This window comes from Amborella trichopoda, chromosome 10 (assembly GCF_054954075.1).
Source record: "Amborella trichopoda isolate Santa Cruz 75 chromosome 10, AtrichopodaSantaCruz75HAP2 v2.0, whole genome shotgun sequence".
Taxonomy (NCBI): domain Eukaryota; kingdom Viridiplantae; phylum Streptophyta; class Magnoliopsida; order Amborellales; family Amborellaceae; genus Amborella; species Amborella trichopoda.
Genome location: NC_142345.1, coordinates 7,292,174 through 7,342,838, shown reverse-complemented (window position 1 = coordinate 7,342,838; position 50,665 = coordinate 7,292,174). Strand labels below are relative to the sequence as shown.

The 50,665-nt window shown below is 34.5% G+C and overlaps 4 protein-coding genes across 6 annotated transcripts in view; 3 read left to right on the top strand and 1 right to left on the bottom strand.

The window, feature by feature from the left end:
- The window catches only part of LOC18446259 (premnaspirodiene oxygenase), a 7,514-nt gene extending 5,333 nt beyond the window's left edge, over positions 1-2,181 (top strand). Inside the window, exon 2 of the mRNA XM_006856380.3 lies at positions 1,361-2,181. Within this exon, the coding sequence (XP_006856442.1) occupies positions 1,361-1,987 (627 nt within the window). The 3' untranslated portion in view covers positions 1,988-2,181. The remainder of the gene's footprint in view (positions 1-1,360) is intronic.
- A 10,959-nt stretch (positions 2,182-13,140) lies between these two features.
- LOC18446262 (desmethyl-deoxy-podophyllotoxin synthase) lies at positions 13,141-23,995 on the top strand. The gene is given in 4 exon segments (XM_088849669.1): positions 13,141-13,584; positions 13,587-14,057; positions 17,168-17,225; positions 22,867-23,995. Coding segments are annotated over 4 exon segments (1,437 nt in total). The 5' UTR covers positions 13,141-13,247; the 3' UTR covers positions 23,438-23,995.
- A 3-nt stretch (positions 23,996-23,998) lies between these two features.
- On the top strand, positions 23,999-24,430 carry LOC18446263 (cytochrome P450 71A1). Its single transcript, XM_006856384.1, has one exon. It carries the CDS (start codon positions 23,999-24,001, stop codon positions 24,428-24,430), a length of 432 nt encoding a protein of 143 aa, XP_006856446.1.
- Positions 24,431-35,031: 10,601 nt separating this feature from the next.
- Positions 35,032-44,711, bottom strand: LOC18446264 (uncharacterized). 3 transcript variants are annotated; one of them, XM_088848586.1, is made up of 11 exons: positions 44,456-44,711; positions 40,046-40,175; positions 39,355-39,416; positions 38,643-38,781; positions 38,248-38,460; positions 38,020-38,158; positions 37,255-37,405; positions 36,859-36,968; positions 36,642-36,739; positions 36,439-36,508; positions 35,032-35,292 (listed from the first exon to the last, which is right to left on the bottom strand). In XM_088848586.1, the coding sequence occupies exons 5-11, from the start codon at positions 38,337-38,339 to the stop codon at positions 35,218-35,220; spliced, it is 735 nt and encodes a 244-aa protein (XP_088704712.1). In that variant the 5' UTR covers positions 38,340-38,460; positions 38,643-38,781; positions 39,355-39,416; positions 40,046-40,175; positions 44,456-44,711; the 3' UTR covers positions 35,032-35,217. The 3 variants fall into 3 exon arrangements, with proteins under 3 accessions (XP_088704712.1, XP_006856447.1, XP_020530399.1); XM_006856385.4 differs by lacking the exon at positions 39,355-39,416; XM_020674740.2 differs by lacking the exons at positions 35,032-35,292; positions 39,355-39,416 and adding an exon at positions 35,335-35,463.
- Positions 44,712-50,665: the final 5,954 nt, after the last annotated feature.

The window sequence follows — 50,665 nt, the reverse complement described above, 5'->3', positions numbered from 1 at the left end:
CTTTCTAAAATTTACAATAGGTTCTCTCTTAAAATTTAAGAATACTTTCTCTCTCTAGAATTTTAAGAATACGTTCTTTCTTTAAAACTTAAGATTTGATATAGTTTCTCTCTCTAAAAATTTTGAGATAGTTTATCTCTAAAAATTTTTAGCTACCTCTCTAAAATTTGATATAGTTTATCTCTCTAAAATTAAAATTTAAGATTGCTTCTCTCTTTAAATTTTTTGAAATATTTTATTTCTAAAAATTTGATATAGTTTCTATAAACTTTAAAATTTGAGATAGTTTATCTCTATAAAATTTTGAGATATTTTATTTCTCTAAAAAAAAAAATAGTACTTTCTCTCTCTAAAATTTTAACATGCTTTCTCTCTCTAAAAGTTAAAATCTGAGATAGTTTCTCTTTCTAAAATTTTTTAGATAGTTCCTTTTTAAAAAAACATTAAGTATTTCTCTCTCTAAAATTTTCATAGCTACCTAATATTCTTTATGTTTCGGGTTGAAGGAGTCAATGAGTGAAATCCATGGCCTTAGAAATTAAAAAAGCAGGTTTGGGTGTGGAAATAAATTCATCAAAAGTTAGGTCTTATTTTCATGATTTTGATTTTCTTGATTTTAAGTATCTTAGTCATTAAGCTATCCAAATGGTGGATTTTGCCAATATCCAAGATATTAGAAATCCATACCTTAAAATCCATGTACCAAAGGTATTTTACATCCTAAACCGATTTCTACGATGGCGTTTTGGAAGGGGCGCGTATTAACATTAAATGTTTTTCTAGAATAAAACGGCACATTCATATCCAACTTCTTGTTTTGCCCTCTTGTCACTACATTAGTAATTATTTTGAAGTTTAAACTAATTTTCATCGATTTGGATCCATTATCTGCCAGTTGATAGAAAAAAAGGGATGAGATCTTTATTTTGCTCTAATGAGGAACAAAATGGAGCAGATTTTTAATTCCCAAAATTACTGGGCCAAAAATCTTTTGAGTTTTAAGTTGAACATTTAGAATTTGGTTCCAAAATCTCTCCCTAATAAAGTAAGTTCCATTTGAGATCGAAATATGATCAGAGAGTAGAGAAGAGAATCATATATCGTTCGAAAATGACTGTCACCCAACTTAAGTTTCAAAGAAATGTAAACCAGTGTTCGGAAAATTGTACTCATGATATGCCTCGTGAGTAGCCCAGGCCTAACACCCCCTTGAGTAATAGAAAATTCAGAGACTTGGGTGGTGACTTTGGGGTTTTCTGGCCAATAATCACTTGGTTTTCGATCCGACTCTGGTGATTCTTGAGTCAGACTGACAACGTTTTTAACATTGATGCTAACTACAATAAATTTATTTACACAGGACATGTTTGTTGCTGGCATTGAGACCTCATCTGCAACCTTGACATGGGCAATGGCTGAGCTCATGAAGAACCCAAAAGTGATGGAGAAAGCGCAGAGGGAAATAAGGCATGCCCTTAAAGGAAAAGCCAAGGTAGAAGAAAGTGACCTGGAGCAACTAGAGTATTTGAAGTTAGTACTCAAGGAAACGCTCAGGTTACATCCTCCAGTTCCATTGTTGGTCCCAAGAGAATCCATGGAGAAATGCACATTAGAAGGGTACCAAATACCTGCTAAGACAAGAGTCTTTGTGAATGCTTGGGCCATAGGAAGGTGTAGCAACGTCTACGAAAATGCAGAGAAATTTGAGCCAGAGAGGTTCTCTGACAGTTTGGTGGATTATAAAGGGCACCGTTTCGATTACATCCCCTTCGGGGGAGGCCGAAGGGGGTGCCCCGGAGCACTCTTTGGTATGGCTACTGCACAAATTGCATTGGCCCAACTACTTTTTTATTTCGACTGGAAACTTCCCCATGGACTGACACCAGAGGAGTTGGATATGACCGAGAACATTGGAATAACATTGCCCATGAAGAATGACCTAATTCTCATCCCTATTTCTCACTGCACGAGCAGTAAATGTGCATGATTTGTCTTGAAAGATTGTATTTACCAGCTACATGGTGGTCTATGGTTGGTTTGTGTGATGTTTAATTTGTCACAACAGAAAGGAGTGAAGTTTGTATAGTGGTTAGGGTTGTTAATGGGTCCGGTTGACCTTTAGCATTGTGGGCATTTGGCACAATAATGTAACACTTGGTTTATGTCATGTCTAATTTGTCACATCAGAAAGGAGTGATCCCCCTTACAATTGAAGTAAATCTATTTATAAGAAAAAGACCGAAAGAAATAGTCAGGATCGCTGATCCACCGATTCGACACAGTTTTTAGGGCGGTCAATCTAGGTCACCAATTCATTTTTTTAAATTTGGTGTTTGACATAGCAATGCTACATCTCAAGTTTGATTCCTACTATAGAACAATTGAAAAATGTCAGATTTCAAGTCAGGTGCTTGTAAGTGTGTAAAAAAAAAAATTTCCAACTTTGTGATTTATATCCTAAACCATCCAATTTGACATCTAATATACAATAGGAATTGTGACCTCCTTATACCAAAGATAAACAGACTCGTACTATATAATTCCTTTTATATTTTTACCTGAAAATAATATATATTGTATATTCTATTTTTATTTTATTTTTATGTCCATTTATCCATTATCATTATGTAATCGTAGCCTTCCATTCATTTTGAATTGATTGCAAGTGTTACGACTTGGGAATAGATGAGGGATGAAGTTTCTATAAAGGCCTAGGCCTTTATGAAAACAAAATATATCCACACCTCAAATCCTCATCAGGAAAGCACTTTCGGCAACAAAAATCTCCATGATGGCTCTAAAATCAATTTCCAAAACTGACAACAAAATTTAAAACTAAATTTTTTTTACAAATCTTGCGGGTCTATGAACACTTATATTTAGTGCTAAATGGATGATCTAGATAGTTGATTACTTATAAACTATTCTTAGAGCTTGAAATCCTATTTTCTTTTACAACTATTATGTTCAAGCCGAGATGATCATTGTAAAGGCTTTCAGATGCTTGAATTATAATTTTCGATGAGTTACGAGCTTAGGCTTTAGTTATTTTGATAGAGCCATAACCCCATCAAACCATTTCCTATAGAAGAGTCATATCTAACTTAGAGAGTCCAAATATAAATAAGTTTGATATAAGGAGAGTAGAGATTGGGGCCATAATCCTTTCATTGTAGAGTCTTAATAAGGCTTTCCTTGGTCAGTTTTACGAAAAGTTGTTTATTTATTTTTTATTTTTCCTTGGTCAGTTTTAGGAAAATTAGGAAAAGCTTTTCTTTTTTTTTCCAATGTTAGTATTTTATTTAGAAACTAAGAAATGCTGCACTTCTTCAATAATTATTTTTAATTACGAAATTTGATTCTTTACAAATTTCACTCATTTCAAATAAGGGATAAGAGAGATACATATGTTGGATATGTGTGAAGTCCATGTTTTTAGGATAAAAGATTCACATAAATCCTAGTTTCCTATCATTAGAGAACTTGATATTTTTGTTAAGGATTTTTTTCCTATTATTTGGAAGTCCTATTTTTATGGGATTTGATTCCATGTACCAATAGCAAGGGTCATGTGACTTCTATAGGGAGACTTTTTCTAAACCTAGAAAGTAGGAATGAGATAGAGACAGACCTCACATGGGCTATTTATGGGTTTTCTTCTTTATAAAGTTAAGTCTTGTAGAGAGAGAAGACAGATGGAAAACTGAGAGATGCAAACGACAGATAGAAGGGTTAGGTTTTTTTAGCCATTTTCTACTAGATTGAGAAAGATATTGTTTTAGGGTTTGAGAGAGAAAGCTTGTAATATCTTTTATTTTTCATATTTGTATGGTGTTTTTTTTATTAGCGGAAGAAAAGTTTGTTATCATATAAACGAAGGCAAACGGTCGAACCATATAAATCGTTGTTCCTCTTTTTTTTTATGTATACTTATATTCTTTGACGTTGTTCCTCTTTTTTTTTATGTATACTTATATTCTTTGATTGATTTAGTGCCTACACGTTCTCATTGGATTTCTGTTGCAATATAGCTTCTTCATCTCTATTTATTTGTCGCTCTCCTCAAAGCACTACTATCTTTCTCCCGTTTTGAGGGTAGCCTCACCACCTCCATTTAACTATAGGTATTTCTTTTTTAATCTTTCGTTTCTTGGGTCTACGTTTTTCAAATTGTGGAGCACCCTGCTTGTGGTCTGCATCCCGTCTTGCAAAATGGCCTGTACTCCTTATGTAATTCGACATAATCTATCTGCCACAAAAACTATCAAAGGATAAGCATTAAAAGACTTCTTGGCTGATAAGCATTAAAAGACTTCTTGGCTGCTGACATCTACGGAGGGTAAACTAGTCTTTAATTCATAAGGATTACTCTAATTTACCAAAGATTTTTTCTTGTTTTTTCTTTTATTTTTCTTCACTTGTTTGTATCCTGGCCTGACCCTCCCCGACCCTAGCAAGGCTTGGGCCAGCCCTATTAGGACAAGAGTCGGGCCACTGAAAGGCTTCCAACGACACCAAAGTACACCTGTCCCAAAAATACGGCTAGGTGCTAGGTGCCCTCCAGGGTACCTTGCGCTCCAACGCCCATTCACACACTCAACATATATATATATATATATATATATATATATATATATATATATATATATATATATATATATATATATATATATAAACACTACGTAAGGCCTATAGGTGAAAATTACTATAGGTGAAAATTAACAATGATTTCACCTACTCGCATCACTGTTCAAAGTTCATTGTGCGATCACGATTGTTCAGTAGTGTTTTATTTTTCTTTTCTTTTTTCACAAATTGGAATGATCTGAAATTTGGACCATGTATTCATAAAGAATAGAGGAATCTTCGAAAATATTTGACATGAAAAAATTGACCACAATATCTCCAAAACGTTTCGAGGTTATTTTAGTTAATTTATTTTTCACTGATAATTTTTTTTATATTTTTATTAGATGCACCTCAGTAAGACGGACATACTCTCCAAATTTTAGGTCATTCTGATATGTAAAAAAAAACATAAAAAATAAAACACTGCCCGACAATCACCACCGGGTGATAAAATTTGGACAGTGATGAGGGTAGGCGAAATCAGTATTCATTTTGGCCTATAGGCGTTGGAAAGATTTTTCCATATATATATATATATATATATATATATAAGGGGTTGTGATAAGTGTATTTATTTAAACAATGATTATTTTTTATTAAAAAATTATTTAAATAGGTAACTTTACCATTAAGCAATGAAAAATTTTAAATTTTAACAAAAATACAATGGCAATTTGCAACTTAGTGTGCTGGAACTTTATTTGTAAAGTGCCATTTTTTTTTAGTTCAACTTTAACCCTTATGAAGATGACAAAAGCACATTTTGTCTTGTAGTAATATATATAAAATTGCCCCACAAAAGTATCATTTTTAAAAAATAGACTACAAAATTAATAAATCCACCCTTCACAACTCTCTCTATCTTGAACCTTGTAATTTGAAGGGTTGTCAAGTTTATATATATATATATATATATATATATATATATATATATATATATATATATATATATATATATATATATATATATATGTGTGTGTGTGTGTGTGTGTGTGTGTGTGTGTGTATGTGTGTGTGTGTGTGTTATTTAATGGGATTAGGTTAAGGAAGCTGAAGGATAAAGTTCTAGCACTTCTAACATCTTCATTTTAATCATGATGAATGATCTAAATATTATAAGACAATGATCTCTCACCCCACATATCTCATATGAGTAACGGTCTGGCGAGACTTGAACAAACAGGGACATGTGACATAGTACACTGCGGTATGGGGCAAGGGCCCATCACCTCGTGCGTCGGCTCCTTATTTTTCCCCAAACCTTGGTTTTTATCCTCTACAATTTGTACCAAATCCTTAGGGTTTAAGATCCTTGCTTGGTACAAAGTTTGTAGTAGATTACAGCTCTTTGACGATGGCTAGAAGAAGTTCAACCAAATATGAAATTCCAAAATTTGACGGTTTGAATTTCTCAACCTAGAAATTAAAGATGCATGTGGTGGTAGTGAAAGATGGTTGATGGCAGATTAAATAAACCTGAAAAGATGGATAATGAGAAATTTGATGAGAAGAATGAATTGGCTAAGACAGATATTTTCTTGGCACTTGATGAGTATGTTTTGCTCAATGGCTCCTTAGAAGCTATAATGAGATTTGTGAGACTGGCAAAATACTTTTGAAAGTAAGTATCTTCCTAATTAAAATTTTCTTCATCAGAAACTTTACAATCTTAATATAAGTGATGTTGTATCTTTGTATGAGCACTTAGATGTGTTTTAATGCCTTGATTAACAAGTTGATGTTGCTAGATGTAAAAATTGATGAAAAGGATAAAGCAACCATATTACTTTGTTCTATGCCAGAATCATGGTATAAATTAATCATGAATCTTAATAGTGTTAAATCTCTTGAATTTGATTTTAATGTTTCAACATTTCTGACATAGGATTCTAGGCGAAAGTTTGATCAGGAATCTTCAAGGAATATATTTACAGCACGGGGAAGATCAATAGAGAGAACCACAAGTAGAGGTAAGTCAAGATCCAAATCAATAGGACGTAAGCAAGTAAAGTGTTGAAGCTGTGGAAAATTAGGTCATGTGAAGAAAGATTGTAAGGGACAAAAAGGGAATTAGGAAGGCCCTAAATCTGGCTCTAACGAGAAGCCTAGTTCAAGTGGATCTCTAGGAAGTCTAATAGAAGAAATTGAGTTTTTTGAAGATGGAGAAGTTTTCCCTGTGGGTAGGGAGGAAGTTTTGCAATATTGGCTACTTGACTCAGATGCATCATTTCATATGACTCCACATATGGATTGGTTCTATAGGTACCAACCATATGAGGGAGGTATTATTTACATGACAAATAATGACTCATGTAAAATAGTGGGAGTTGAAGATGTGATAGTCAAGATGTTCAATTGAGGCATATACACAATCTCAGGTATCATACATGTTCCAGGTCTCCAAAGGAATCTCTTATCTTTAGGAAAACTTGATGAACAAGGTTTCAAATTTACAAGTGAAAATAGATGTCTAAAAATTTCAAAGGGAGCACTAGTGATTATAAAAAGAGAGTTAGCAAACAATTTGTACATATGTGTTGGTGAAACAGTTTTGGGAGAGGCCGATATAGCAGAGGTGGACTCCGTCATGACATGGCATGCACGTTTGGATCACTTGAGTGAGCACATACTCAAGGTACTTCTTGACAAAAACCTTCTCTCTAGTTTAAAATCTTTTAATTTAGATTTTTGTGAGTCATGCTTATTTGAAAAGCATAACAAATTGCATTTTACTTTATCTATCGTAAAAGTAATGATTTTTTGGAATTAATTCATTCAGATACATAGGAATCACCTATTGTTTCTATTGGGGTACTACATATTTTGTAACTTTTATTAATGATTTTTAAATAAAAGTGTGGATTTCTATGTTAGAAAAGAAATCAGATACCTTCTATTGTTTCCAAAATTTAAGGCTTTAGTCGAAAATAAGAAAGGTAAGAGTATCACATGTCTAAGAATTGATGATGGGGGATAATTTTGTTCTGGCGAATCTAATAATTTTTGTAGTGAGCATGGTATACGCTGTTGACAGTTCCTGAAACACCTCAGCAAAATGGTATTGTTGAGATAATGAATCGTACCATTATGGAACATGCGTAGTGTATGTTGAATGTTACCGGGTTAGAGCAGTGTTTCTAGGTAGAAGCAATTCATACATCTTGTTCCATAATCAATAGGTCTCCCAGTGTTACTATTAACTACAAGACACCAAAAGCAGTTTGTACAAGTAAACCTGTTGATCATTCTTTCCTGCGTGTTTTTAGGTATATTGCATATTTTTTAATTTCAAATAAGCAAAGAACTAAGTTGGAGGTAAAATCCAAGAAGTGTGTTTTTCTTGGTTATGTTGATGGTATAAAAGGGTATATAGATTGTGCGACCCTAGTGACCACAAAATTAAAGTTTAGATGTTATTTACAATGAAAGTTCCACGTAAGAAAAAAAAAGATTAATTAGATGAAAAACTATTAAGGTGGAATGCACCGATGAGAACTAGTGAGATAGTGGTCAAGATTAAGAACCTAAAATTGTCTAAAAGCATTAAGAATATTTAGGTGGTGTGAATTAAAAAGGTCTATCTGACCTAAAAAGGCTCTTGTGGGGCTTAACGACTATGTCTTGTCTTATGCGAGCCTAACAACTGAGGGTAAGCCAGTTTCTTATCATGATGTGAGGTCAATGAAGTCGGTCAATGGAGAACATCCATGAAAGAAGAGATGGAGGCCATATGAAAAAATAAAATATGGGACCCCTTTGAATTACTAGAGGTGCGAAAGACAATTGGTTGCATATGGGTCTCAAGATGAAGAAAGGTCTTGATGATGTTGAAAGGTACAAAGCTCGATTAATTATAAAAGATTATACTAAAAAATTAGGTATTTATTTTAATGAGATTTTTTTCTCCTGTTGTGCGCATGTCCACTATTAGAGTTATTTTGGCTATGGATGTTGTTCTTGATTTAGAATTGGAAGAATTAGATAAGAAAACTATATTTTTGTATAGCGACTTAAAAGAAGAAATTTATATGAGGGTTTTATTGAGGAAGGTAAAGAGAATTTCTTGAGGGTTTTATTGAGGAAGGTAAAGAGAATTTGGTTTGAAGGCTCAAGAAATCATTGTATGGGTTGAAACAGGGGTCGAGATGTTGCGAGTCCACACTTCAATCTAATGGAATGTGTACCTTAAAATTTTGTTGGAAGGTGTAGTTATGTTTCAGGAACATTATTATTTTTTAATCAGTTACTATGAATTTCATTCACCCATGAACGATTATAAGGAGATTCAAGAAGAAAAGGATGTAGCCATCAATGAATGTTGGTGCATGCCACCCTTTGCTAAAAGCATAAGCTTCTATATTAGTCTCCCTAAAACAATGAGATAACTCAAAAGAACCACTATTTAAAATGAAAAAGATTTCATCAAATATGTTGCATAACCTCCAAGGTGGCTTCATTTCTCTTTTTTCCCAAGCAATAACATTGCTTGAATAACCTTCAATCATCCTTTGGCCCTTGAGGTTCTTTAAACCCTCTAAAAGAGCTCTTGCTTCAGTTTCATTCACTGTTGTATGTCCACATGATCTCGAGTAGGTGAATTTGTAATTACCCATATGATCTATAATGGTACCACCATCACCTGCTGGATCTGGGTTTCCAATCGAGCTTCCATCAAATTTGAGTTTTAAATAATTCTTTTGAGGAGGCATCCAAATAGCATTTCAAGTTTGTTTGTCATTAGTAAGCTTAGTAACTTCACATGGTTCTCAAAAATATGTGATTTTGGAATAAACTTACAATCCTTGTTTGTTGAAAACCATTCAGCTACTGTTGCTAAGGTGTTGGACTTCAAAACTTCAATCTCACTTTGTGTCCCTTCAAATTTCTTCTATTTCTCTCTTTCCAAATATTCCAAATAGTGCTTACCCATAAAGCTCTCCATAGCATGGTGCCAACTTTAGACAGACTTGGGTTCATCCATTGAGAGAGGATCAATTCTAGGCTTTGTTGGATCAGGATATTTAGATTCAACAACTTTCTACACCAATCCCAAATGCTTAGAGTGAAAGGACAATGTAAAATAATATGGTCTACACTTTCGTTATCCCTCAAACATAGCCTACAAACATTAAGCATTATGAAACCTCTCTTAAGAAGGTTATCCACGGTAAGCAGCTTTTTTTGAAGAGCTACCCACAAAAATAACTTAACCTTCAGCAGCACTTGCAAATTCCAAATTCTTGCTAAACTACAATCAATCTCTATGTGATTCTTCTCATGCAACAATCAATAGATAGACTTAACTGAAAAATCCCCTGAAGTTGTGAGTTCCCATACCAATCAATCATCTTTATTTGGAACATAAAAAAAATTATGCAACAGAATCATAAGCAATTGGAACTCATGAAAAAAAACAAATGATATCTTCTTGTACCTGCAAACAATATTTCAATAAGAGTTAATAAAATCAACTCCTCTGAGATCATTCACTGAGGCCAATGGATTGTCGACTTTGGAGAAGACCTCAGAGAATAGAGCAAGGTCTCCCAGCCACTTATCAAACCAGAACAAAGTGTGATATCCATTTCCAACCACTTTGCGACAATGACTAAGGTATAATAATCGCCTCGCATCAATTCCTTTCCAAATACTTAGAAAACTAACCTTAGATCTTGGACTTTTAATAAGACCAGTCACATCTACTCCATAGTTTTTTTTTCAAACCTCTCCCCATAAGCTACCCTGCTGATTTTGAAAGCGCCACCACCACTTAGTCAATAGGCTAGAGTTCATCAATTTGAGCTTTTTAACTCCTAGACCCCCATCTATCTTAGAAGTACATACATTTCTCAATTCTCAAGTTTCAGCTTTTTTTCTATCCCTACATTGCCCCATAAAAAAGATCTCATAATATTTTTCAAAGTCTTCACCACTTGCTTTGGCATTCTAAAAATGGACATAAAATAGATGGGTAAGTTGAACAAAGTAGAGTTAAAAAGAGTAGATCTTCCACCAAACGACAGCACTTTAGATTTCCATAGATCCAGTTTCTTATTAAATCTTTCAATAATAGGATCCCAAATAGTTGTCGATTGGTTTCTTTTAAATAAAGGAATATCCAAATATTTGCAAATAAACTTACCAACCCCACATCCAAGAATTTTGGTCAAAGATGCCACCACGTTCTCTAAAACTCCATTCCCAATCAAATTTGTATTTTCTAAATTCACTTTGAGACCTGTTGTTATTTTAATACACTTTAAGAACACCCACAAATTCCTTACTTCTTGTTCCTCTGGGCAATAAAAGGTAATAGTATCATCTGCATGTTGTAAGTGAGAGATTGTTTGTCTGCCAACATTAAATCCATAAATAAGCCCTCTACTCATCGTAGAGTTCAGCATAGTACTAAAACTTTCCACCACAATAGTATATAAGTATGGCGGCAAAGGATCTCTTTGTTGAATGCATCTTGATGCTTTAAAATGACCAAAAGATTTTCAATTGAAAATGATGGAGAAATGAGTTGACTTCAAACATCTCTGGATCCACACTCTCCAATGTGATCTAAAACCCATCTTCCCTAATATTTCATGTAGAACATGCCAATCCACTTTATCATATGCCTTTTATATATCTATTTTATATAGAATGCTTGGTTTTTGCTCTTTCAACCCTGTGCGTATGCATTCTTGTGCCTTTAAGATATTGTCTATATGATGGCTTGAAAATCTATGTTCAACCCAAATTATGAAATTTAAAAACTAAAAATAGTGCAGATTGAGCTGATCCATAAACATTTTAAAATCTTAAAAATAGACAGTCCAGATAACTTGTTACACGATAAACTATTTTTAGGACATAAAATTCTTTTTTTTCTTTATACAATATATTTGGAGGTTGAGATGATCAATTGGAAGGTATTCCAACTTTGGAACACTCTTTTGAGAAAATAAATAAATAAATAAATCTTGCCTAAAAGACTATATGCTCTTGCAGGAGCTTATTGTGTGATCACTCCCTCGTTAAAACCTATCAAGGAGTATTTCTTTGGACTCCAATTTTTTGAATGAAAACTCCTCAACTTGGTAACCAATTTTGGAAAAAAGAAGAAGACAAAAACCAAAAAGAACTTCACTTTATATGTGCCTAAAAACAATAATCGACTTTGAGATTGAATGGAAACCATCCAATTTTGGGCAGCTAAGTTATAAGGGTCCTATTTTTTATTTGAAAATGTGTATCTTGCCTTTATAATGTGGATCCCAAAATTTCATTTAGAAAAAAAAAAAAAAAAACCTCAATGAGAATTTCACCCGAAAGAGCCACTGTACAATGTGCTCCTATTGGAGCATGCTAAATGTCGATTAAACTGGAGTTACAAAAATATGATTAAAAGATTCAGGAGAAATGGGTTCCCATGCACAATTATAAATTATATTAGTGAAGCAGACGCCCAATAACCTCACTTTAAAATCCACGCTTATTGGAGATTATTTATTTCTTAATGTTAACATGCAACTTTCATTTTCTTATCATAAAAGTAAACTTGTTATGCTTAAATTTTTTTTAAAAAAAAAGAGATTAATGTACAAGTGTACTAAGCTTATAAATTAGGAAATGAATATAATAAGACTGTATATTTTTTGGTATAAAGAGATTACGATCATTATTTACCATTAGATGTGAAATTAGGTAGTGGGGAATGTGTCATTGATTGGGCAAAAAAATCAAAATAAAATTTCTCAAATATTGTGATTTCACATCCAATGGTTACGAATGATTGTGATCTCTTTCTATCAAAAGTAAATAGCTTCATAGCATTAAATCCCAAAAAAAATATCTATAAAGACATTATTTCCAAGTAATGAGTAAGCAATATTGGAGCTTTTTGTCCTTCAAAACTATCTTCAGAAATATTTGTAAGGACGTTAAAAAAGTCAGAATCTTTACAATTCCTAAGATTTCTTGTTGTCTTTACTGAATCATCCATCCAAGGAAAGGAGACATGAGGCAAGTTATGCCTCACAAACAAGCATCTATAATCAGAATCTAGAGTATACTAAGAAAAAAAAAAAAACATAATCAAGTGCTTATGTGAAAATTGGCTAGCATCTAGAGATTAAAGGGCTTGTTAAAAAAGTCAGAATCTTTACAATTCCTAAGTTCAAGCAATATTAAAGCTTTCTTGTTGTCTTTACTAACCAAGGACAATGGAACAAGAGGCAAGTTATGCCTCACAAACAAGCATCTATAATAAGAATATTGAGTATATTTATTTCAAAATAAAAAAGCATAATCAAGTGCTTATGTGAAAACTGGCTGGCATGTATTTTTCCATGTTTTTACTCCTAACCTAGTCTCAACATGAAGCTTATTTATTCAGAACTAAAAACAATAAATTGATTTCTAGGTCAACACTAAAAGATGGATCTCAACTTTCCCATGCCATGGTGCCTATAAGACACACAAACCTAGTTTCATTCCAAACCAGAAGAAAAGGGCCCATAACCTAATTATTTGAAGGATCAATGGAGGAGCCTCAGTCAAACCCAACTTCATCCCAAACATAACTTTATGCTCTCATCTCTTTAATTTTTCTTCTAGCATTGAAGATCATGACAACGAGAGATAGAAAAAGAAAAAACCTGCCTCCAGGACCTCCAAAGCTACCCATACTAGGCAACATCCACCAGTTAGGGAGGCTCCCACACAGCACCTTAGCAACCCTTGCAGAAGAATATGGACACCTGATGCACCCAAAGCTAGGGCAGATAGAGACCATAGTAGTTAGCTCACCTGAGCTAGCCCAACAAGTCTTGAAGGCACATGACATTGTCTTTGCTAGTACGCCAGTCATCTCAGTAGGAAAGCGCCTTGCCTATAACGGCAAAGACATCATAATGCCACGTACGGCGCGTACTGGCGAGCAGTTCGCAAGATTTGCATTTTGGACTTGTTAAGTGCTAAACGCGTGCAATCGTTTCGCTTTGTTAGAGAGGAGGAGACCACTCATCTAATGGAATCCATTGCTGAGGCTTCCTTTACTCATATCAATCTCACAGAGAGAATTTTCTCAGTTGCTAGCAGCATAGTGGAGAGAGCGGACTTGCGCAAGAAATATGTTGGTGATGAGTTCAGGGACATCATTAGGGAGACAATTCAGCTGAGTAGTGGTTTTGATATAGAGGACTTGTACCCTTCTATGGGCTTTCTTGGCTTTCTATCAAGCACTAGGTCAAGGATGGAGAAGGTCCACAGGCAACTTGATTGCTTCCTTGATAAGGTGATAGAGGAGTATGTAAGGAGTGGGAGGAAGCATGAGGGAGAGCAAGGGGACTTGGTCTATGTCCTCCTCCGGCTTCAAGAGGAATGTGATGCTGAAGTGGAACTAACAAAAGACAATATTAAGGCAATCCTCATGGTAAGTGTTTTTGTTCTCCTTTAATATGAAAGGTGCTTTGCAGTGATGATTATGGGGTCGGTGTTTGGACCCGGCCGGTTAGGTACGGATCCACTTGTTTGTGTGTAGCGTGTGTACTGACCGGGACCCCTACCAAGTTGGTGGGATCTAGGTCCGATTAATATGGAACCATTCTAGTTAGTTTGGTTTAGGTGGGGGTTGAGTCGACCCATGCAATGTCTTCGGCTGAAGAGGCCGAAGCTTTCAGATTTTAGGCATAAACCAAAGATATGCGAAGCCCGGTGCTACCGTTTCGGTCAGATTCGAACCGCTTCAAGCTGTTTTAGTCAAATTCGGACCGCTTTGGGTTTGCGTCGGGTATGCTTTGGCCAACAAAGAAATAGCTATATAAATGTTTTTTTATTTTAATTTTTTTAAAAAAAATTATTAATTTTTAGTTATTTCCATTATTTTTATAAATTTTATATATAAATATTTAATTTATTTATACTAAATTATAACAAAAAAATTTGAAGTCTTCTCCCGAATCGGCCGAAGCACCGAATTGCTTCATTTTTCTCACCAAACCGAAGAAGATAACATTGGACCCATGTGTGGCCTTGCTCTGAACAGTGGATAGAGTGGTAAAACCTTGATTCGGTATCGAGAAATGTTGAGGGTTCCAATTCCATCATGTTACCAATTAAAAGAGAGACAAAAAAACATAGAAAACTTAAGTTCTAAACTAAGGGATATACATTTAAGTAAGGAGAAAGTTTATCTAAGGTCCCACTGATTTACCCCCAAAAAAAAAAAAAAAAAAACTTTATATAAGGTTGAGGCTCTAAACAGTTAAATTAAGGTGAACCTCCAAAATTCATTAGAATAAGTTATTTTGACTTCGAAAAACCCTCAAATCCGATTATCTTGACTTTAAGATACATAAGCATAAGAAAAAGAGACTTGAAATATTGGTAATAGTGCATCATTGTGAATTTTCAATATTTTCCAATGCTATCAAATTCGCTTCTCTTCAGCTGAAGAAGCCGAAGCCTTCGAATTTTAGGAATAAACAAAGGAGAAGTGAAGCCCGGTGTTGCTGCTTCAATCAGATTCGAACTGCTTCGGGTTGCTTCGGTCAAATTCAGGCCGCTTCGGGTTTACTTTAGGTATGCTTGGGGTCTGCTTAGGCTAGCAAAGAAATAGAAATATAAAAGTATTTTTTTATTTATTTTTTTTATTTTTTTTATTATTTATATATTTATATACAAATATCTAATTTATTTATATTAAATTAAATAATATTTATAAAGTCCTATGTCTTCCCCCAAATCTGTCGAAGCATCGAATTACTTCATTTTGCAATTAAATATGAAAATAAATTTTCAAGCCATCATAAAGATTTTCGATACTCAAACGCAATCTTTCTATACTATTTGAAGGTGACCCGTACTTTGATTGTTTTATACAACCACAGCCTTTATGTAAATATGCCAAAAAGTTTATTAATTATGCTCTTTTTTTAATTAAAGAAAACATTTGAAAATATGTTACAATCCTAGTAGGAAATGTTTAATTTTAGGATCTGGTTTCTTTGAGTCAACTGACTCATACAGTACATACGCAGTTCCCCGACTTAAACATATCTTAAAAATGCATTTTTAATCCATATTTTTAGGGATTCATGACGTCGGTGAAGATTATCATGAATATGAAAAATAAAATAGAACTTCCAATATTTGAAATGTGATTTGTTTAAGGAAATTTTCTACACCGTCTAAACTCATTGTAGCCCTATTGGTTTTTTAGAACGTCCATCTTAGAGATGGACGTTGCTGAGTCAGAGGGAACTTGCGCCCATTGATTCACGAATAACTTTTCCTTAATTTTATGCCTCCAAGGAAGACGTTCTGTTAAGTTTTTTAAAGTGATACTTCTGTATTGTGGAGCATGAAAAACAGAATGGACATGGATTTGGTGCGTGTTAGCTAGCGGTCTCTTACATAAATCTATTTTAGAGATTAATTTTGGATCTAAAATTTAATAGCCCAATACTTATTAGATTTTAAATCATAAAATAGATGATTATTCTTTATCGTTTTTGGACCTTCATTCTACATTCTTTTTAAATTTAAGGTTTATTTATTTATTGTTTTCAAATTCATCATCAGGATGCATATGCATATGGAGGCACGAAAACATTTTCCAAACAATGTTTTTGGTGCTTTAGGCTGTAGCTCACATGCACCATTCTAGTGCAGTCTCCTTCCAAATTCATATTAGAGATGTATTTTAGAACTAAAATTAACAATATGGTGATTTACAGCTTTGTCTCTGTCTCAATAATCTAATTTTTAATGAAGATCATCATCATCATTATTTTAGCCTTTTTCTAATTAGTTGGAGTCGGCTACATGAATCCTGGTTCTCCATTCTGTTCTATTAAAGATCATACCCTCAGTGAGGCTATAAATTCCCATATCTTTTTGGATTACTTCCAACTACGTCCTTTTGGGCTTACCCCTTGTCCTTTTCAATCATTCTATTTTAACTAATTTGCACATCCTAATAGGTATCGTACTTGGTCTGCATCATACATAACCAGTACCTAAGCCTACTCTCTCTCATTTTATTGCTTATTGGTGTCATGCTCAAATTCTATCGAACAGATTCATTGCGAACTCATCCCTTCTTGTCTTGTCACTCATCTATCTCAACATCATTATCTCTGCTACACTCATTCTATAGGTGTATTGTTTTTTGTCCGCCCAACATTCTGCCTTATAGAGCAAAGTTGGTATCACTGATGTCTTATGGAATTTGCTCTTCAGCCTCATTGGTATGCAGCGGTCAAATAAAATTTCAATTGCACATCTCCACTTTGCCCACCCAGCTCTAATTCTGTGTGCAACATGTTCTTCGAGCTCTCTATTTTTCTGAATTATCAACTCAATATATTAAAAGTACGATTTTGTTTGTACTTATTGATCGTCAATCTTAACTACTTCGTCGTCTCTGCTCCTAGTATTACTAAATTTTCACTCCATGTACTTTGTCTTAGTCTGACTAATTTTAAAACCTTTGAATCCTAGAGCATCCCCCCAAAGTTCTAACTTTGTGTTGATATCGTTTCAGGTTTCATCAATCAGAAATATGTTATCTGCGAACAACATACACTACGGTACCTCAACCTGTATGTGACTAGTTAAGTCGTTCATGACTAAGACAAAGAAGTACGGGCTCAATATTGACCCTTGATGTAGACTTATTGTCATTGAAAACTCACTCGTCTCTCCACTAATTGTTCGTGCACTAATTACTGCTCCATCGTATATATCTCTCACTATAGTGCCTAGAGACACCTTTCTTTTCCAACACCCGCGAAATCAATTCTTGAGGTTCTCTATCTTAAGTTTTCTCTATATCAATAACGACCATATGGAGGTCTTTTTTCTTTGCCCTAAACTTCTCAATCAGTTGCCTAAGTAGAAAAATATTAGACTTAGTTTTAGTGGAAAAAAAATTAAAGCAAAGTTATACTCAAAACTGTGTAGGAAAATACTACTGTGGCGTCAAAAACCCCTTGATATCTTGAAAATCTATTTTTGCTACTAATTATAAAATTTGAGGCTCGAAAAATAGTTAAGAACACGTGGTTATATGAATACTTGAAAATAGGCCATTCAGATGATGTTTGTCATACACATACTTTTTAGAGTTGAAATCTTTTTTTTTTTTTTTGTTTTATCAAAAAGAAGTCTGAGGATCTATTTGAGGGTTACCAACCTGAAAACTATTAATTTCTATGAGATTTGAGGTGCTGTTTTACTTTTTCTCCCAAGGTCTTGGTCAAGTAGGCCTTGTGATAAAATTTTCCATTAAAAATTGTTTAAAGAAACGTCTCTCTTTTTGTTCGGTACTCCTCTTCTTCCCAATTGAATTGAAATGTTAGCCCCAAATAATTAAGGATTAATTCTTGATTCGATCAGCCTGGATCGATGATTATTGATACACCTACAATTCCAGATTATGAACACAACACAAAAAAAAAAAAGGAAAAATGAAAAAATCAAGGGAAAATTACAAAAAAATCCTAAGATTACACTTTTTATACAACTTACTTCTAAACGCACTTTTTCTCTCACTTTTTTCCCCAAAATACATTTGTTATACAAATACCCCCCAACCAAATAAAAAATAAAAGAATACATAAACTGCTCTCCCTTATTTTTACTTTACCCGCGCCTCTCTCTCCTCTATCCCACTAGAATAGGGGCTCCGGCACTGTATAAGTGTGGTCTGATAGTAGGGCTCGGGCACTATCTAAAGTGCAATCCAGCAGCAGGGCTCAAACACTGTGTAAAGTGCGGTCCGACAATAGGGCCCCTGCACTGTGTAAAGTGTGGTCAGGTAGTAGGGCTCCGGCACTGTATAAAGTGTGGCCTGGCAATTGCAAAGGGCAAACCGACAGTATTTAGTTTCGGTCAGGTAGGTGTCTTAGGGAGGTCCGACACTTGTGCGCTTCGACAATGTGATGGTACGCTCCAGCAATGTGCTACTGGGGTCCAAAAGTCATCGTCAAATCTAGCCAGAATGATTTTTGTATACAAGAAAGGTACTTCTGTCTAAAAAACTGAATTTTTTTCCTTGGGGGGTATTTGCATAAAAAGTTTGTTTTGGGAAAAAAAGTGAGAGAAAAAGTTATGTTGAGGGTAAATTGCATCGAAAGCGTGGTCATGGTTTTTTGTAATTTTCCCAAAGATCAAAACATTGAGAAAGGGGCGACCCAAACATCCCTAGAGCCTGGTTGGCCCCATGGCTCTAGTTCGAACCACCATCCTCTAAGCAGCTTAAAACACTAGAACTACTCTCATCAATGGCTTGGCATAGTTAGACCATGATGATGCTAATGTAGTCACATTAGGTAGGACCAACATTGAAACTGCGATTCTCATGGCCAACTATGTCTATTGTTCTCTAAATTATTTTATGGGATTGTCTAAAAGACCATTTATCTTTTGTACATGGAGGTCACCATCTTTCTTATCTCTTGAATTTCAAAATTTGTAGTTGTAAGTGTGTTATTGAATATACACAATTCCTATTATATATATATATATATATACACAATTCCTATTATATATATATATATATATATATATATATATATATATATATATATATATATATATATATAAGGTTTTGTTAAGACCCTTATCTTATAGTATATTAACTTTTTGTTTCGGGGTATTTTAAGAAATTAGTCAAGGGAAAACTAGAAATTCCTAATATAAACAAAAGCATTTATTAGCAATAGTGGACAATGACACACCGATATGGTGTGACATCACTCACAAGATTTTTAACGACTAATAAAATGCCACTATTTTCTTATAAAAATATCCATTCTACTTTTCTAAATGACAAAAAATGCTCATACTTGTTGTATTACAATTCAATGGCATTTTAGTGTAAAAAAATGTTGAGCACTTTAAGTGCCTACACCACCAAGTAGTGTAGCCTAATAAAACCCATATATATATAGGAAAATGATCCTGTGAGCTAATGGGCTCACAAGAAAAAATGAACCCAACAGCTCAGATTGAATTTGGGCCAATCTGACCATCATGGATGTCCAGTAATATATATATATGTATATATATATATATATATATATATATATATATATATATATATATATATATATATATATATATATATATATATATAATTATGTGAGCCAGTAGGCTCACAAGAAAAAATAAGCCCAACGGCTCAGATTAAATCTGAGCCTATCTGACGATCATGGATGTCCGGTAGTGTTTAAATTTTATTTTTTTTTACAAATCTAAATCGCTTGAAATTTTAAGCGTGTGTTCTTCTCATCAAACCACATCTAATAAAAATAAAAAATAAAAAATCCATAAAACAATATTGACCAAAATACCCTTGACACATTATGAGGCATTTTGATAAATTTTTTTATGTAAAATAAATTTTTGATATTTTTTGAAGATTCACCTATTTTTTATGAATACACCCATAAAATTCAAGTGATTAGGAATTGTGAAAAAAAATTTAAACTTCAAATACTACCGGACATCGGTGATCATCAGATCGGCCCAAATTCAATCTGGGCCGTCAGGCTTATTTTTACTTGTGAGCCCACTAGCTCACAGGATCATTCTCTCTATATATATATATATATATATATATATATATATATATATATATATATATATATATATATATATATAAGACACTACAAAACGCCTATAAGTGAAAAATGAATAGTGATTTCGCCTACACTCATCACCATCCAAAGCTCATCGCACGATCACGATTGTCCGCTAGTATTTTATTTTTCATTTATTTTTCTACAACTCATAATGATCTGAATTTAGAGCGAGTGTTCATTAAAAATAGATCAATCTACCGAAAAATATAAAAAAAATATTTTACATGAAATAAATTAACCAAAATACCCCCGAAACATTTCAAGAGTATTTTGATTATTTTTTTGTGAATTATTTTTTTATATATTTTTATTAAGTGCGTCTCACTAAGATATACACACGATCCAAATTTCAGATCATTCTAATTTGTAAAAAAGAAAAAGTGAAAAATGAAACACTCCAAGACAATCGTGACCATGCGATGAACTTTAAAAAGTGATGAAGATAGGTAAAATTATTGTTCATTTTTGCCTACTGGCGTTGAGAAGAGTTTTCCTACATATAACAGTGATTTCGCCTACCCTCATCACCATTCAAAATTCATCGTGCGATCATGATTGTCCGGTAGTGTTTCATTTTTAAATTTTTTTTTCAAGATCCAAATTACTTGAAATTTGGAGCGTATGTGGATCTTATTGAGGCACGCCGAATAAAAATATGAAACAAATAATTCATGAAATATAACGTGACCAAAATACCCCCAAAAAAATTTTGGGGTATTTTGGTTAATTTATATTATACGAATTATTTTTTTCATATTTTTATTAAGTGCGTCTCACAAAGACGTACACACACTCCAAATTTTTGATTATTCTGATGCGTAAAAATAAAATAAAAATTAAAACACTGCCAGACAATTGACTGTACGCCCATACGCGAATAGCCCAAATTGAAGCTAGGTCATTCTGTGGCCGATCTGACGTTCACAGATGTCCGATAGTATTTGAATTTTAATGTTTTTTTTTTAAAATTCAAATCACTTGAAATTTTAGGTGTGTGTTCTTCTCATCAAAACGTACCTAATAAAAATATAAAAAAAAATAATTCATAAAAATAAATTGACCAAAATATCCCCCAAAACCTTTCGAGGGTATTTTGGGTCATTTTATTCATGTAAAAAAAATTGATATTTTTGATAGATTCGCCTATTTTTTAATAACATACGTCTAAAATTTCAACTAATTTAGATTTGTGGAAAAATAAATAAAATTCAAACATTGTCGGACATCCATGATCGTCAGATTGGCTCAGATTCATTCTAGGCTGTGAACGTTTACTGTAGCAATACGCATATGGGTGCACAGCATCTTTTCCCATATATATATATATATATATATATATATATATATATATATATATATATATATATATATATGAAACACTACGCAATGCCTATAGGAAAAAATGAACAGTGATTTCACCTACCCCCATCATCATCCAAAGTTCATCGTGCGGTCACAATTTTTCAGTAGTATTTTATTTTTCTTTTTTTTTTCTACAAATTGGAATGACTTGAAATTTGGAACATGTATTCATAAAAAACAAAAAAATCTTCGAAAAATAGAAAAAAAATATTTTATATAAAAACTTTTGACCAAAATACCAGGGGGTAATTTGGTAAAAAAAAATTCACATATAATTTTTTTATATTTTTATTGGATGTGCCTCAGTAAGATATACATACCCTCCAAATTTCAGGTCATTCTGATTAGTAAAAAAAATAAAAAATAAAACTACCTGACAATTGTGACCGTGCGATAAAATTTGGACGGTGATGAAAGTAGATGAAATCACTATTTATTTCGCCTATAGGCGTTGAGAAGACTTTATATATATATATGATATTCTAATCTTCACGACCCTTCAAATTACAAAAGTTCAAGATAGAGAGAGTTGTGAAAGGGTGGATTTATTAATTTTATTGTCTATTTTTTTAAAAGAAGTTACTTTTGAGAGGCAAATTTGTAAATATTACTAAAAGACAAAAAATATTTTTGTCATCTCTATAAGAGGTGAAATTGAAATTTTAACTAAACGACAATGGCACTCTACAAATAAAGTTCCAAGACACTAAATTCCAAAATGCCATTATACTGTTGTGAAAATTTCAAATTTGTCCTTGTTTAATAGTAAAGTTACCTATTTAAATATTTTTTTAATAAAAAAGTAATAATTCTTTTGATAAATACACCCGTCACAACCCTTCTAACTTGAACTTTTATTTATTTATTTATTTATATATATACATATATATATATATATAAATATGGCCAGCCACGACGGAGTTTTTTTTATTGGCAAAATCATAGATCAAGCTGAACGGTAAGAATTTGGTTCCAAAATCTCTCCCTAATAAAGTAAGTTCCATTTGAGATCGAATTATGATCCAAGAATCAAGAAGAGAATCATATATCCTTCGAAAATGATAGTGACCCAACTTATGTTTCCAAGAAATGTGAACCAATTTTCGGAAAGTTTTACTCGTGCTCTGCTTCACGACTAACCCAAGCCCAGCTTCCCCTTAAGAGAAAATTCGGAGGCTTGGGTGACTTTGGGGTTTTCTGGCCGATAATCACTTGGTTTTCGATCCGACTCTAGTGATTCTCAAGCCAGACTGATAAGTTTCTTAGCATTAATGCTAACTCTGATAAATTTATTTACACAGGACATATTTGTTGGTGGCATTGAGACCACATTTACTACCTTGACATGGGCAATGGCCGAGCTCATGAAGAACCCAAAAGTTATGGAGAAAGCGCAAAGCGAAATGAGGCATCCCCTTAAAGGAAAAGCCAAGGTAGAAGAAAGTGACCTGGACCTCAAGGAAACCCTCCGGTTACATCCTCCAGCTCCATTGTTGGTCCCAAGAGAATCCATGGAGAAATGCCCATTAGAAGGGTATGAAATACCTGTTAAGACGAGAGTCTTGATGAATGCTTGGGCCATAGGAAGGCGTCATGACGTCTACAAAAATGCAGAGAAGTTTGAGCCTGAGAGGTTCTCCGACAGTTTGCTGGACTATAAAGGGCAACGTTTCGATTACATCCCCTTCAGGGGAGGCCGGAGGGGGTGCCCTGGAGCACTGTTTGCAATGGCTACTGCACAACTTGCATTGGCCCAACTACTCTATTGTTTCGACTGGAAACTCGCCCATGGAATGAAGCCATAGGAGACCGAGGCCAGTGGAGGAATAAAAGTGCCCATAAAAAATGACCTAATTCTTATCCCTATTTCTCGCTTCACAAGTAGTAGATGTGCATGATTTGTCTTCAAAGACTCTATTCACAAGCTCTTTAGCGTGGTGTAGGGCTGTCAATGGGTGTTATCGACCTCTAGCCTAGTGGGATTTGGCACAATAATGTAACACCTGGTTTCTGCGATGTGTAATTTGCCACAACATAAACGTGTGAAGTTTGTATGGTGAGGAGGACTCTAAGTTTGTCCCTCCTACAAATGAAGTAAATCTATCCAATAAGAAAAAGATTTAAGGAAATAGTACAGAGATCGTCTCTTGACACAGTTGTTGCTCATGGAACTGTCTCTTAGATTGGAAGCTCAAATCACTTTTGCAAAGAAAAAGTTGTTCATATGTCTAAGTACATAAAGCAGGAGCCTTGACGATCTTTCTATTTGCTTTGGTTTGGTCCTGGTATTAAAGATCGTGAAAACTAGAGATAGACACACAAAAAACCTGCCTCCAGGACCTCCAAAGCTACCCTTACTAGGCACCATGCACCAGTTAGGGAGGCTCCCACACAGCACCTTAGCAACCCTTGCAGAAGAATATGGACCCCTGATGTACCTAAAGATAGGGCAGATAGAGAACATAATAGTTAGTTCACCTGAGCTAGCCCAACAAGTCTTGAAGGCACATGACCTGGTCTTTGCTAGTAGGCCAGCCCTCTCAGCAGCTAATCGCCTTGCCTGTAAATGCAAAGACATAGCAATGGCCCTGTACAGCGCGTACTGGCGTTCAATTCGCAAGATTTGCATCATGGAGTTGCTTAGTGCAAAACGAGTGCAATCGTTTCGCTTTGTTAGAGAGGAGGAGACCACTCATCTAGAGGAGTCCATTGCTGAGGCTTCCTATACTCATATCAATCTCACAGAGAGAATTTTCTTACTTGTTCGTAGCATGGTGGAGAGAGTGGCCTTGGGCTAGAAGTATGTTGGCGATGAGTTCAGGGACATTATTAGGGTGACACTTGAGATAAGTGATGTCTTTGATATAGAGGACTTTTACCCTTCTATGGGGTTTCTTAGCCTTCTATCAAGCACTAGGCCAAGTATGAAGAAGGTCCTTAGGCAACTTTATTGTTTCCTTGATAAGGTGATAGAGGAGCATGTAAAAAGTGGCAGGATGCATGAGGGAGAATATGGTACTTAGTGTATGTCCTCCTCCGGCTTCAAGAGGAAGGTGATGCTGAAGTAGAACTAACAAAAGATAATATTAAGCCAATCATCTTGGTAAGTGTTTTTGTTGTCTTTGATATAGAGACTTTTACCCTTCTCTCTCTCTCTCTCTCTCTCTCTCTCTCTCTCTCTCTCTTTGTGTAGGGGGGGATCTAGGTCTGATCGATCTAGAACCAATTGAGTCTAGGTTGGTCGAGATAAGGGTTGACTCTACCCATTTATAGGCTGGCCCTAATCTCGGTCGTTAGAATGGTAAAATATCAATGTCATGTCAAAAAACTGCCACAATATGATGCCAAAGAAAAACAATTGAAATGAGGGTCATTAAACTTTGGGATATGCATTTACATAAGAGAAATGATCCTATATAATCCTCCTCTACCCATGTGTGTAGGACCCCAAAGAATTACCATTAAAATTTGGCATGGATCAATAGAAAAATCAATTCCCACTCCCATGTGATAAATTTTCTAGAGATTCGTACACACTTTAACGATGATCCGTTAGGATCCTACACACATGGGTGGGGGAGGGTCCTATAGGATTATTACTCTTTATATAAGAAAAATGATCCTATAGGAGCCTCTCCCACCCTTATGTGTAGGACGCCAAAGGATCACCATTAAATTTGCACGAATCTATAGAAAAGTCAAGTCCCAACACTTCATCTTTCTCTTTTTTCTTATATTAAACAAAACAGTAGTATATTGTATAGACGGTTGACATTCCACACATACCAGTCCCACTACCAACTTCATGAGCCGTAGCCATTTATTGTGAGCTTCTACTGTAAAGGTCTGGAAATTGTAATTTACAGGGGATGTCAGATGCCCACTTGGAATACCAAAACAAAGCCACATCACCTTTGCCCACCAACCATCTCAAATGATGCAGTACAAAGAATCTCTTAGTCACAATGGTCCTCCAAGTAAGAGATCGTCCACCAACATTTCATGTTATAACAAATATCAACTCCATATTTGGCTTTCAAAACTTCTATCCAAAGATGACCTTCACTACTCAATGAGCACCACGACCATTTTGCAATTAAAGATTGATTGACTCATTTTAACTTGCGAATACCCAAGCTACCTTCACATTTGGGTGTGCAAATTCCATCCCAATTAACAAGATGATACATCTTCACCTCAGCATCAGAAACCGACAAGAAATCCCTCATCAGCTTCTCCAATTTCTTAATGATATCTACAGGCATTATAAGTTGGGACATTTGATAGATCAGGAGATTTAAAAAAGATGATTTTATCAAAGTAACTCTTCTACCCAAAGAAAGATGTTTGCCTTTCCAGATATCTAGTTTTGAATTGGCACGCTTAATCATCGGGTACCAAACCTCCTTGGGTAGTCTACAATCTAAAAGGAGCACTCACAAATATTTCATTGGAAATTACTTTACTTTACAATTCAACAAGACAGCCAATGTTTCCACCAAAGCTTGATCACAGCGAACGCCAATAATAGAGTTTTTGGTGAAATTAACTTTAAGACTCAATGCAAACTCACAACAACTCAAGAACCAATAAATATTCAAAACTTGATCAAGATTTGCCTCACAGAAAAGCAAAGTGTCATCTGCATATTGAAGATGAGAAATAGATGGACCATTGAGACTAACCTGAAAGCCAGAAAAATGAGGACTGCCCACCACATTATCAATCATTAAACTGAAAGCTTCACCAACCAAAGTAAAAAGAAAATGGGATACAGGATCCTCTTAACGAATACCCCTAGATGCCTAAAAGAAACCTTTCGAACATCCATTAACCAAAATAGAAAAATGGGCCATAGATAAACATCCTAAAATCCAATTCCTCTATTTCTGACCAAAACTCGTATGAAGAAAATTTTCATCCAATACTGCTCATTCTATACGATCATATGCTATCTCCATATCAAGTGTAATAATAAGCCCCGAAAACCCACTTTCTACTCTAGCATTAATACACTATTGGGCAATCAAAACCCCATCCATAGCCATTCTATCTTTTATGAAAGCAGATTGAGTGGCCGAGATAATGCTAGGAAGAACCACTTTTAATCTTTCAACCACCACTCTGGAAATGTTCTTATACGAACTAGTCAAAAGACTAATAGGCCGAATATCATTGATACCCGTAATGGAAGACTTCTTAGGGATCAAAGCAATAACGGTTGACTTTATACCTTTATTCAAATACTCCCTAAGTAAAATTCATTAACCATCAATAATAATTCATCTTTAAGCAAATCCCAAAATTTATGAAAAAATAATAGAGAAAAGCCATCTGGCCTTGGAGCCTTATCCCCAGGAAAAACGAAAACTGCATGCCACAGTTCATCTATACCCACCCCCTTTCTAGAAAAGAAGCATCCTCTAGTGAAAGCAATTTAAAAAGAACCCCCTCATAGTAGGCTTGAAAGTGAATTTCACTAGTAAAAGCTTTTTTAAAATGGTTAAAAATTCATTCTCCCATGCCACATAATCATCATTATCTATACCACTAAACTCAATGACAGAAATATCATTCTATCAGCGCCTAGCATTGGCAATGGAATGAAAGAATTTAGTGTTAAGATCCTCCTCTTTCAACCATTTGACTCTAGACTTTTGTTTCCAATTAATCTCATCTATCCTCATCAAATCATGCACATTATTAACCAAATTCGCCCTCTCAGCAACCACTTCCCCTATGACAACCCCATTATTCATGGAAGAGTCATCTAAATCTTGAATACGAGTGGCAGTTTCTTGTATTTTATTTTCTTAACATAATTTTTTTTCTTTTTTCCTCTAAAACAACTTATGCTTGACAATTATCAGTTTCTTAAAAACTCTAAAGTCAGCCCAACCCAAAATAGAATTACTTATCCATACATTCTTAACGCACCTCACTATCTTCCAACCACACCGTATCCAATCTAAAAGGCCCATGGCCCGTAAAAATAATTTTCAGTCTGAATAATGACAGCCATATGGTCCGATGAGAACCTACCCAAAGCATTTACCCTGGCTAATGGAAATTGAAATTCCCAAGCACTATCAACCAAGAATCTACCCAATGTACTCATAATAAGGTTTTGCACATAATTATTTGTCCAAGTAAATTAAAAACCATTCAAAGGACAATCCATCAACATATTACGATATCGTAAAGTACATTAACATGTCCTTCCACTGATACATCGATCAAGGAATCCACCAAGTTTATTGAAAGTCTAATCGTCCTTGGAAAAAGTGAAAACCGATTGCGACTAACTTTCACCCCAACAAAAGAAAGATCCAAACCCTTTAAAACTGTTCAAAAAAAAAAAAACCTTTAAAACTGACCGATACACTCCTAGAAACTCACCACACAAATTGCCCAACTTTTTTATAATATAAGATTCCAAGCATGAGGCGGGACTCCCCAGAACTTAACCCAAAAAAAAAAATTTGGAAGCAGTCAAAACTTCCATTCATCCAGAGAAAGCAACTTACTTCGAACTCTCCAATGTTTATTATAATTCAAGACCTTCTAAGCATCTCGGTCTACTCATAGGCAAAAACAAAACAAAAAATTACTATTTCCAAACCATTTCACTCCCGGTAAATAGGGCAAACCCCAAGCTCTCCTCACCCAATCCCCTAAACCAAAAAGATCCTTTGATGGAGGGGAGAACCTACAACCAAAGAACTCACCCGCCCTAAAGAATCCTTCACATCTTCCTTCCCCACTGTTAAAACCGGAACCTCCTTAAAACCTACCCTACCAAAATCCTTGTCACCACACGCCATGGTAGAGATTCTTATTCACGAGGGTGAAGGCATGGTTCATGTTTCTCTCTCCAGAAACTGTATTATTTATTTTCACAAATGCATGGATTCTTTTTGTAATAGATGTTCTTTGGTTCGGGTTGAGGTAAGAGACAAAGGGGTCATACTATCTCTAGAATCTCCAAGAAAAAATAACTACCCTCTCTAAAATCCCCAGCTCGAAAAAACCCAAATGATGAAAATATTCTACTATGCTTTTCCTTTTGCCAAGAAAATCTCTCTTGCTGCAGATTTTCAAATAGAAATAACCCCATATGCAAAACATCTCTACTACGTCTCTCTCGGAAAGATTTTAGCTCTCTCTCGATATATATATATATATATAGAAAAGCCTTTCCAACGTTTATAGGCAAAAATGAATAGTAATTTCGCCCTATCCTCATCACCGTTCAAAGCATGGTCACAATTGTCAGGTAATATTTTATTTTTCAGTTTTTTTTTTACAAATCGGAATGACTTGAAATTTGGAGGGTATATACATCTTACTGAGGGGCATATAATAAAAATATAAAAAAAAATTATCTGTAAAATATAAATTGACCAAAATACCCCCAAAACTTTTCGAGGGTATTTTGGTCAATGTTTTTCATGTAAAATATTTTTTTTATAATTTTCAAAGATTCCCTTATTTTTTATGAATGTACGCTCTAAATTTCAGGTCATTTCGATTTGTAGAAAAAAAATGAAAAATAAAACACTACCGGACAATCGTGACCGCACGATGAACTTTAGACGATGATGGGGGTAGACGAAATCACTGTTCATTTTCGCCTATAGGTGTTACGTATTGTTTTCCTATATATATATATATATATATATATATATATATATATATATATAGCCTACCTCAAAAATTTCACTAGAAGAGGTTGTTTTGATGCTCAAATATCCTCAAATTGATCATCTCGACATCAAGATGCATGGACTTGAGAAAAAAAGGGATTTCAAGTTTTGGAAATAGTGCATCTTGTAGCGTATTTTTATCTCGACATCAAGATGCAAGGACTTGAAAAAAAAATGGATTTCAAGTTTTGGAAATAGTCCATCTTGTAACGTATTTTTAGACTATCAATTTTTAAGTTATTCAACTTTTCATAGATTTGCTCAATCTACACTATTTTTTAAGCTTTTTTATAACTAAATATGAAAATATATTTTAATGCTAGTCAAAGATTTCCAATATTGAAACCACATTTCTCGCCACTATTTGAAGTCAAGCTCTAATTTGATAGTTTAGAACCTTGGCTCTATACAAACCACACACACACACACACATACACACACACACACACACACACATATATATATATATGGGTTTGTCTAGAGTTAACAACCCCTCAAAATACAGAGGTTAAAGTTATAAGCGGTTGTGATGGGTGTATATATCAAAAAGATGATCACTTTTTGTTTAAAAAATTATTTTAAGGAAAAAGTTTATATAGAGCCTAGGCTCTAAACAATCAAATTAGAGCCCACTTAAAAAAACTTTACTATAAGAGGTTGTTTTGATACCCAAATATCCTCAAATTGATATCTCCACATCACGATGTATAGACATGAGAAGAAAATGGATTTAAAGTTCTGGAAATAGTGCATCCTGTAACGTCTTTTTGGACCGTCAATTTTCAAAAGTGTTCATAGATCTATTCAATCTACACTATTTTTGAAACTTTAAATTTTATAATTAAAGATGAAAATATATTTTAAGACTGGCACAAAGATTTCCAATATTGAAATCACATTTCTCAATATTATTCGAAGGTGGACTCTAATGTGATTGTTTAAAGCCTCGGCTCTATACAAACCACACCCTTATTTTAATAGGCAACTAACTATTAAGCAAAGACAAATTTAAAATTTTTACAAAAGTATAATGACATTTTGGAAGTTAGTGTCTTAGAATTTTATTTGTAGAGTGCCTTTGTCTTTCTTAAAAATTTCAACTTTACCCTTTATGGAGATGACAAAAGTGCCTCTTATCCTGTAATAATATTTATAAAATTGCTTACTTAATGATAAAGATATGACAAAAAATAACTTTTTTAAAAAAAATAGACTACAAAATTAATAAATCCACCCTTCACAACTCTCTCTATCTTAAACCTTTGTAATTTGAATGAATGTGAAGTTTAGATTATCCTTTTAGACATATATATATATATATATATATATATATATATATATATATATATAGATGCCCACTAGCTAACCGTTACAGTAAACACCAATGGCCCAGATTGAATCTCGACCGATCTGAGGGCCACGACCTATTTTTATGTTTGAATTTTAATATTTTTTTTTATAAATCCAAATCACTTTAAAATTTAGGTGTATATTCTTCTCATCAAAGCGCACCTAATAAAAATATAAAACAAATAATCTGCAAAAAACAATTGATCAAAATACCCCCAAAACTTTACAGGGGTATTTTGATCAATTATTTTCATGTAAAATATTTTTTATATTTTTCAAAGATTCATCTATTTTTTTATGTACACATGCTCCAAATTTCAGATCAATCCGATTTGTAGAAAAATAGTTAAAATTCAAACAGTATCGGACATTAGGGATTGTCAGATCGAACCAGATTCAATCTGGGCCGTTGGCGTTCACTGTAGCAGTAACTCTTCCCAACGCCTATAGGCGAAAATAAACAGTGATTTCGTCGATGCTCATCGCATGGTCAAAGTTGCCCGGTAGTGTTTCATTTTTCATTTTTTTCTACAAATTGAAATGATCTGAAATTTAGAGCGTATGATCATCAAAAATAGGGAAATCTAATAAAAATATAAAAATATAAAAATGTAAATTGATCAAATACCCCTGTAAATTTATGGGGGTATTTTGGTCAATTTATATTTATGAAATATTTTTCTTAATATTTTTATTATGTGCATCTCACTGATATGTACACAAGTTCCAAATTTCAAATCATTTCGATTTATAGAAAAAACATTAAAATTGAAACACTATCGAACACTTGTGACCGTGTGATGAACTTTGAACAGTGATGAACATAAGCGATATCACTGTGCATTTTCACATATATATATATATATATATATATATATATATATATATATATATATATATATATATATATATATATATATATATATATATATATATATATATATATATATAATTTTCAATATTAGTAATGTGGTTTCAATACTAGAAATTTTTGTGATAGCCTTAAAATATATTTTCATATTTAATTATATAATTTAAAGCTTGAAAAATAGTATAGAGCGAGCAAATCTATGAAAACTTGAAAATTTTGAAAATTGACGGTCCAAAAATGAGTTACAAGATGCACTTTTTTCAAAACTTCAAATCCATATTTTACTCATGTCGATGCATCTTGATGTCGAGATGATCAATTTGAGGATATTTGGGCATCAAGAAAAACCTCATCTAGTGAAATTTTTGAGGTGGGCTCTAATTTGATTGTTTATATATATATATATATATATATATATATATATATATATATATATATATATATATATATATATGGGTATGGTTTGTATAGAGCCTAAGCTCTAAACAATGAAATTAAAGCCTACCTTCAAATTGTATCGAGAAATGTGGTTTCAATATTGAAAATCATTGCAATTGCCTTAAAATACATTTTCATCATTATTTATAAAGTTTAAAGCTTCAAAAATAGTGCAGATACGGTTTGTATAGAGCCTAGGCTCTAAACAATGAAATTAAAGCCTACCTTCAAATAGTGTCGAGAAATGTGGTTTCAATATTGAAAATCATTGCAATAGCCTTAAAATACATTTTCATCATTATTTATAAAGTTTAAAGCTTCAAAAATAGTGTAGATCAATAGATCTATAAAAACTTGAAAATCTTGAAAATTAACGGTCCAAAAATGCATTGTAAAATACAATGTTTTCAAAACTTGCAATGCATTTTTTTATCATGTTCATGCATCTTGATGTCAAGATGATCAATTTGAGGATATTTAGGCATCGAAACAACCTCTTCTAGTGAATTTTTTGATGTAGGCTCTAATTTGATTTTTCAGAGCCTCGGCTCTATATAAACTTTTCCATATATATATATATATATATATATATATATATATATATATATATATATATATATATATATATATATATATATATATATGGTACAGTTCGTATAGAGTCTAGGCTCTAAACAATCAAATTAGAGCCTACCTTCAAATAGTATCGAAAAATGTGGTTTCAACACTAAAAATCTTTGTGATAACCTTAAAATATATTTTCATCTTTATTTATAAAGTTTAAAGCTTCAAACATAGTGTAGATCAACATATCCATAAAAACTTGAAAATCTTGAAAATTGACGATCCAAAAATACATCACAAAATACACTATTTTCAAAACTCAAAATCCATTTTTTTCTTATGTCCATGCATTTGGATGTTGAGATAATCAATTTGAGGATATTTGGATATCAAAACAACATCTTCTAGTGAAATTTTTTAGGTAGGCTCTAATTTGATTGTTTAGAACCTCGGCTCTATATAAAAATTTCCTATATATATATAAATGCGGCACCGATGGACGAAAATAAACAATGTTGTCACTCATAGGCTTGACGCGGTCCGATTTTTTCAACGTGGATAAAAAAACTGGAACGAATCTACTATATTGACGGAGATTCTACGCATGTCATCAAATGGTTTGAGAGCCCTAACTTAGTCCCATGGCAATTGACCCTATCATAGATGAAATAATGCTCAATCTACAGGCCAGACAAGTCATCTTCAACCTCATTAATAGAGAAAACAATGGAGCAGCAGACAACATAGCAAAAAAGGCCACAGCTTAGCTTTTGTTGCCATCCCTCACGTTCTTCGACTCTTTACCCCACTGCCTCCATCTACTTCTCTTCTTTCTCTTTTCTCTTCTGTTATTTTCATCCTTCACTCCCATCTTCTCTCTCTCTCTAGGGCTTTCTCTATTTTTCTTATATGATGTGTCTTCTTGTTGTAATCTTTCATTCACTCAATAAAATCACCATTCAAAAAAAAAAGAGGGGGAGAAAGAGAAGGAGAGTTGGGAAGATTTATCCAGTTTTTTAATTGATTTTCAAATTTTGGCATTTTTGTCCTAAATTGTACTGAAAAATGTCTTAGGGGGTGTTAAAAATGATTGTATACTATGAGACTATTTGCCTTTGTTATAAGGAAGTTACAATTATTAAGAGTCATTAAATGACAAATTAGATGACTTGAGATACGTCACAAAATTCAAAAAAAAAAAAAATTAACATTGAATCTAGTCAATGATACACTTACGACCACCAAATTTAAAATTTGACAGACAATAGTAATTGTAACCTCACTATACTAAAAGAAAATGGTCTGTTTGTATACTTTTTCGAAAGGTAATGTAGTTTACGGTAACAAGAACATGGGATTTTTCAACAGGGACATTTCGATAAGAATGTTATAGCTTGAGGGGACTCCGTAATTTTCACATAATTTCCACATAAAAGTGTAGAGCTATATAGACCAGCAAGGCATATTCACCCATTGCACCAAGTGCGTGTGAGGCCTTTCATATAGAGATATTGGGCTAACTTTTGCAAGTAAAAAAGTTCGTGAAAACCAAAAATAAATAAATAACAAATAAAAATTTCCATAAGAACTAGGCGATCCGGCCAAGCTGGACCGTCCGATTCCCCATCACAACCATACAGTTTTGTTAAAAATCAGCTAATCCTTTTTGAGAACTACCCAGTTCCCAATATATTTTCTCATTGAATACCAATATGGATCAAGCATTTTTATAAAAAAAAAACGTTGTTATGAATGTGAGGCCCTAACTAATCAAATTAGGGTCACCTCAAAAACTTCACTAGAAGAGGCTATTTTGATGCCCAAATATCCTCCAATTGATCATCTCAACATCAATATGCATAGACATAAGAAAAAAAAATTGATTTCAAGTTTTGGAAATAGTGCATCTTCTAATGCAATTTTGAACCGTCAATTTTTGAGAATTTCATAGACCTGCTTGATCTTATACCATTTTTGAAGTTTTAAATTTTATAATTAGAGATAAAAATATATTTTAAGGCTATCACAAAGATTTCCAATATTGAAACCACAAATGTCTCAACACTATTTGAAGATGCACTTTATTTTGATTGTTTAGAGCCTCAGCTTTATACAAACCACACCCTTCTTATAAACCATGGTTTGCTCATTGTACACTAGAATAGTAATCAAACATGATAGAAAGTGAGCTCTCCCAGTCATCAATGTCGACTAGAATAATAATTCACCATCGGAAGTGATCTCGCCCATCCTCTCTCTCCCTCTCTCATACACAACCACATCAGTGTCGACAAGAAATAATAATCCAAAATTCCAAAATTATAAGTGATCTCTCTCTCTCTCTCTCTCTCTCTCTCTCTCTCTCTCTCTCTCTCTCTCTCTCTCTCTCTCTCAGAAGTGAGAAAATAAATGCATATATATCAGTAATGGAAGATAGATTTGATCAAGCACCCAGTACGCAGCAAAAACAGATGCCAAAGTAAACTCCTCACTTTTCAAATTTAGTTCACGAAATTCTCTCACATCAAAATCTCTACAACCAATGGGGAAAATTTGATTAAAATTGCAATCTCGAATGGGTAAAAACCCCGCTTGTTGAAAGGGTGCATTTGCTGTCAAATACCACAAATGAGAAGAATGCCTAATGAGCCATACCTTATAGAGCTTGAGGAACTACTTCACCTGATGCCCTCGCAGCTTGAATAGTCCTCACAACATTTGCAACATTTTCCTGAATAACAAAAGAGCATATATCATTGATAAAAAGAAAGTTCTCTAAAACCCTAAAGCCCCTCAAACCATAGTCAAAACCCAATTCCCAAAGTCCAAGAGTGACCCTAATCTCAAACTTCAATCCCTAAGATAACAGTTGAATAGTCCTCATAACATTTGCAACATTTTCTTAATACTGCACAAAAAGAAGCAATCCTTTGAAATTTAAGGTCCCTAACTACAGCCAAGACCCAATTCCTATAGTAATTTTCCCATAACCCATTTGACCCAATCCAGAAAATCCCAATAAACCTAATCCTCATCACAAAACTTCAGAACCATTTCATCCAATGCATTTGAAAAATCATTTATCTCGATTGCAAGAGAGACAAGATCCTAAACTCATTCAGGACCGAAAAACACCAAAACCCTGGACACAATCATAAAGCTTTTCCACCGTAAAATTCTAGCAGTATCATGATTGGATCAAATCCCTATTTGCACAAAAATTAGGGATCAGAGATCCCATACTTGCTGTTGAATTTCAAAAGCCCCATTTAAGTAAAACACAGTCTATCAAAATGACCAAAAACACCACCCTACCATTCTATAGATCCAATCTTTAAGGAGGGCATATTCAGTCATTTGTTCAAGACACTAAAGTAATTTATATACAGACATACCCATCCGTTTTGCCATGTTAGCATCACCTAATGAATTCATATCCTTCCAGTATAAATTTGTCACATGGTACTGTTACATAACAAATCTCTATTTCCCTTGCACAAATTTTCATTGTGCCCTTAACAAATAACTGCAAAATGAATCCACTAAAAATAATACAATTGCAATTAGAACACATCGACTCCGGGAGGAGCATGTTTATCCCTTGCGAAGGATTGCTAAAGTTTGCAGATTTCTGGCGATATCATGACAGTCCATTGTTTTTCTCTTTCTTGCAAATCAGGAAAGTCCCAAAACAGGTTAGAAAATTTTCTCCTTTAAGACATTCAAATTTACTTCACTTTCTCGAAAAAACATTTAGATGAACTTCAGACATTTACCTGATGAGTTAAGCTACAGATCGCATCAAACAGAAATCAGAATTAAAATAAATAAAGAGATGTGCTAATAAATAAGGGTAAAGTGAGAAATGCCTCCTCACCCTCCAAAGGCCAAGTTTATAACGAAGGCCTTCCCACTGCTGCAATCCGAATGTGCGTTCAGTACAACGACTGCACACAGGCATTTGGTCAGAATCACAGCAAGGAAAAAGTCTAAGAAAACAATCATCATCTAGGAAATATAGCTCACTAAGCCTGAGTTAGCCATAAAACAATGAAAACAAATACGGTTAAACCAAGTTACCTGACTACTACAGTTTGGTTCATCTGGTCCATTTTGCAATCGAGTAGCTTTGCACTTATTGCCCGAACTACCCAGTACTCCACTTCCCCATCATTCACCTGAAAAAGAATCATTGCTTGAAGGTCTGAAGCGAAAATTTTACTCTACAAGTTAAAAACAAAAAATTCAAGCCGAAATTTTAACTCAAGTGTTTACTGAAGAAGAGTTAAAAATTTACCCTTAAGGTGTCCTTGATAACAGCATAAGGGATCTCACCGGAACCACTCGAACCCAGATCCACCAGAGACATCAACCGCATCTTTGTGATACAGTCTTCATGGACAAGACCTGTAGATTCAGGGAATTCAGTTCTGAGGACGAAACGATAGGCATTTGAGACCCATAGAAACTTTCCTCACAAGCAAGAATGTTTTCTTTTATATGATAGTCAAAGATTCAAAACCATATGCTAAACAATAACAAATGCTGTTTCCAGAAGCCCTTTTACATAAGCTTTGTCACAAACCTCTCTCTCTCTCTCTCTCTCACACACACACACAAGCAAACTTACCCCATCTTTTAAGGAAAGTGGAAATTGCAGCATGGAAGTCCACACACACATATGTAAACTTACCCCAGCTTTTAAGCAAAGCAGAATTTGCAGCATGAAAGTCCAAGTAGGAATCCAGCCTTCGGGTGACAAATATCTTCAACAGCTGATATACCAATGCATATTTCCCATCCTTCTCCAACTGGACAACAGCTGGCATGTCCAATAGATCACACTGCAGCAACATCACAAAGGAACATTTTAGTGGCGAACAAATTGTCACTTAGGAACATTTTAGTAGGGAACAAATTGTCACCCACCCAGTAATCAGGAAAAAAAAATGAGGATAATAAGCAAAAAACTCAACATAGAAATTATTGTATCCAATATATAGAATTCGAGACAGTTAACTACCATACCATATTTTTGCTATTTTCAAATTGCAGTTAGTCTAATCAGACAGGGAAAAAACCATAGCACATCCTCCTTATTAAGCATCCTGGTTGGGATCTTAAAGTGTACAAGTAAAATATAAATTTCAACAAAAAACCAAAGCACATTGGGTCATCATAGCCGCAATAAAATGACAGATGGTGATGGAAATAATGTGGGACCCATCAAAGAAAAACATGAACCCAATGGTGGATCCCCCTCCTTCACATTCCATTATTACATCAAACAGGAACGACCAATCACAATAAAGTTTTACCAAAGTCCATTGTTTCATAATATATGTTTGCATTTCAACCAAAACCAGATAAATATGCACGAAAAGAAAAACCCAAAGTATTGCATGGAAACAAAGAAATGATGCTTGTTAAAAGCCATACGACTAGACAAGGAGCATACCTGAAACATGTCAGGTGCCCTCACAAACTCTTTAATTGCCCGTTCAGCTTCCTCTCTCGCTTCACTCATGGTATGTGCATCTTCCCCAGAAAAGGTTGCTAAATACTTGGTTAAAAAGGAGAATGAATCCTTTGTTGAGCTGCAAAATAGATTTAAGAGATGCAAATGATTTACCAATGCAACAAAAACCTGCAAACAGTACTCCTCAGCCGAGGTCTTAAAGCGTACCTCTTGTTCTCCTTCAGAATGTTGGATATGGTGAGGAAAAGTTTTCTTTGATCCATGACTCCAATATTCCACTCTCTCAAGAAGTTGTCCATCTTTTTAAAAGAAGGTATGATGCTCTCCGTAACTTTTCCATCAACCGCCAGCTTGAGCGCTTTCTGATAGACCTGGAAACGGCTGAAGGGCTGCTCTAGAAGGTTGTATAGATTGAACAGTCTGGAGGATAGATATTCATAAGTACGTATTGTGGTATAATATAATAGTTGCTAACCAGAAGCTTGTCTTGTAATGTATATCAGCAACCTATTGTGTCATTTTTACTATAAATAAAATGTTCATTCAGAATGAAGGAAAAAAAAAACCGAAAAGAAAAAAGCAAAAGTTTTGACGACTATTACATCTTCAAGCGCAAAGCAGGCTTTTCATTTGGTTGCTTAAGGACTCCCGAAGATATCTCCCTTGCAATCTCTCCGGCTTCATCAGGACTTCGGGCTTTTGTGACAAGGTTGCAAATAACAGTATAGATACAATCTAAATCTGTATACACAAATATGAAACCAGATGTGAAAAGTTTTTTAATGATAGATAACAAAGAATGCTATAATCAAAGAAACAGAGTGACATTTTAGAATACTGAATAAATCTTGGTAAGTCCTCAATAGTGTAGGATAAGTCAGCATCATCTATCATTGGGCAGGTAAGAGCTTGAGGATCTATGTTTGACAAGGTAGGCGATTTCAGCCCTAAGAGTAAGTCTAGTGCTACTGGGACTTTTTATTCTTCCTATCTTTTCCCTTCTTCTTTTTTTTTTTCTTTCCCTAGCTGCCAATGGGAGCTCCCAAACTCAATGTTCATGGACACTCTAACTATGATTTGGAAACAGGATTCTAAAGGTCTAACCATAGCCAGTAGGTGCATGCCTGCTAAAAAAGACTGCCAGCTTTAGAGATTGTCAAAGCTACTAATTCTCAGGGTTCACAATGGACAGAGTAAAAAGGTCTCCACCACAAGAATGAACTACAAGAAGGGCTTGTCGCATAAACATTACGAGTAACTTAAAAGAGAATTTGGATCTGGAGCCATTTACTATGAAGGACAGGGAGATATTACCAAGTTTTGTATGGTCTTCTAGATAAGGTGAATCCCCGATGGGCAAAAGACCAAACTTGGTTCTGCAGAACCCAGATTACAGAGGTTAGCTCTTTGAATAGTGTGTGAAGTGAATTTCTATTTAGAGAATGAGGTAACCGTGGACTTTGGCACAAACTTCCGCAGAGCCACAGCATGTTTGGGGATCAAATCAAGGGATCAGGGATGCAAAGGGAGCACATTAGACCAGAAAATCTACTAGTAATCCCTAGAAAGAATCAAAAGAAAATAAGAAAAAAGGATTCATGGAAGTGAAACCCAGGATAAAGACATCCCCATCAAAACATGAAGCCTCACATGTGGGAAATCAATAAGGCAGTGCACAATAGCAATATTTTGTTCTCATTCTTCTTAAAAATTTTGAGTGTGTGCGTGCATGCGTGAGCGTGAGAGAGAGAGAGAGAGAGAGAGAGAGAGAGACAGAGAGAGACAGAGATTAGGTCTGAATACTTTAGAATAATGTCCAATGACCTGAGATCATGCAAAAGCAACATTTAGAATAATGTCCAACGACCTGAGATCATGGAAAAGCAAAACTCCAACCTTTTCTTATACAGCATGTCATACAGATATGTTGGGTATGATTATAGCTTTCGCACATTCCAATGTGTATGAAATGAACATGAGTGGTACTATAATTGTGTGATTGTACCTTTCTCAGCTACTCGGGTAAAACTGAGTTCAGCTAATGTGAGCATATGAGATGCCAAATCTAACCATCTACCATTCACCATATGTTCTTGGGCATGATCAAGTGATCTAGCCACCTCACTTTCTGCGAGCTATCAACACAATGAAATATGTCAATCATCAACATGTAGAAGAAGAAATATAACTAAAGAAGAAAAATAACCAAATCAAATAACTTGACAAAAAAAACTCAACCAATTATCGAAAAACAGTCAACTCAGGTGATGAAAACTGATTATGCAGTATCCAAACCACATATGCAACTAGTATCCAACTTATTCATATGATACAATACATCCCAAAACAACAAAACACACTTCCCTAGCATGCATCATGCAATTAAGCACAATCACTAATATCACTCAAATGGAATCAGAAGCATCATGCCACTCAGATACTAAAATACTTGCCCGCATACACTATCAAATTAATAAGCCATATAACCACGGCAATTAGATTCCATTTGAAGTGTTCAATGACGCAGTTTTAAAGGGGCATATGGAAGATTAGACATATGAAATTTCAAGTATCAAAACTTTCTTTTAGCAGCAAATCCTCAACTCAAGGTAGAATATAGATAGAATAATACAGAAATGTTACATATTTACTTACGAAGCAAATATAAAGAGCAAGTTATCCTCATTCAATTAGCACCTATGTAAAGTACAAACGGGGTACCTTCAAATTAAAGAGAGCATATAAATGCACTTTACTGGTCTAAGAAGGATGAGGACCTTAAACTCGCCCTTAACTTATCCCAAGCCCGAATAAAGAGAGTGGGTTGTGTTCAGTATGCAGCCAATGTATAACTTTGCAAAAACTCTCTTTGAATCCGAAATCTATGATATCTGCTAATGCTAGGGTGTTATCCATTAGAGACACGTTGTACCGGAATCCAAGTATAATGAGAAATAAGCAAGGGTTAGCTAGGGCATTCCCCAGAAGCAACGCGCCATAATTACGCCTGATTGCTGGTGAAAAAGACTCAAAAATGGCAAGGGGTAGGCCCAAAAAGACATGGCTAGAAGTAATGAGAAAAGATACAAGAACTTACGGTCTCATTGAGGGTATGGCCCTTAATAGAGCAGAATGGCGGACCAGGATTCATAAAGTCAACCCCAATTAGTTGGGAAAAGTCTTTGACGATGATGATGATATAAATGCACTTTAAATTAATTCCCAACAGTCAAGAATTAATAAAATATGATTAGACATTAGAATAATAAAATAGAACCATTGCATTAATCAAGAAAATTAATATCTAAGTAAATAAAAATCAGCACAAGAGATACAAAGATTAGAAAATCATCACTCTCCATGAGAAAGGATTTGCTCCTCTCACTATAACCTTCGCATAGCAATCAATATAACATTTATTCATAAGATTGAACCATACTTGTGGGAAACAATGAGATGCCGAGTCGATTTAGGAATTGAAATCGCGGAATCACGAGTGGATGGAAGATTTATGTTATATGAATTGTTGTCTATTCACAAGGAATTGTAGGAAACGCGATTCCTACTTTATCAGAATTAAGTTTTAACCCAAGGGGAACCGAGATTCCTACCTCCATGGAATTGAGTTTTGACATAAATAGAGATTCCTACATCTTTGGAATCGAGTTTCAAATCAACTGGAGTCGAGCTTCAACCCAAGTGGAATCTCAATTCCTACCTCTATTGGATCAAGAACCAACCCAATTGGAATCGAGACTCCTACATCTATGGGATATCACACGCAACAGCTTAGAAGCATATCATATATCATGAGGAAATTTGTTTCTTAGAGCAAAAGGTTCAAGGTTCTCAAGTATATCATATGCAAGAATCCCTAAGTATTGGAATCAAGGTTTTGAGTATGCTTAGCTATGGTTCCCCTAGTATTGGAATCATGCTCCTCAAAAGTTATAAAGACCTAAACAATGGTTCCCCTGTATTGAAATTGATCTATTGATCCTTACTCATAGTATTAGAATTACGGTTGAGTGGCCGCAATACTACATTTGGGTTAAGTACAATTAATAGACACCCACAATCCACTAGCTAATTTGTGATGATGTTTTCTAATATATAAATATTATCTCGTGTATACTTGAAAATGAGATTTTGAATTCTAGTTGAAAATGGGAACTTGTTTGTGCCATTCTGTTGCTTTGTGTTGTAATCTTAATGGAACCAAAATCTCTTTCCCAATTATCTTTAAAAGATGGCCGCCAGTTCTAGCACTATTAGAAATGTAACCCAATTGGAACCCAATTCTCTTTCCCAATTATCTTTTAAAAACTAGCCGCCAAGTTCTAGAGCACCATTACAAAAGCAATTGTGTAAGAATCCTGAGAATGGTCTGGGGCCTTGGCAGTAGTGTGCCGAGCCCCATGGTGAGGTACCTGACTCCATTCTCACCAAAGGGCAGGGGCCCAAATCCCCACTGACATACCACTTCGGGAATGGGGTTGACGTCGTGGTGGTAGCACCACTTGAGCCTTAGCTACCCGTCTAGGTTTCCATTCCCACTAACGCATTCGAAAACTGCCAATTATTTCTAAAAACAGGTAGGGGCCTGTATTCCCCACCGATCTGCCCAAAAAAAATAGTAAGAATCCTTAACCTTATTTTCAAAATATACCATTTACCTAATGTGATGAAATGAAAGTGAATACATTTAATGAGACAATAAAATTCACATTGTGTTGTAGAATGCACCTATGAACATCAGTATTTCATTCGATTATGTGGAATCTACATTCTAAAAAAATAGGAACGAGATTTTATGAAGGTGGAAGTAAGATTCCATGTTGATTGAATCACTGTTTCTTGCACCTAAAAACTATGGTAATTGATGTTGTGGAATCTAGATTCCAAAAAAATCGAATCGAGATTCAATAAATGTGAAAGCAAGATTCAATAATTTTTTTATGTTTTTTTTGATACTGTTAAATGAGTAAGATTCAATAAATGTTGAAATCAAGATAGGAAAAAAGTAGAATCAAGATTTCTAAAATATGGAATTGAGATTCTTGACTTCAAGAAAAGGGTTTCCATGAAGATTTTGTGAAGGAACTGCAGAATTGTGATCCTGAAGCAAAATCACTACATGGGGTGAGAGATTCCGGTAACCATGGATTGAACATATTAGAATAGTGTTGGATCCCAACCAAACACTATTCTAGTTTGAGGTCTCCACAATAAAACTCGCTAAAATTAAGTAACTTGACCGTGAAGTTTGGAGCCCACAAGCATGAAAAGATAGAACCCCCCCCCCCCCCCCGCCCCCCCCCCCCCCCCCAACACACCCTGTTATTTTAATATTAGAAATAGTCCAAGTCCCCATGTTTCTCATTAAAATTCATTGGATGCCATTGCACTGCATCTCCTTCTTGCAAGACAATATTCAGGTCAATGTTCAAGAGCAGGAAACACCCAACTATTCCTCTAACAACTCCATATGAGCTACTTTCTCATGCCTTCAGAAAATATTATTCACAAGCTCTCTTCCCACATGAACTTCTTTATCAAAATCATTGGCATATGAACTAATGGTTATTGCAAATCAGTGCATCAGTCTCCAATAACCAAAAACAATTGAAATGTATCTTTTATTACGAGTACGCGATCCAATAATACTAATACGGATGGAACACCATAAAACTATCAAAAACCAGAAACCCCATACTTCACTATGTCAGTCAATGCAATGATTATTCCATAATAACTTGACATTCGCTACTAATGACCCAAAGGTTGGTTCTTCTTTTTTTCAGGTTCAGGGACATTAAGCTTGCACTAGACGCACAACCTCAGATAAATATCAGAAAGGAGTTATTAATGTAATATGCCTTAAATCGGATTCCACCTTATCACTGTCAAATCAAAGCTCAAAAAATTGTGAAAAAGACAATAGCTTTCATGAAAACCTTGAAATTTACATCGTACCTGGGTAAAACAGGTACCCAAAATCCAAGAAATCCAGTTCCATCACAGTAAATAATAGATGCGCACAAATTTTTCATTTCACAGTTAGAAAAGGAAAATAAATTCACGAGTTTCCATTTTCCACGCAAATGCATCAGAAATTATCAAAGTTCCATTAATATAAACAATCCATTTACCCAACAATAAAAAAAAATCCAATCTACCAATCAACAGATTGTGTACAAATTGCAGTATTCCAAAAAAGCAAAAATACAAGAAAATGAAAGAAACTACAGTAACACAAAAATTCTGGTACTAAAGGTCTTCGGATCATTAAATTGGAGAAAAAACCGCATAATTCAGAAAGTTTCACAATTTCAACCATTAATAACCACAAAAATAAAATATAAAAATTGAAATTGGGAAACGATGACAAGCATTGGAAGGAGGAAAAAAGTACCTCCGGTCCTGCATCTTGCCAAGCCACCTCTGCAGTGAATCGGACCACGGCGAGAGCTGAATCCTCCTCTGAAGTCTCAACCACGGTCGTCATAGTTACAGTAGATCTTTTAACCAAGACGAGGTTGCAGAGAAGTGAAAAAGGTCGAGAAGAAACCCTAAACCAAACCCTAATTTCCGTGAACAAAAGAGAAAGGGAAGAGCGAGCTACTGCAAAACCCTAAAATATTCGAACAAACCGGAAAGACATGAAGGTTAGCGCGAAAGGGTCCAAACCTCTCTTTTAAAAGGACCCGGTTTTTATGAGTCCCCCGACTCATAGTATTTTCATGCGGGCTCCCTTAAACACCCATTTTTATATCAATCTTAGATCCAAATTTGTAGTGGTCCATAATCTAGATGAGCATGAATATAAAAAATAAAATAAAATTTTAAAATACTTTTTACTAAAATATTTTTCTAAATGGGAATCTTTAGTTATGGATGTTCATCTTAAAGATGGACGATTGTGATTGTGTGGGCTAGTGAGGCCGCTGACTCACAACACTCTTTCAATGACAAAACAAATCTCTCTCTGAACATGTAACTTATCCATAAACATAGTGAGCAAAAACCCAGCTTAAAACGTGATTTTTAAAATGATTTAAATTTATTTTTAAGAAAAAGTTTTGAAAAGCATGATTATAAAAAGAAAAAAAATAGTAAGGGGGAGCCTTTGAACAATTAATTAAACGCGCACCTCAAAAATTCAATCGAAGAGGTTGTTTCGATGCCCAAAACTCCTCAAAACGATCATCTAGATCTCAAGATATATATACATATATATACATGAGAAAAAATAGATTTCTAAGTATTGGAAATAGTGCATTTTGTAATACATTTCTAGACCGTTAATTTTTTAGATTTTCAAGTGTTTATTAATCTGCTCGATCTACAATATTTTGAACCTTTAAATTTCACTATTGGATATGAAAATAAATTTTCAGACCATCATATAGATTTTAAGTACAAAACATCTTCTGATATTATTTGGAGGTGCACCTTACATTGATTGTTTAAAGCCTCGGCCTTATGCAAACTGCACCTTTATAAAAATGAGTAAAAAAACTGTTTTCCATACAAATGTTATATTATGTAAACACACTTTCACAAACAAATTTTGAAAACTGTTTTCCACCATTCTCTCTTATTTTTGTTAGATTTATAATCATGTATGTCTCCGTCTCATAGCCAATAAAGTTTTACCTTGGTTTAATAGATTAGTTTATCAACATAATATATTTTGGTAGTTTTAAAAATTAATATAATGAACTACAAATTCATTATATATATATATATATATATATATATATAAAAGGTTGCAACTTTAAACAATCCAATTAAAGCACACCTTAAAAATTTATCATAACATGTAATTTTGTTGTAAAAAATTCTTAGTATTATCTTAAAATCTACTTTCATACCTAATTAGAAAATTTTAAATTCCAAAATTTTATATATATATATATATATATATATATATATATATATATATATATATATATATATAGGAAAATGATCCCATACGACGGTTCGCGTATGGGTGACCTATACGAATAACGGCAGTGATTTTGGGGATAGTTTTCAACAGCGATGCCCATTTTTTTTGCTTTCCCTCCCTTACCAGACGAGAGAAGCCTGCCTGCCAAGCGAGACAAGGTTACCGTTTCTCTCTCTTTACACAGCTAGACGAGTGAAGCCTGCCCAGCGAGACAAGGTTACCCTCTCTCTCTACACAGTCTCTCCCTCCCTCTCTCTTTGTTTGCATATTTTTCCTCTTTCTCTACACAGTCTCACGAAGCCTCCCCAGTGAGACAAGCATTTTTTCCCTCTTTCTCTCTCTCAATTGTTCCCCTCTCTACCTCCTCTCTCTCCTCATAGGCTACGCAGGAGCCTTCTCTCTCTCTACAGAGGCTTTTTTCCCTCTCTCTTTCAAGACCCTAATCGATTATTGGAATCCCTAGCAAGCCGCCGGTGTTGCAGATTTCTTCGCGCTAATTAATCACTAAAATCCCCCAAACCGCCGGCGTTGCAAATCAGGTTCACTCGATTGCCTTAGGATCGGCAAAATACCCTTCTTTGCCTCTTCATTTATGCATGCGTATGTGAATGTGGTCATGGTTTGTGAATGTGATTATGGGTATTCATGGTCTATGATTCCATTTGTGTTACAACGTCTGATTGAGTACAAGTACATGCTCGTGAAAGTGAAATTGCTGCAGGATATGGTTGATTTCAGTGTGCATGACCTGTGAATGCATGTATTCTTTTTTTTCTTTAATACTACTTTATAGTAATCTATGAATGTGTGATCGTTACAGGTTATGGATAAATGACATGATTCTTTGAAGTTTCTGAGAATTCTTGATATCAGGATTTGCATGATTTGTATTGCTTTCTCTATGATGGAAATTTTTTATGTTCGGTTTGTAATCAGTATCTATGATGCACATTTCTAGAGCTTTTTTTTTAAATAAAAATTAAATTGATAGGTTGTTTTCACTGTTATTATTATTATTATTATTAAATTGATAAGAGTTTTGGTGCATCTGGAAATGATGTATCAATGTTGTAGATTTGTCAACTGGTGTACTCTTACGTTCGATCACTGTAAAAAGAAATTTACATATCTACTATTCAGAAATTTGGTGAATTTTTGCCAAATCGAATGGTAATCTAGATGGAATGTTAGGTCGGTAGTGTTTAACATGGTCCTTTGATCTCCATCCTTTGCCATTTTGGTTTAGTCCTGAGCCCTGCATCTGAATTTCATGAAGTTTTTGCTCAAAGTGAAATCAATGTGTAATCTTCTAGAAAAGAGGTCGCAAGTCTGAGAATCTGGAATTTAAAGATTCATTTTATACAATATACCCTAGTGGTATTCTACATCAGAGTTCATTTTTCTGATAATTCCTTCATTTTACAAATTAGAGCTCGACCTCAACACCATTGCTTAGAGATGTCTTTTAATTATGTGAAGTGTGGGTAATTGTCATATCATTCATTAATCGACAAATAAATTGTGTTCTGTGTAGGGTAATTTTAGTACCTGAGATGGACCTCACCATTTCAGAAAGTGTGGCATCCCCCACATGGTCAGAGCATGACGACATGGTGGATACTGTAGAGCCCATGGAGCAAGATCCCTTGCTTACAACCCCACCCCCCAATAAGTTCACAAATCCAGAACATGAGGAACATGTGTCGACATCCAAGGGGTCAGAAATAGATGAACCCTACATAAGAATGAAATTCGACGCTGAAAATGATGTATTTGAGTTTTACAACTCTTTTGTATTGGTGCATGGGTTTGGTGTCAAAAAGGGAACTACTCACAACAATAAAGATAGAAAGATAGCTGCTAGGGAATTTATATTTTCCAAGGAAGGATTCCGTAGCGCTACTGAAGTGGTACCTACAAAAAAATCCCTCAATCAATGTGTGTATATGCAGCGAAAATGTGCATAAGCATAAATACCAATAATGAGTGGGTTGTCACGAGGTTTGTCAAGGATCACAATCACGATAACTCCAAGGAAAGCCCATCTCATCCAATCACACCGAACAATATCGGATGCAACAAAGACAATGATAAACTCTATGAGCTATGCTTTGGTAAAGTCTCGAAATATCTATGATATCTTTTTAGAGCAGGATGGAAGGATTGATAATCTCCCTTGTACACAGAAAGACATCGAAAACCAATTAGAAAGCAAGAGAAGAAAATTTAAAGGGGAAGATGGGAACCATGCAATGTAATGGTTAATCGATATGAAAAGATTGAATCCATCTTTTTTTATAAGGTGAAATTAGATGAAGAAAATCATATTGTTAGCATATTATGGGTAGATGCTATGTCTAGGGTGTTCTACAACCACTTCTCGTATGTGGTCACTTTTGATACCACATATAAGACAAACTCTTTTGGCATGCTTTTTGCTCCCATACTTGGAGTGAATCACCACCTTAGCACAACATTTTTTGGGTTTGCATTTATATTTGATAATTATCACCGATCAGAATCTTGCAATGACCGCTGCAGTGAGACAAGTTTGAATAAAAGCAAACATCATTATTATAAGTGGCACATACTTTCAAACGTCAAAGAAAAATTGTGTCATGTCTTGCGAAGGAGTCCATCTTTTGTAGACAACTTCAGGAATTGTATAATGAGGGAAACTAAGGAAGAATTTAAGTCATAATGGAAATCTCTAATTGGGAAGTATGATCCTCAAGAGAATGAATGGCTCAACAGATTATACAGATGTTGAGAGCAATGGATTGATGCATACGTGGTAGATGCATTCACATCCTGTATGTCATCGACTCAAAGAAGCGAATAAATGAATAAGCACTTAAAAAATTATGTGACTTCCAATACAAGCTTGCGCACAATGTTGGAAACTACTCTAAAAGTGCAAGATAAAAAATTTCTTAAGATGAGAGAAAATGACTTAAAGAACATCACATCTACGCCTTTTCTGAAGACCACGCGTGACATTGAGGCTCATGCTTCGAAGATATATACACACAAAGTTATGAAGTTGTTTGGGGAAGAAGTTGCACAAGGGGTTAATTACATGAGTGAAATTATTGAAGACAATGGCACAGTTGCAATCTTTAAGGTATCAAAACGTGGAACTGAAACAAGGGGCTGCACTATAAAGTTCAATAGTGACGACCAAACTTTTTCTTGTACTTGCCACATGTATGAGAGTCTAGGCATTATTTGTAGGCATAGGATTAAGGTATTCATGGTGAGAAATATTTTTTAAATCCCATCGCATTACATAATGAAGAGGTGGACGAAAAATGTGATGCAAGGTATTGTAGTTGATGCCAATTGAAAACAAATTCAAGGTACTTCTGATCTACCACGTTCCATTCATTTTAACGAGGTTTGTCAAGCCACTAGAAAACTAGCAGAGCATGTTGCAGAAAGTGTAAAACTTCATGCATTCATAATGTCTGAAATAGCAATTACACTTGCACAGGTTGAGGCCAAGATTGGGGGTGTGGTATTACCACGTGGTGCTATTAAGACCCCTTGCAGTAGTAATACTGAGAATATGAATGCCAGTAGTAGCAATCATGCATGGCATAACATCCTTGAGCCCCCCCCGAGCACGAACAAAGGGGAGACCTACCAATGATAGATATGTACCTCAAGTTGAGATAGAGGCAGAGAAAACGAAAGTGACAGAAAATGAAGCTACTCGAAATTGCACAGTTTGCAAAGCGAGTGAACATAACAAAAGGAATTGTCCAGCTATCACACGTTTAAAATATGAATGAACTATTGCTTCATCTTTAGTACGTTTTGTGATGGTAATATGAATTCCTTAATTATAAATTTTTTAAATGAGTTTTCTTCGTTTAAGTTAAATGTCAATATAAGAAGCACGGATGGGTCATGTGAGAATGTGGAACACACTGAGTAATGGTAAGAAATTTTAGTGCTTTGCATTGTAATCAGTAGACAAGTATTTGTTGCATTCAATTTGCATTGTAATCAGTAGACAAGTATTTGTTGCATTCAATTTGCATTGTAAGATTGCATTCAAATTTGCGTGCTTGTAACCATGTCAATGACAATGTAGAACATAATGAGTAATAATATAAATTTAATGTTTACAACAACTGTTGTTGTTAATGCAGTTAATCGAAATGTAGATGCAACAGTTGCTGCTCTTTTGTATCAAAAGTTGGCAGGTAAATAATATTTGTTAGTGTAGTTTATTCCTAACTTTACATTTTTTAAGCATTATGGTGCTTCTATCCATACTTGTATTACTTATAGTCTTATAGCTATAGTCACCAATTGATGGAGGACTTCACATTTGACTAGATGTTTCCAAGTCATAGTACGATGCCTGCACTACATCTGATGATTTTACATTGTTTCATTGTTATTTTTTACATGTCCATCCACAATAGATGGTGGTGGTGGTAGTATAGGTTAAAAGGTGGTGAGGTGAATATTTTAATTATTTGTAAACTGAGTACTACGTCTACGCCTTTTGGAAGATGTTCTTTTTGGAGCTATTTGACATGTATTTCTCTTATGGGACCATGTATCTTTTACTTTTATGGATGTCTTGAAACTTTGAAATTAGTTTCATATAAGTTCATTGGTTGTGCATTCAGTACAAATACTGTCTTGTGTTCCTCT

Coding starts and splice junctions, on each gene's coding strand:
- LOC18446263 (XM_006856384.1), top strand. CDS start 23,999: ATGCACCAGTTAGGGAGGCTCCCACACAGCACCTTAGCAACCCTTGCA.
- LOC18446264 (XM_006856385.4), bottom strand. CDS start 44,548: ATGACGACCGTGGTTGAGACTTCAGAGGAGGATTCAGCTCTCGCCGTG. Junction 37,406..38,019: donor GGGCACCTGACATGTTTCAG/GTATGCTCCTTG, acceptor ATGTTGCTGCAG/TGTGATCTATTGGACATGCC. Junction 36,509..36,641: donor AACCAAACTGTAGTAGTCAG/GTAACTTGGTTT, acceptor GCCTGTGTGCAG/TCGTTGTACTGAACGCACAT.